Raw genomic sequence first — 60,948 nt, forward strand, 5'->3', positions numbered from 1 at the left:
GGGGAGTCACACGGCACGATCGTCCCTGAAAGCCTCATTCGAGTCAACTCTGGTTGTATAGAAGTCTATGCTTCCTGTCTAAAAGCTGCATTCTCTCTCCTGACCACCAGGGGGAGACTCCTCTGGTTGTATAGAAGTCTTTGCTTCATGTGTTAAAGCTGCATTCTCTCTCCTGACCACCAGGGGGCGACTCCTCTGGCTGTATAGAAGTCTATGCTTCATGTGTTAAAGCTGCATTCTCTCTCCTGACCACCAGGGGGAGACTCCTCTGGTTGTATAGAAGTCTATGCTTCATGTGTTAAAGCTGCATTCTCTCTCCTGACCAGTAGGGTCGACTCTTTTGGTTGTATAGAAGTATATCCTCCATGTGTTGAAGCTGCATTCTCTCTCCTGACCACCAGGGGGCGACTCCTCTGGTTGTATAGAAGTTTATGCTTCATGTGTTGATGCTGCATTCTCTCTCCTGACCACCAGGGGGCGACTCCTCTGGTTGTATAGAAGTCTATGCTTCATGTGTTAAAGGATGGAGGACTGGGGGGTCGGCTCTACTTCTTTTTTGGTCGAGATCCTTGTTTGATCAGCAGCTGCAAACATCCACGAGACGTCAATACCGACGACGACGAGGGGGCGGAGCCTGAGGAAAGGAGGGGGGGGAGTGGGCGGGGCTAACACTTGTCTTTCGTTTTTTTTTAGGTTAAGGAAGGACAGGTCGGATGATGAGAACTTGACATATTTGGATGAGTTCCAACATGACGCGCACACTAAACTGGGACCAAAACAGGGTTTTAACGCCGGCCGCGCTATCCGAAGGTCAGAGAAGGTCAGCGTGGTCGTCATCGTGGTCGTCAGGTGGCGTCCGTCTCGTCTGCTGACCTCTGGACGACCTCATCGAGCGCAGAGAGACGCCGACTGCTGATTCGTCCTTGTCACCGCCGAGCCTCTCGCACCGCCTGCCTCACTCCTCCTCTTCCTCACCCCATTCTCTCTCTCTCTCTCTCTCTCTCTCTCTCTCTCTCTCTCTCTCTCTCTCTCTCTCTCTCTCTCTTCATCGGGCGCCGCATCTGTCTGGCGATTGGGTGTGATTGTGAGCCCGGCTGGTAGCCGTCGGTTGCCGGGGCCTCAAACGACGTGAGGACTGTTGAAGGACAGAGGATGGAAGGAGGAGGAGGAGGAGGAGGAAGAGGAGGAGGAAGAGGAGGAGATCATCGGTGGGGAGTCTTCGGGGGAGATAAGTGTGTGAGGTGAGGGAGAGGGTGAGGACGGTGGGGGGAAGTAGGAGGTGAAGACAGCCAGCTGTGTCCTCGGAGGCGGAGCACAGGTGTGTGTGTGTGTGTGTGTGTGTGTGTGTGTGTGTGTGTGTGTGTGTGTGTGTGTGTGTGTGTGTGTGAAATAAATGAACTAACACACTCCTGCTGATCCTCTTTGTTTTTCTTTTCTATCTATCTATCTATCTATCTATCTATCTATCTATCTATCTATCTATCCCTCCCTCCTTCCCTCCCTCCCTCTCTCTCTCTCTCTCTCTCTCTCTCTCTCTCTCTCACTCTCTCTCACTCTCTCTCTCTCTCCGTCCTTCCCTCCCTCCCTCCCTCTCTCTCTCTCTCTCTCTCTCTCTCTCTCTCTCTCTCTCTCTCTCTCTCTCTCTCTCTCTCTCTCTCTCTCTCTCTCTCTCTCCTCCCTCCATCCATCCATCCATCCATCTATCTATCTATCCATCCATCCATCCATCCTCAGGCCAACAAGACAACCAGGTAACAAATACATAAAATAAAGGTACATTGAGTAAACCTGAGCGTAGACAAAGAGGTGGTATTGTGTAGTATTGTGTAGTATTGTAGTAATAAACAGGAAGTCATGTAATCCTTCAGTCCTCTGACCCTTGAGTCAGAAAGGGAAAATAAAATGTGAGAAAACCAAATTAAAACTCAAATGTCAGTGTTCATGCTCAGGGTACCAAACGTGTTCACGACAGATTTTATGAACAAAAGAAAAGAAAGAAAAAGTGAAACGGCTTCTTAAAAAAACAGACTTTGAAGCGTCAAACTGAGATAAATGTGTCTCGCGCTCTGACAAGCGGCCGTCGATGGAGCGAGGTCTTAATACGGTGGAAAAGAACAAAAAGAGATCTGTCTTTGCCCTCGGAGCCGGCAGCTCGTGGTCAATAACCGGTGTTTCCCGCGGAGACGGCGGTCTTTGAAGGCAGCACGATAATCTCTTCTTTAAGAACTCTCCAACGGGGCTTTGACGCTTGAAGAAGACGTCTTCTGTCAGCGTCAGAGGCCAGGGGGGGGGGGGGAGGGGCTCCTGCTGGGCTCGTGTGTTCGATGCCCGCTGTGTAACCATGGCAACCCCGAGGTCAAATCTGTGTTCGCGGTCGGGCCGCCGCCGCCGAGGCACAGCAGTGCTCCCTGGGAAGTATTTTAGCACGCTGTAGGGCCAGCCTTCGCTGATTAGCATGCTAATGTTAGCTAATTAGCTCATAAGTACAGCTGAGGCTGATGGGAATTAATAATACATTTTGCAGGTATTTGTCATAAAAACTAAATTGTATTCGACAAATACAGAAATTAAACGTTTATTAAATGGAATGTATATATATATATATATATATATATATATATATATATATATATATATATATATATAAAATTGTGTTTGAATTGTGTGTTTGCAGCTAAAATTGTCATCCAGACAATAATTTTGAGGTGAGTAAAGTTTCATTCTATAACAAAACATCCGCGCAGCACAATGTGATTATAGTTCGTCCTTTCTGCATTTGGCAGCTGCGACTGTGTTACTTTCAGCCTGAATTGTGTGTTTAACTTCTTCATTGTTGTCTTAAATTACAGTTCTCTCTGCAGTTCTGCCGAGAGACTCGACAACGTGCTGCAAAGACCCAACGCAGCTTCACGTGAAGGCGCTCATGACCGGGTTGCTTTGTCGTACCGGGCCCTGCTCGCACATGCACATATAAATATATATATAAATATATTCACACACACGCCTACATTTACTAGTCAAACTGAACGCTGTGTTCCCAGTTCGAGTGTAAAAGCTCTCCGCTCGTGTGGGAGTCCATTTGTAAACGTCCATAAAAATAAAAAAAAAAGACCCGCTGAGGTTTTCTGCTCCACTTCCAGTTCGGTGTTCTGGTTCCAACCGGAAAACATTTATAGAAACGTATAAACAATCATCTGGTTTCCTCATTCGGTGTCACAGCTCCCGATGCCGCAGGCGCGCTCGCTTCTTAACATTCACGTGCTTATTTCTTATTTTTACATGTAAAATGTCAATCCAGCGGCGTGTTCGTTAAACCGCACAAAAAAATGATTTAACAGACTTTGATGTTAAAATAAGTGGTTGAATACTACAATGCAAACCAGGAGAAACTCCGTGGGGTTGTGGTGAATTTGCTGTCTCCCGCTTTGGGAATCAAACCGACGTCCTCCTCCACGTCCCAGATTAAACATTCTCAGTGGGAAACAGGAACTCGGCGGCTCGGCTCCTGATTTATTCATCGAGCGTCCGAGGGGTTAAAGCGGCGAAGCCGTGGAGTCCGTCGCGGCTGCGGCCAGCTGTCAGGACTCGGGTGTCCGCTTCCCCCTCCTCGTCTCGTTGGAAGGGCGTGGCACACGTGCGTCGTCACCTTTTGTCTCACCTTTTGTGTTTCTTGTGTGTCTCTTTTATTCTTTGTGGTCCGCGTGGAGGTTTTCCTCGAGACAGAAACCCCCTGGAGGGTGAAGCGTAAACGCTGCGATCCGAGAGCTGGCGATGGCGTGTATTACTTCACTGTATTGTCCGGGAGGATGAGCCGCCTGTAACTCAAACGCCCCGCCGCTTTTTTAAAATAAAGACACAGCTATAATCTCAGTTTCCCAAAGCTATCGGCTTCCTATCTTAAAGGAAGCGGAAGCTCCAAACTCAGGGGACGGACACACAAAACGGTTTTCTTGTCAAAGCCAGGAAGCTAAATTAGCCTTAAAACTACTAGCGCTGCTGTTTGTCTGTGGATAAGTGACATAGAGACGTCTGTCAATCACAGTAAGCCCCGCCCCTAAAGCGTCCGCTCCTTTAGAAGATTTGAAACGAGAGATTGAGACATAAACTCATGTTTACAATATTTATTAAGGGGAATAAATCAAGAGAGAAGTAGAGTCATTTTCTCATAGACTTCAATACAATTGGATATATTTTTGCAACCGTAGGAGTCGCCCCCTGGTGGTCAGTACGGAGAATGCAGGTTTTAAGACACTTTCACAATGTTTACCTTTGAGATGTGGCGGAGTCGAAGTATAAAGTCACAGAAAATACTCCAGTAAAGTATGAGTACCTCGAATAGGTACTTAAAGAAAGCATGTGAGTGTATTTCAACAGGCGGACTTCAGGATTTGTCGGTGAAGTCAAGGACAAACGTCACTTTTATCACGACTGCACTGTGAAACTCATCTGAAAACGTCGGGATGAATCCGCGTTTCCTCAGCAGGCCTGATGTGTTGCGACAGACTGACAGAAGAAGATAAAACAGGGAGTTAAAAGCTCTTTAGTTCTGAAAATTAATCTTCCTCTGAAGTAAAGAGAATAAAAGAGAGCCAAAGGGACACAGCTGGAGCAGCTTTTTATTGACTGGCCTTCTTCTTTATTCATGAAAATCAGTATAAAAAAAAAAAGAAAAGCTGTCACGAACCTTTTCTGCTCCGAGCCCCCAGCGCCTGATTTTTGAGAAAACAATTCTCTCTTTTTTAAAACATAAACTTAATTATCTCCGCTACCACAATGTTTATTAACTTCATTCAAAGTTCTACAATACTGTAGCCCTTGTGAGAATATACACATGGGTACGAAAATAAATAAAGTAACTGTTCAATTTAAGTACTTTAAGTAACTCCGTGAACTTGCTGCAGCGACGTAACGTTTCACTAAACGCGTGATAAGTTTCATTTAACAAAGTCTGAGTTCAATAACAAACACATCCAGGTAACCGTGAGGTTTGTGTGAATCTAACAAAGTAATCTATGTTCTTATAAACTTTATATTTCTACCTGTAAAGTCACAAAAAGGCTTCCCTGAAGGGAAGATGTTTCTGCTTCCGGGTCGTAGAGCACCAGCAGAAGCTCCTGAAGATTTAAAGCCGCAGTACGCAAAAAAATCCAACAATGTTTTCCCATAAAACACGTAACTTTTCAATTTTTGAACCAAACGACACGGTTCTTTTAGTATAACACCTTCCTAATATGTCAAAGCTTTGTTTTGCAGCGCTTTGTGTTGGCCCTCACCTTTCCAAAAAGGTGTGTTAATAGTAAGTGGGATGTTGTTAAGGCTCTAAACCATGGAGTTGAAAAAAACGCTCGAGAACGGATTTTTGGCAAATCTTGCTCATAATCATGCTGGAAGTATTATAATTGTTATTAAAAAAGAATTTAAACATTCAAGAAAAAAATAGATTCGGAAGCACAACATGTGAAAGACGTTTGTCCTTCTGCTTTTTTACAGCGGCAACGCAGACATTTCTCTTTCTATTAATCCTCGCTAACACAGTCTTCCTCCTCTTGCGCAACCCTGAACACACGCGTGTCGGGTGTTTGCACAGCCGAGGAACACGTGTGCGTAATGAATCAGTCGTCGCTGCCGTGAAAACGTACATTGAAGCGTGGGTGGTGTTCTGTGATTTATGAACTCTGCTGTAATCAAGTGATTCACAGTTTATGTGTACGTACATTACTGATCAACTCTCTGCGGCGAGGTATCAAAGACCAACAGACATTTTTCACCGGCGGTAAACAAACGCGACCGCCAACAAGCGATCCCAGATGTCTGCGGGGAGCCGGCCGGCGGCGGCCTGCGTGTCGCCGCTGAGAAGTCACGTCTGCACAGCATCGCATGTCAAATGTGGTATTATTAAACCATCAAGCTGATGGAGAAACAGCCGGCTCTCAACAAGAAAGAAACCGGGAGGCCCATGGGGAAGTCAAATACACTGAAGAATGGTGAGGAAGACAGGAAAGAAACTGAAACTTCATCTTAAATGTTACTTCCTGTCCACATCTGTCGATGTTTTACTGCACAACACGCCGACCTCTCATACTATAGTTAGTTTTTCATGTGGAAACATAAAGAATTTCACTTTAACTTCATCAAACAAGACTGAAAATCTTCTGAAATAAATAATGTGTTGACGCTACGAGCTAGCAAGCTAATAGAGCTAGCTTGCAGCTGTAACTAACCAGACAGACGTTTTAATTAGTTACTTAGTAATGAATTCATGAGAGTTCAATAAATATATAATATACAGTAACTAAACAGTCATTTAAATATATAATAATACTGAAAAATGTTGCAACCGTAGCTCGAACCGGTGACGGTGCGCTCAAAGCGATCGCTACGTCATGTGATCTGTTATCCTTACTTTATCCTTTTTTGTCGTTCTTCCTCTTCCTCCTCCGTCTTCTTCTATTTGATGTTTTAACATCTGCATTATTTTGTGTTTTCCTGCGCTGGATTCGTACGCTGCGTGATGTTCATTTTCCTGGTTTTCACGCATATTTGTGCGCTCATTGTTGAGAACAAAAGGACGCTCGTCTGTTATTGTCGCGCTGACGATGAATAAAGAAGTGACACCTGAAGCCGGGCCGTTCATGTCTGAATGAAACATGTTCCACTGCGACGTGCAGATTCACTGTGGCGTGTGTGTGTGTTTACGTGTGTGTAGTTGTGGGTTTTTAGTGGAGGGGGTGGGGGCATTACCACAATGATGATAAGTGCAGTTCAGACGGCCCTCACGACCTCCAGCGAGCCGCCTGCCAGCGGTCGGTAATGAGCGGGGCGGAGGCGCCGAGTGTTTTGTCTGTTCAGGAAAACAACAACAACAACAACAGAGGAACAACATTTCAGCCCGACTTCACTTACTGGTATTGGAAAATAAAAGCATGCGCAGACTACAAAACACTTGTTTTTACCCAAAGAGGAATGGACTCCCTCCTGCCCCCCAAACCACAGCAGCGTTTGAACTCAGAGCCCTCGGATGATACTTACTGTCGCGTTCTCCTCTGACGGATGGTCTCTGACTTTAACTGATGATTTTTAAATGTTTTATTAATTACAAAAAACAACTTCATTACAAGAACCAACGTAAGAGCTTGTTCCTCTTCAGGGGAGCGCTAAACCGTTTCTTTAAACTGTCTGAATTGACCGTTAAAAACGTAATTTTAGCCGTTAAAACGGCGCACGCCGACGTCCGGTTTAACCATATTTTTGTCCTTCAAAATAAAAGCACCTTGGCAGACGAAAACGTGCAACAAAAAAACAATAGAATTGATTGGCAAACATATTGTGTTACTTACACTTAGTTTTAAATGTCGTTCTCCTATAATGACTACTGTGATGCTAATCGCTATGCTAACGTAGCACCTGTGAATGCTAACGCGGGGTCAAGACTCTTTAAAACACCAGAAATGCAGTTTAAAATGTTCAGCGCTTTTCCTTTTTTCTGCAACTTGTTCATTCACAGTCTTTCTTGTTTATATTTTTTGTTAATTAAAGCAGCTAAAGCGCATTAAAAAAAGAATATAAACGTTTTCATGAGATTTCCTACCAACTGTCTCGTGAGGAAACGTAGCTTGATGATCGTTTATGGAAACGTCTTCTCTGACAAATGGGAAAATAATCTCTGTAAATAAAGCATTAAAGAAAAATGGTAGTTCCTGTCCCTTATAATCCTCTAACTCTCCCACACACACACGCACGCACACACACACACACACACACACAAGCAAAAACCTGTGGATATCCAACAGGTCTTTAGTTACATCCACCTACCAATCGTTCTCTCAGAGCGTCTGTAAACGCTGTTTTCAGACGTCACCTTCCGTGTGTGTGTGTGTGTGTGTGTGTGTGTGTGTGTGTGTGTGTCTTCCTCCCAGCAGACAGCAGCAGCTCCGCTGGGTTTTTCTGCGTCTGGAGGCAGCAGGTGAGGAGATTCTGCTCGGTAACCCGTCGTCATGGAAAAGACACCATCTGCGCCGTGATTGGTGGAGAGCGGCGGCTCGAGGGCCGTCTGGTGTCTTCTGTCAGACGCAGGAACCACAGCGAGGCGTCTCCGGCTCGTTGAAAACAAAGTGGAACTGAACCAACAGAAACAAACGGACGGATTAAAAAACAGAAGCGTCACGAGGTGAACGAGTCGCGGAGAGGCTTCAACGTCGGATATTTACGATATTTCGTCCGATTGCGCGAACAGATTCTGCACAGAAGATGCCGCTTCTTTTTAATTTAGTTGTACACACTTCTGCATGTGTAAGATTCATGTGATTACAAATCACTACAGATTTTTTGTTTATCGACAACAACACTAATCTCTTTTTTTTTATGCTGCCACTAGAGGGCACCAAAGTCAGACATTTTCTAATTACACTAATAGTTACATATATTTCGGTGTCCCTCCGTCAGCTCGTTTTTCTCTCCATCTTCTCTTATCTTCATCTGACAACAAAGAGTGCGATGACATTTGTCGGACGGTGGAACGGCTTTGACTTCGGATACTTCTGAGCGCGGCGATCTGACATTTGCAGCCGCCTCACCGCCGCCATTACCGGTCGGCTTTTTGCAGAAGCGATAATCCACGATCGACGACGCAATGAACGTCTTCCACGAGAAACTGTGTGAAAATGTGCTCAACTGGACTTATTATTCTGGTTTAACTCGCCGTTTTACTCGCTTACTTTACTCTCGTGTGTCTTTTCGCCTCGTTCATGTTGCCGTCCCACCTTCCTCCTCCTCTTCCTCCTCCTCTGCAGTGTCCTCCAGCGATGTCCAGGGGAGCCTTTTACACAATTACTGCCAGAGAGCCATAATTTCATTCTCTCCGTCTCTGTTGGTGGGTAGATGAGAAGGAAAAAAAAAAAAAAAGAGGGCGCTGCACCTGGAGAATACATAATGGATCAGAGAGCGTTGGATAAAAATAGCCGGGCGGAACGAGGGAGGGAGGATACATGACTCGGTCCTCCTCCGGCGCGGAGAGGCCTGTGGTTTACATCTGAACCTCGTGTTGCTCTGGGAGAGGAGCGGATGGTCGTGGTGTATTTTTTTATTTTGTATATGTTTTTTTTCTTCCTCCCCGTTTGGAAGACATCGCTTTGAACCCGGCGCTGCCGGCTGCTTCGATAAGACGCCGCGGCGCTCCGGATTGGAGTCAGATGTGTGGCGCAGTTGGCGGCTCTTCCTCTGTTGTTGAAAGTCAACCCGGATGAATAAGAGGGTTCAGTGTTTTTCATAACGAGCACGAGATGTGGACCGAAGTTTTCTTCGAAAGCTGAGGCCTGAACACTCACACACACACACACTCACACACAGACGTGGACATGTTCCCAAAGGCTTCATTCAGACTGCAAATCTAATTGGTTTCTTAAATCAAATCTTTAAAGACAGGCTGCCCGCACCGTTATTTGCAAGAGATCAGATGACATCTGTGTGTCCAGACAGATGCTGCGGTAACAATGTAGGTAACGATTCAGGGAACAATGTAGGTAACGATTCAGGGAACAATGTAGGGAACGATTCAGGGAACAATGTAGGGAACGATTCAGGGAACAATGTAGGTAACGATTAAGGGAACAATGTAGGTAACGATGGAGGTAATGATTTAGGGAACGATGTAGGTAACAATGTAGGTAACGATTGAGGGAACAATGTAGGTAATGATTCAGGGAACAATGTAGGTAACGATGTGGGTAATGATTTAGGGAACGATGTAGGTAACAATGTAGGTAACGATTGAGGGAACAATGTAGGTAACAATGTAGGTAACGATTCAGGGAACAATGTAGGTAACGATTGAGGGAACAATGTAGGGAACAATGTAGGTAATGATGTGGGTAATGATTGAGGGAACGATGTAGGTAACAATGTAGGTAACGATTGAGGGAACAATGTAGGTAACGATGTAGGTAACGATGTGGGTAATGATTGAGGGAACAATGTAGGGAACAATGTACGTAACGATTGAGGGAACAATGTAGGTAACGATGTAGGTAATGATTTAGGGAACGATGTAGGTAACAATGTAGGTAACGATTGAGGAAACAATGTAGGTAACAATGTAGGTAACGATGTAGGTAATGATTTAGGGAACAATGCAGGTAACGATTCAGGGAACAATATAGTGAACAATGTAGGTAACAATGTAGGTAACGATGTAGGTAATGATTTAGGGAACAATGTAGGTAACGATTCAGGGAACAATGTAGGCAATGATGTAGGGAACAATGTAGGGAACGATGTAGGTAACGATTGAGGGAACAATGTAGGCAACAATTCAGGGAACAATGTAGGCAACAATTCAGGGAACGATTTAGGGAAAAATGTAGGTAATGATGTAGGGAACAATGTAGGAAACAATATCAGTAACGATTTAGGGAACAATGTATGTAAAAATGTAGGGAACTATGTAGTGAAAGATCTAGGTAACAATGTAGGTAACGAAATAGGAAACAATGTAGATAACAATGTAAGTGACAATGTAGGAAACGATATAGAAAACAATGTAGGTAACAATGTTATCTACATCGTTACCTTCATTGTTTCCTTCAATGTAGCTAACAATGACGGAAACAATGTATGTAACCATGTAGATAACAACGTAGCTTTGATTTTTGATTTTCGATTCAGGTCCTGCACACCTGCATATGTCATAACTGTTGTCCACTAGAGGACATAAAATACGTCCATTCACTCTTCCTTTAGCTCTGGTTTGCTGTTTTAAGTACACAGAGAGCTGCTGCTGCATTGTGTCCTATTGTCGCCTTCATCGTACTAAAAAGGCTGATACGTTTCTTTGTTTGGTCAAATCACTCAGCCTTTTAAAAGTGTTCCTGTTGCCCAGGATGTTTTGTCGCCACAAAGGAAACAAAAAACAAGTCGAAATCATCTCCGGACGTCTCTCTAGTTAAGTCTGCTCAGCGGCCAAGCCCGATTGCGCAATATCGTAACGACCAAAGGAAAGCAAACGGCCCGAGAAAACTCCCACACCGGCTACACGGCACAATTAAATACCCCATGTTTCACTTTTACAAGAGAAAAAGGCTCCAAGAAGAACAGCTATTTTCTCTTTGGACTGAAGCCGCATCCCGCTGTGTCGTGTGTGTGTTGTACTCCCACACAGTTCACATGTTTACAACTGATCGCTATGCAAAGATACAGAAGAGTAAAGTCGACCTGGCACGTTTTCTGAGGAGGTGCGTGTTTACTCTTCCACTTTGTCGGGTACTGTTTCATCATATTTATGCACTTGCATTCTTCCAAATGACGTATTATTCGTATTCAAAAGTCTCCAAAGTTTGGTTTTCTCCAGTGAAAGTGAAAGTGGTGTCACTCTGGTCCGAATGAACGCGGTCACCAACCACAGCTCACGCTCCTTCACGCCGTCTCCTGCCACAACGGGACACTTCCTGTCTCTTTTGACTGATGGGTCATTTCACACCTGCATGATTCAACAACCAAAAAAAGAAACCTTCCAAGCGAACGCTGATCTGAAGACTGTAGTCGCGACTAACCTGCAGTCTAACGGATAGTCTGATGTGTTGTTCTCATTAGATGATGGGGGGTTCAGCACACATTCATATTTAGATGAGTTTCAACCGGCACGCCAAAGACCGGAGAGATTGGAGAGCGTCCCGACGATGAAGGCAAAAAAAGAAAACCTCACGTCCCGCCTGCCAGCAACCCAAAACGAACAGCCGACGCAGAAATCAGATTCTTCTTCTTTCCTTTTTTTCTTTAACAAATCTCTGCGGACCAAACAGAGTCCAAGAATTACACTTGGCACATGCGAGACGTGCTGGAAAGGCTTCAGCCGTAAACCGTAAGCTTTCAGTCAATATGACAGACCTCCCAAATCAACCAAATCCCCCCGAATGCCCCCACTAACCCCGCTCTTGAGGAACGTTAACTCCTGGGTTTTTGAGGGTTTTTTTGTGTGTGTGCTGGAAGCTCAAAGCGTTCGTCTTTCTGGCCACGAAGCAAGAAACAGGACGGAGCCGTGTAACCGGAGAGAAGAGAGTTTGCGGTCATTGAAGCTTCTCCGCGAGGCCCCCAAAAAAAAGAGAAACAAATGGTTTGCTTCTCTGTTAGCCATCGCCGCTGGCTCGCGTCCCGGACTCCTCGATCTCTGGAGGCTGGCGTCTGTTCGCTTCAACAACAAGAAAAGAAAACCTGCATCAGCAAGAACAACAGAAAGCACTCGTCGCGTTCACAAGGTATCGCATCACGCGTTGGACCGGCCTCATCGCCTTCAGGTCCTCTCAGGACATTACATTACATTGAGCCGACGCTTTTATCCAAAGCAACTTACAATAAGCGCGTTCAACCGTGAGAACACACTCCGGACAACAAGAAGCAGGAAAGTACAATTTCTTCAATGGGACAAAGTAGAAGGAGTCGTTTTAAAATAGAAACCAGGACGTCTAACTGTCTGTTTTGGACCTTTGGACCAGTTTAAGCATTAAAAAACTGATCGAAAGTATACATCCAAAAACTACGTCTAAACTACGCCTTTAGAGACACTGCTGGCTTTTATTGTGAAAGATGAAAACCACAACGGGATTGGCTAGCGCCTTAAGTCGCGGTTTGAAAGCTCCTATAAATTTACTTTGGTCTGAAAGAAATGTAAACTCATTCGCTGCATTCCTAATGAAAGTATCCTATTCATGACAAAAACAATATTTAAGTATTCTAATGTAAAAATGAGTTGCACAAAAAAAACTTAAGGCCCTTATATGTTAGAGGGGACAAATTCACTTGATCAGACGACCTGCATTCATCTGCTGAATCACACAGACACTTTGATCCGACCTGTTTGCACTGATAAGCAGCTTTCAATGACGTCTCGGCCAATAATGTGCGCTAATAAAAAACAGTTCTTCTCAAGATAAAAGTAACAGCTTTATGGTCTAAATCAATCTATGATGCCACAGAAAATGAGACAAGAGATGACAGTAAAAGAGGAAGGAGAGTCTGCAGCCATGCTGGTGGCTGTGTGAGGCTGCAATGTGAGCTACATGCTAATGTAAACATGCTAACATGCTCATGATGACAATGCTAACATGCTATAATGACTTATGGCTTTATTTATTTGATGCAGACATTAGATGTGGCATTAGAGTGCATAGCATACATCTAAGCACAAAAAAAACAGATGCACTGTGTTAAGTGTGTATATAGCTAACCGCTAATTAGCAGAAAACACTAAATGCAATGATGGCTGACGGGAAAAGTTAGTCAGTTCTGCAGGTATTTGGTGTTTACTGCTGGATGAAAAGTCAGAGCATCACCAATTTCCGACCCGTGAACGATCAAATGAGTACATTTTAATATCAGACGACCAGAAAATACACAGGTTTTTTTGTGCTTAAGGGCCCAAGCGGTCGCCTGCTTCCCTCCCAGAGACGAGAGGCGATCGGGTCCGACAACCAGAGGGCTTATTACGATGTTGGCAAAGCTGGATCTCAAAGGGGTCAGAGGTCAGCGTGCGTGACCGATTACGACATGGACAACAGGTTTTGAGGAACACGCTAAGCTTAACCTTCGTCAAACCTGACGAAATAAGACTTTCGAAATAGGAGGAATGTATTTTTTGAAGGGTAGTTTTTGTTGCAGGAACCCCCAAAACAATAAAAACCTTTGAAAAGCGAGAGGAAGTGCCCTCAGAGTCACGAGGAGACGGCGGTTCGTGCAAGTGTTTCTGCTCTCAGTTTTTTTTTTCCTGGCCTCCTTTTCCTCCGAATGAAGCGCTCCCAACTCCGGCAGATAAGAGACTCGCAGCCGTGCGGCCGCGTTCGTTTCATGTGCTTTTTTTCCTTCTTCTTCTTCTTCTTTCTGGCAGCGACATCACAGCCCGAATGTTCTCATTTCATTGGAAACCGGCGGCGTGGGAGGAGTCCAGGGGTGAGGCGCCTCAGCGAAGGGCCAACGTGGGTTTATCGCTCAGGCGGCGGCAGCGGCGGAGGCGCCACAGGAGTTTCCATCACCCAGGATTACCTGACCTACTTTCGGCGGTGTGTTTTAAGACGCCGGCGGAGGGAGGAGGAGGGAACACAGAGCCTCTGTACTCTCGCTAAGAGCCTCGGCGAACTTTGACCCTTCGAGGACAGGAATCCCTCGACAGCAGGCCGGCAAACAGAGATGTAAAGGTGCTTACGGTCCTCTGGGTTCTATTCATGGCTCTATTATTGGTTCAGTAACTGAGCCGAGCGGCTATACTCACCGACCGACAGTCACTCGGTGTGTTTGCATCCACCTGTTTCTATCAGGAAAACCCACGATTGCGATTTTCTTGACCGTTGCCGATTTCCCGATTTTCTGTTTTAAACGCTCCAAAATGAGTGAGGTTGAGAAACCTTGAGTGGAATAGATTTTACAAATCTACTTTCTCACAGTGCTGAAGTTTGTTTTCACACCTCAAACAAGATAAACAGTAATGTAACCAGTCCAGTTGTTGGTGATGATGGCTTAAAGGTCCGGCGTGTCGGGGGTTCGGAGCATCTATTAGCAGGAATGTTTTCATTGGTGTATTTCTTTGTGTTCGAGGGTTTTGAACCTGCCAACAATTGACAAATAGCAAAAACAACTTGACATATGTGAATTATTGTGAACTATTTCAAGTCAATGGGACCATCTGGGCGAGAGGCGTCGCCGGTTCAACTTCTAGAGGGCGCTGGAGAGCCATTTTTTGGCACTTTTTCCTCTACGCCTCTATCAGATGGCTATTTTCACCAGGCTGTTCCAATTTTGGTGATTTTTGGACTATGGCAAGTCCCCCAAAAAGCAGTCCAATGTATAGAAATAAAGATCAGTTTCAATAGGGTCCCTTGACCACGTCAGTTGCTCGGACCCTAATAAAGGTCCAGCGTGTCGGATTTCAGGGGATCTATTCGCAGAAATTGCATATAATATGCATATATATGTTTTCATTGGTGTATTAATCACATTAAACTAAGAATTGTTGTGTTTTTCGTTAGTTTATAATGAGCTCTTAGCATCTACATAGAGAGCAGAGCCTTTTAACGGATGTTTCTACGGAAGCCCGGAAGGGACAAACCAAAGAGAAAGGCCACCGTAGTTCCCCGACGCACTTGTGAAAACTGCGGTAATGCAATATTGTTGCCCCAAATGTTGGGTTATTATGGTATAGATGGAGGAGATTGAGGAGAAGATCCTGAAGCTCCTGCTTCTTGCCCCCGTAAGAGTTATTTCTGAATGATGGACAACATTCTGAAAATACCATCCAGGCCAGAATGTCCTCTCTAAAGGCAACGACGCGCAACCGCATACCGCATTGTTGCCCTTTGACTGCAGGAAGCCTCACTGTGCTGCGGAGTCTGCTGCTGTCAAGCTGAGCATCGAACACACAGAACATTCTTTCTACTTTCTGACCGCTCGCTGGTTTTGTGACGAGAGGGAGAAGAAAGAAAAAAAAAAAAAGACGCGAATGCGGCTCCTTGGAACTCTTTGAAAATGAAGGAATGTGTCCGAGCCTCCAGAGGACGCCGATGATTATAATGATGATGATGATGATGGTGATGATACTGACTCTGGGGGCTCACAGAGCTGTGGGGTTTGGCCGACGGCCCCGCTGGGAAACATTGCATGCAAGGCGTAGGATTAGCGATGCGCGCTCGCTGCTGTGAACCAATCGGATCAGAGTCCCCCGAGATGTCTGATCCGATTCCCGAAGAGAAGAGGAAGAAGAGACTCACGGAGAGCCCCCCCCCCTGCTCAACCCTTTTTCTAACATCTCTGTGGTTTTACGCTGCTTGTGTGTCTTGAACAGTTCCACTACTAAAATGTTTCCAACACAAACGTTTGCCCTTGAGCAAGGCTCTGCATTCCAGAGCCAATAACAACTGGTTGTACTGGGCCAGCTTCCTGAATCTACCTAAGTTCTGGAAATAGTATTCAAAATAAAGTTTTTCCAGCCGTGTCAGAACAGGACCAGACCTTTTTTTTATTTTATTTTACTCCACATATGGCACGTTGGGTAAAACCACTTGCTATTCACCACAGATCCCAGTTCAGTGAAGCTTTAAGCTTGTTTCACGTCAAAGTGGGAAGCCAGTTAGGGATCATGTGACAGGGGAGGAAAGAAATATGAAAAGAAGCAGATGGTGGCTCAGCAGAGAAACAGCATCTTCAACTATTTATCAAATGTTTAGTCTGGAAAACCTCATAAAATAACGAAATGTTCATCACAATTACCCAGAAGCCCCAGGTCTGACCAACCTCAGTACTGAAAACAGAATAAAAGTGAGTCTTCTTGTTTTTGCTCAAAGCAGAAAAAAAGCAAAACAAACCAAAAACGTGTAATTTGTGTGTGTGTGTGCGTGTGTGTGTGCGTGTGTTTACTGTACAAAGGGGTCATCTGAGTTTGAATACTTCGTAGTGTAAATCCCAAATAATCCTGCGTAATCTTTATAATCTTACTCAGCCTTGATTTAAAGGGTAATTTACTGAAACTGTGTGTGTGTGTGTGTGTGTATGCGTGTGCGTGTGTGTGTGTGCGTGTGTGTGTTTTTCCTACAGAAGCCACAGCAGCCACTTTGAGTGTATTAGCCGTCTGCTGATTGTTTGTTTGGCTTCACTGAGACTGACCAATCAGAGGGCAGCGAGTGTGTAATGCCCAACTTCCTGTTAGCGTCTGTTAGCTCGCTAGCTAGCTTAGTCATCTGTCCTCATTCTGACGTCATTAAGTATCTTTCATAACTTGGGTTATTTTGTTAGCATTAAGTAACTACAGTTCCCATGAGTCTTTGCACCATGAGACCTCATCAGAGTTGTGTTTGGTTAACGCTAAACACACAAGAAGAAATATACACATCCCCAAATACAAAATGTCTGGTTAAAATAAATACTTAGACTCTTGCGTGAGCATTTGAACTACAGGTCAGAAAGTGATAATCACGGTAGCTTGTGCATTCTGTGATCTTCATAATGTTTCAACCAAATCATCTCGTCCTTTGTTTGTTCGCTCACTTTCTACTGACCTGACTTCCCCTCCCCACCCGCAAGAAAGAAACCCAAACAAACAAACACAGATCCAGACCTCGGCGCTCTGCAGGAAGCCCGCGAGCCGCTCTCTGCACGTCCGATCAGACGACGGCGTCTGTTGTGCATTATTGACATGAAACCTCCAGCGGAGAGAGAGACAGAATCCTCTCGCGGTTCATGTGATCTGGCAGCTGAATCCCTCCGCTGGCTGCTCCGGGCAGTGACACAATCTGAGCGTGAGCGGGCGCCGCATGTGTGTGTCCGCACTCGCGTTGTCTTCAGCCCAACGCTTCTGAGGTTTCATTTTGTGTGATTTTTTTTGTAGTTGTGGGGTTTGATGGGGTATATTGCTGTGTTCCTGCTGCTGATGAGATAACTCGACTATGAAAAAAAAAAAGATGAATGATTAAAAATCGTGAAACATCTTTTTTATTGTTAGATCTTTACCACTCAGTGGGAAAAGAAATAGCGCTTGTCCTGTAGGGGGCGCCAGAGAAAATCATAAAGATGTAGGCTGTCTTTAAGAAGTGGGCGTCTCTTGAAGCGGCAGCGACATGTCAATCACAATAAGTCCCGCCCCTAAAGACTTGAAACTAGAGATTGAGACATAAACTCATGTTTACAATGTTTACTGAGGGAATACATCAAGAGAGAAGTAGTCATTTATATAGACTTCTATACAACCAGAGGAGTCGCCCCCTGGTGGTCATTAGAGAGAATGCAGCTTTAACACATGAAGCATAGACTTCTATACAACCAGAGAAGTCGCCCCCTGGTGGTCATTAGAGAGAATGCAGCTTTAACACAAAAAAAGAAGAATGCTCTGTTGAAAAAGTAGCCAAATCCTTAAAAATGTAGCGTTTCCAGCATTAATGTCTGAAGAGAAATGGATACAATGTACATGCTGATGTTTAACATGTAACAATTACCTTTACAGCTAAATTCTGAAGTTTAGTATGCAGTTTAGTATGCAACACTTGCTGTTAACTCCTCGAAAAGGAGCTATAGTGGTTCGGGCATCTGATTAGGATGCTTCCTAGACTCCTTCCCTCGCTGTTAGGAGGCCTCAGGGATTATGATTTATCTCGTCGAGGCCCTCGTGACCCGGCTCCGGATGAGCAAAAGGAAATGGATAGATGAATGGAGTGTCAGACAAGAGGAAAACCTAATTTGTCGGGTAGCGCTATATTAAAAGTTAGAGGATCAAAAGGAAACTTTTAGGATCCTCTGGGGGCCATGAACGTCTGCACACATTTTAACGGCAATCTATCAAATTGATAAATATCTAATAGAACCAACTTTTCCGTCCTCGGAGCCGAGTCTTGTGGCTGTGAAAGATGTTTAAATACTCTCATGAACTTTGCAGTTTTGGGATAGTGTAGTGTTTTTTTTTTCTTTTGCTGCAACTAGGATCCTGTTTTTAGATCGTAAATCCATAAACATACCGCCTCGTCAAATGTTTTCAGGGGCCATCCGTCGACAAATACATCACAACCGAGGATCTGAGAGTTTGATGACACAGGTGAGAGATTATCAGACAGAATAAAAAGTACAAAATACACAAAAGCATCGACTTCCCCCCCAATGCTGTTCCTCCCGATCCTATTTAATCACTGCCATGTGCTGGACGGAGGTCAAAGGTCACAGAGATGTGAGCACGCTATGCGCTTTCAGGTTCTCATTAGCCAGAAAGGTCACCTCAAGCCGTGTGGGAGAGAAGGTCTGTTTTGTTCAGGAGGATTGTGGGTAAAAAAAAAAAAACGAGGAGAAACAAGAGTCCGACAGTGACGATGGGAGAACTGGACAGAATTCAACTGAATCTTTTTTTTCATTTTAAGTTGCAGATAAAAGGTCAACGCTCAATTTGCGGGAGCAACACACACACACACACACACACACACACACGCACACACACACACACACACTAAAATAGGCATGCAGATACTTTCCAACATCATTTTTGGAAAAAACAAATGTTAAACACAATATATTTCTGTCTTTTTTCATCATCCAATTGAAAAATGTGTTAATATTTTTTTTTAATGAAGTCTACCGATCAGAGAGAGGAGCTCGATCGCCTGCAGGGGAACAAATTTGCAGACTTTCTTGATATTTTTCCAAAGAAATTAAAATGGAACTTTATTGATTTTTCTTCTTTTTACATTTAAACATCTTCCTGTGACACAAATGTTCAGAAAATAATCACATCCACTTTTATTTTGAAATTGCGTTTATCTTGGCTACTCGCACTAATATCAATAAATAAATATCAATAAATAAATTGAATGCACTGTGCACTTTGTGTACAGAAGAGACACATACTTTCAATCTTCTTTGTGAATATTTACACAAAGACTTTTTGACTATAGTTGTATTCATGTACCTGCATTTGTTTAACTTACAGTCGCACTTTGGGACACAAACACCGGCCTAGTGTCTGTTTAAAGGGGGAAAAAACAAGTAACTTGTGGATGTGAGTCTTTAAAATCCTCAAACCAGATCCCCTCTTGGCGAAAGTTTAAGGACACTCACTAGACCTGATTTTAACGTGATTTAAAACCGAAGCAGTTAACCTCCAGTACGTCCCCACGATGGCTCACCGGTCCACTAAAGCTGTAACGAGGCTGAGGTCCCCTGTTGGATATGTACACGAGTGCACACACACACACACACACACACACACACACACACACACACACACACACACACACACACACACACACACGCACGCACAAATCCTTTCCTCGGGGTAAATCTGAGTGGGAGGTTATGAGGTCAAACGGCATTGCTCAGCAGAAGAGTGTGGTTTAGACACACACACACACACACACACACACACACACACACACACACACACACACACACCGGGGGCTGGCAGGAATGGTTTGCCGTCACATCTCAGCGCTGGTGATGTGGATGAAGGTTGAACTCCATCATTAGAAACATGAACTCACTAAAAATAGATCAGACGAGACTCTCTGACAGTTTGAAGCGATTCATAATAGTTTCTCATGTTTTTCCACATATGAGTGTGACGTATATATAAGAAAAGGAATACATGTACATTTTTTCTTTATTTATTTACTATTGTGTCTTTTTTTACTATTTTATTAATACCAGACTCATCATGTGTTAATCACACCATTGTTCTTCTGTTTAAAGACGATTCAAGGTCACCCTGAATTGACTGATTAGTGCTTATGACTTTTTATCTCATAATTTCGACTTTACTGTCTCATAAATATGACTTTTTATCTCATAAATATGACTTTTTATCTCATAATTTCGACTTTACTATCTCATAAATATGACTTTTTTCTAATGAATATGACTTTTATCCCATAATTATGACTTTTTATCTCATAATTATGCCTTTTTTCTCATAATTTTGACTTTTTATCTCATAAATATAACTTTTTTATCTCATCATCATGACTTTTTATCTCATAAATATAACTTTTTTATCTCATCATCATGACTTTTCATCTCATAATCATGACTTTTTGTCTCATAATTATGACTTTTTATCTGAAAATGATACTTTATTTATTTACTATTGTGTCTATGTTTTTACTATTTTATTAATACCAGACTCATCATGTGTTAATCAAACTATTGTTCTTCTGTTTAAAGACGATTGAAGGTCACCTTGAATCTACCGTCTGGCGCTCGTGTGAGTGACTTCAGGTCGACCGCGTTCAGAAAGAAGCGCAGCATCTTTTCCCGAGCGAAGCTGCGATCGACTCCCTGAAACAATGCGTGCAGTGATTCAACTCGCTTTCCCCCCGATGGGGAACTTGAGAACGTGAACTTTGCAATCGCCGCATCCGACTCGCAACCGGATCGTGACGGTTCTGCACGAACGCACAAACCGAACGTTGCAGCCGTAATCTTGTTAGTCCAAAAAAAAAAAAAAGGAGATACAAGAAAAAAAACTCATTCAAAACACATTTTCAAGTCCTAAAAAAAAAGCACAAATCCATGAAACATTGCGCGTGATTGGACGTCAGTGAGTCACGGCGATGTCTGAGCCCTTTGAGAGTCGACGGAGAGGGGAGGCGGGAAGGGGGGAGATGGAGGGAGGAAGAAAAGTCCTCATCTGGTTCCTTAACCTGAGCAGAACAACATGAGATAACAGGTTCAGCCTGCAGCTCCACATGCTGCTGTTTACCTCTCACACGGGATCCCACCAACACGCTGGAAGCCAAACAACAGCTTGTTTGGAGGAGCTCCATCACTTCCTGATAGAAAATAAATAAATATTTTTAAAAAAAGCCTCAGACCCCCTGCTCCCTCTCTGCTTCTCACACATACACACACACACACACACACACACACACAACTCCCCTCTCTCCTGGAAACTAAAGCCGAGGAAAATATGTTTGTGTGTGTGTGTGTGTGTGTGTGTGTGTGTGTGGGAAACTCCAGTGAAGCTCAGCCAACCCCTTTGCTAATCCTCCAGAGTCTTCCACAGCTCAGGCGTGTGTGTTTCTGTGCGTGTGTTTCTGTATGTGTGCGTGTGTGCGTGTGTGTGTGTGTGTGTGTGTGTGTGTGTGTGTGTGTGACGGGGTCCCACACTCTCAGCCCACCCATATTTCATGTTTTCTTGTTCTGCCCCTTCCCTCCGAGAAAGGAACTTCCTCCCCTCGCTCCCCCGGACCTCGTCGACCTCGTGACCGAGCGGTCACATGACCCGGGAAGCCTACGTTTCCCACAGTGCAAAGGGGCCGGCAGTTTCAGTTCTTGCTCGGTGCTGACATGAAAACGTGTGTTTTTTTATGTGTTGGAGTCTCAACTTTTGATGTTACGCGTTCGTCTTTGATGTATCTCAGAGGTTGTGTGCCGCTGTAGTTGTTGCGCATAACAATAATAATGAGAACTGAGGCTCTTCCGGTTCGCTCGTCTCGTGTTCACTGGCTTTTAAAAAGGTTTTTTTCGGGATGCCCATTTCCGCACAAAACAAATGTCATAATTATGAGACAGTGAGTGCGCATGTGCTACAGTGACACTGGCTTTCATCCATAATTTCGACTTTGTTATCTCATAATTATGACTTATGTCATAAATATGACTTTTTTATGTAGGAAATATGACTTTTTATCTCATAAATATGACTTTTTATCTCATAATTATAATTTTTTATCTCATAAATATGACTTTTTATCTCATAATTTTGACTTTTTATCTCATATTCATGACTTTTTATCTCAGAATTATGACTTTTTTTATACATTTTTTGGCAAGAACGGGCTTCCATAAATTTGGTTAGTTGCCTGAAATAAGATCTGGGTTTAACACAAGCTTACGAGATTCTTACATTTCTTTGTCTACGCTAAAAAATACATCATATTGAACGAAATCTCTAAAATCACTGGCGATAAACTGGATAACACCTTGAAAAAAAGCCCATTTTATGACCGAAAAGTCTCACCCGTATCACACAATAAACTTTACTTATAGAGCAGATTGTCGAAAATTGCTAACCATGAATGCACATTTCAGTGTGAGGCGGGAGTCTGCGGGCCCGAGGAGCGCGGCGCTTCATACTGGGTTCGCTTACTGGTATTCAGTCTTCCCATTGAGTCGCTCCGTTCTGTGGGATCCTCTTTGTCTCGGCGGCTCCGGCCTCGCTGACGGTCCTCAGTGGAGGCTTCACGCGGAGAGCTGCCATCTGTGGAGAGCAGGGCGCTGCCAAGGCAAACACACACACACACACACACACACACACACACGCGTGGCCACGCATTGTTGCCGCAAGTCATTCTAACAAAACGTAATGTTTCAAATACAAAGACAAAACTCCTCCAATCCTCACGGGACGTTTCTAAAAAAGGTCATTGGTGCATTTATCCCATCTCGTCTAGACTGTTAAACTCTCTCTACATCTGCAACTCTCTCGTCTGCAGCTACGTCAAAATGCTGCACCTGGACTTTTTTTGGACTCGCTAAACGAGGAGAGCACGCTGCCCCCGGTGGTGGCGCGTGATACCAGGAAGAGTCAGAGTTGTGTTTAAGATTTAACTGATTGTTTTGAGAAAAAAAAAATTAAAAAGAGGCCTTTTGCTATATTATGACTCGTTAGCTCTTTATGAGTCAGAGATGAGTCTCCTCCGCCTGATCCACGAGCCCGACTCGAGACTAAAGCTGTTAGAGCGCCTGGGGACATTAGTCTAGCTCAATCAGTTTTATCTTCTGAATCCCTTCTAAAAACACACGGTTCTAAACAGGTTTTATGTGGTTTAGCTTCGTGAAGTTTTGATCTGTTCCTAATTGTATCTCTGCTTGTTGGTGTGTTTAATTGTCTCTTTGTTACCCCTTTTTTTTTACCTTTTATTTCTATTCTTTATTGTTGCTACTTTTGGGGTGTTTATTGTATGTAAAACCCTCTGTAGCCGTTGTTCTTTTAAAAAAGTGTGAAACATATATAAAGGTTATTTATTCTTATTATCATAATTATTTTGTTGGTCAACCCTGTGTTCAAACATGTTGGAAGTGTAACTGTGTTCACGTTTAGGAGACACAGTTTAGAAGGAGTTAAGGTTTAGGAGTCACGTTTAGGATCACGGTTAAGGATTCATGTTTAGAAGACACGGTTTAGGAGTCATGGTTTAGGAGTCAATTTCAGGAGTCACTAAGGAGTCACAGTTTAGGTGTCATGATTTATGAGTCATGTTTTTGAAAATCACATTTAGGAGTAACGCCTTAGGAGTCATGTTTAGGAGTCATGGTTTAAGAGTATTTCACGTTCAGGGTTTATGAGTCACAGTTTAGGAATTATTGTTTAGGAGTCACGGTTTAGGAGTCACGTTTAGGAGTTACGTTTAGGAGTCACGGTTTAGGAGTCACGTTTAGGAGTCACGGTTTAGGGGTCACGTTTAGGAGTCACGGTTTAGGAATCAGGGTTTAGGAGTCACATTTAGGAGTCACGTTTAGGAATCATTGTTTCGGAGTCACGGTTTAGGAGTTACGTTTAGTAGTTACGTTTAGGAGTCACGTTTAGGATTCACAGTTTAGGAATCAGGGTTTAGGAGTCAGGGTTTAGGAGTCACAGTTTAGGAATCAGGGTTTAGGAGTCAGGGTTTAGGAGTCACGTTTAGGAGTTACGTTTGGGAGTCATGTTTAGGAGTCACGTTTGGGAGTCACGGTTTAGGAGGCAGAGTTTAGGAGTCACGCTTTAGGAGTCACAGTTATAGTTAACTGTAAACTCATCTCGAGTCAGCGGTCTTCGTGAATATTTTTTTAAATGTAAAGCCCTTTCATCAGTGAACTAAATGTGACGCGTCTGAAAAGCTCGTTCAGATGAAAAGACAGAATGAATCGTGAGAACAAGTTCAAAGCCCCGCCTACTTTCACACCTGCGAACCAATCGGCATCCAACGTGCACTTCACTTGAAGCACACCGAGGACCTCAAAAACATCAAATGTATCAATGTCAAACACATCTTTCATGTTAGACAGAGGGAGTCACACCAGGCGACCCCGTAGTTACTAATCGTAACCTCTGTTCTTTCTCTGGCAGTGACGTGGAGACACAGTCCTGTTAAACCACATCGCCAGAGGGGTCAGGTGACCGGGGTCGATCTGTTCACACTGACCGTAAACAGCGGCTGGCCCGCTCTCCCATGATGCCGCAGGACAAAACATTCAGACGAGTGTGTGTGTGTGTGTGTGTGTGTGTGTGTGTGTGTGTGTTGCAAACCCACACATTCCCAATTGTGTATTGCTCATTCATGCTGCCATACGAGCTGCTTACTGTCTGTTTAAGTCTTAAACACAATCAGGCCTCTGAATATCAAGATATCCAAGGATGCAGACTGTGTGCACGCACGCACACACACGCACACACACACACACACACACACACACACACACACACACACACACACACACACACACACACACACACACACACACACACGTATACACTCCCCTGGACTGTTGGTGTGTGTTGGACTGTGACAGACTGAGTGTATTCTCAGTGTGTGTGTGTGTGTGTGTGTGTGTGTGTGTGTGTGTGTGTTTTATGGGAGCTGTGGTGGATCAACAGCTACCCCTGCAGACAGACAGGCGTCACTGCTGGTGCGCTGTGCAGCCTGCTTTACCCATAATGCCACAGGGCATGACGTTTCAGTCTGCTTGTGTCTTTGTGACTCAGCGTCGGTCAGACAGCAACATATTTAACACTTTGACTTGAGTGTGTGCCAATCGCTAAAGGGGACTCACACACATTTAAGAAGTACTGACAAAAAAATATGTCAGGATTATACATTTAATTAATTCATCGTATTCATTTCACCCAAATTATAAACATTGTTTTTACTGGCTTGTAGTATAAAAGAACAGTTGTAACATGTAGTGGGATTAATTGGCAGAAATTGAATATAATATTCATAACTATGTTTTAATCAGTGTGTAATCACCTGAAACTGATAAACACAGTCTTTCATTTAGCTTAGAAAAGTATATAAAAGTATATTTTTGTGCTAAAAAGATCTAGATACATTCAATATATGAATAAATTATAATCCTTTCACACCATTTCTTTCTGTTTCAAGTTTTTATTTAAATAACACATTTTATTACATGTACACTCAATATACTTCACATTTAAAACGCTTAAACATGTACAGTAAGAATATAGGGAATGAATACAATAAAATGCTACAACCACATGTAATTTAAAAACCAGTAAACATTGTTAACATGAGTTTAAGGTCTTTTTTTATAGGTAATAATTAAAGTGAGGGTAATTTTCACCAACACATTTGTGCCAGAGGAGTCGCCCTCTGCTGGCCAGCAGAGAGAATGTATTGTTTCCGCCTGTGTGTATCTGATGACCGCCTCAATCTTTGTATGTAACTTCTAATAAACGCCCATGTTTAAAAACATAGCTGGTATAGTTGAATTAAACTCATTTTATTAACTCATTCACAACTCCTTCAACCGAGAACCTTTTTTTATTTTTAATTCTACATTTCCAGTCAGGCATTCTCACAGCCAGCTACAAACGGTCAAACGGAGGGATGGGGTCCTTCCGGGTCCTTCCTGCCCCGAGCCGCTCCGCCAAGCACCCTGACGTAAACCGACCACCGGAGGAAAAAACGGTAAATTAACCCCCGAAATCCTCCTCGAACCGACCGGGTCCCGGGAGTCATGATGGGCGGTAGGACCAGCGCGCTAGCCGCGGGGGTGTGCGGCGCCCTGCTCGTCGGTTACTGCATCTATTTCGACAAGAAGAGGCGGAGTGACCCCAACTTCAAGAACAGGCTGCGAGACCGTGAGTGTTGACCTCTTCTCCTTCTCCACGCTCTTCATCGGGCTCAGGAGCTCGGATCCGGTCCAGTTTGTGTGTTTTTATTCGGTTCGGGTCGGTTAGTGCCTGCAGGTTAAGGCTGGCTGACACCTGGCGGCTTAACAACCAGCACGGGGCTCGTTTTTGAGGAGGAAGCGCCGCGAGCCGAAGCCCGGTTCAGTTATGAGACGTTTAAGTTTCTTCACGTAAACTGAGCAGTTAGCGTACTGTACAGTGCATACTTAAGGCCGCACTTCAAGTCCACAAGGTATTTGGGTTAATTCGGCTTATAGTCGACTACCCAGGCAACACCAGATAAAGGAGAATTACCCGTTTTATAGGCTTACGTATCCCTACGCTCCGGAAGAGAAATGCTCGGCTCCTTCCTGTCCCGAGTCTTTTTGAGCGTTGAATGTGTGGAATGAGTATTTATTCCCTTGTTTACTTTTTTAAAACGTGTATCAGTTCTTGAGTTAAACATGTTTGGTCTGTGCTCGCCAATAATTACTGTTGTTGGGACGGCTCTACTTTTTGTGTCTTCACCCTCAGCCCTCTGAGAGAGAATAAATGCTCACTGAATGAATGGCGTGCTATCTTTTTAAAGGCTCACCTTTTTCTAGCATCCACACACCTGTGTTTGCTGCGGTTGTCCACAGCGAGAGCTTTAAGGAAGAAGTAAAACTGTTAAAGTAGATCCGCTCCTATAAATTGTTAAAGTACCTCATGTCATATTCTCTCTGGTATGCACCACAGGGATAGATTCATGGTCATGTTAAACCAACAAATATTTCAATGGCGTTTGGTGTGACTTTTTACAATCCTGTTGATCCAAGGTGTTTTGATGATGCATAAATATGCCTACGGTTAAACAGTTGCATGCTGTCACAACACTTGGCCTTGCTAAAGAGCTCCTCAGCAAGCTGGCATCACAGACTCATTAATCAAGTCATCTCTCTCCTACGAGTGGAGATTCGGGTGTCACTCAAGGTGACACGTGAGCTGTTTATCTCTCTGGGCGGAGGACCAACAAAGTCCTGAAACACTGAGTATCGTAAAGTCTATGAATTAATTCAGAACCTCCAGTTTCTGACTAGTTATGTCATGAAGTCATTAAAATGTTTCCAGTCAAAGTCTTAAACAAAAAGCTTTTATTGTTATATTTGTAATCAAATAGAACGTCAGTATTTAACCTCTGATCTTGAGTTCAACAACTCAATATCATATTTTTAAATCAAAAATCATATATTTACACATTTCTTGACTAATAAACAGTTGCTGCTGGACACCCTGACAGATAATTCAAGACAGACACACAGCTAACAACCTCACTGTGAGAGTAGTTGATGTGGAGGAGAACTACAGGGAAGGAGACTACATGTGTACGAGTATCAGAGCATCACTACAGTTAGAAGAGAAGATGAAGAGCACATGGGGTTGAGGCTGAGTATGTTCCCGTGAAGGAAATGATTAGTTTACTCTGACAGGAGAGATGATCAGAGGTGCAGAGTTTTTATCACCATAATGAAGACCAGGACAGACAAATGGGAAGAGTTTCTCCTTGAAGGAGCAGCCAGTAAAGGAGTAGATAAGAGCTGCGGCTTCTACGTCATAGAAGGAGACCAGACCCTCCTCATAGTCCACAAACACCCCCACCTTCTGAGGCCCAGACTGCAGGGAGAGATCAACTGGAGGGCCAGTAAGAGCTTTGTACTCATTTCCATTTCTCAACCCTATAGTCCAGTTACCTTTCCGAGGACTCAGTGAGATTGGCCCCTTTCTGATGATCGACTCTCTGGTCACTCCTAAAATCCATTCAGTCTTTCCTTTAACTTGAACCTCAAAGTAAAATCTGCCTGAAGAGAAACTCTGCTTTGCTCAGACACAAGAACAGGTAGAAAATCTCTCTGGGTTGTTTGGGAGATTCTTCCTCACATCACCATCATTCACTTGTTTTCCGTCATCAGACAGGATGAGTTGAGGATTTGCTGTATCAGGATCAAGAGTCACATCCACTGCAAACTTCTGGACCCTCTTCAGCTCATCTTCAACCAGCTTCTTCATCTTTTCTCTGAGCGTCTCCTCCAGCTGAGACACAGCTCTCCTCACAGTCCCCTCATGTGATGCTGGAGGAACACTGACCTTTGTCCAGTCCTTGGTGGGTGGTGGGAGGTGGATCTTTAGGGACTGGAAGCTCTGGAGAAGGTGGAGGTGGTCTTCAGAGAGGGAGAGCTTCTCCACCTCAGTGCTCCTCTTCATCAGCTCAGAGATTTCCTGTTCCAGCTCTTTGATGGAGTCTTCAGCCTGTTTCTTTGTTGTTCTCTGCTTCTCTTCTATCGTGTTGATGAGCTCCTTCAGTTTTCTCTCAACAGACTCCTTCAGATCAGTGAAGACCTGAACACCTTCTGCTTTCTCTCTGTCTGCATCTTCCTCACTGAGCTTCACGATGCGTTTGACCTCCTGAATCTTCAGTCGTTTCTTCTGGATCATCTCCTGGATTTCAGCCTCTGTCTTCTCCAGCTCGACCTTCTTTCCTTCATATTCTTCTTTCAGAGGAACAACATTGTGCATCTTGTGGTCCAACACAGTGCAGAGCATGCAGACACACGTCTGGTCGGTCCTACAGAACAGCTCCAGAGGCTTATCGTGCTTCGTACACATCCTGCCTTCCAGGTTCTCCACAGGGTCCATCAGCTGATGTCTCTTCAGGCCTGACATTGTCAGATGAGGCTCCAGGTGAGTCTCACAGTAGGAGACCAGACACACCAGGCAGGACTTCAGGGCCTTCAGTTTGGTTCCAGTGCAGACGTCACAGGGAACTTCTCCTGGTTTGGACTCTTGTTGCTCTGAGCTGCTGCTGCTGGCTTTCTGTTGAGCCGAGTGTCTGAACTGAGAAACCATCTCAGAGAACAAAGTGTTGACGAGAAGCTCAGGTCTTGAGGTGAAAACCTTTTTACACATTGGACACATGTTCTGGTTGTTGTTGTTCCAGTAATCAGTGATGCAGTTTTTGCAGAAGTTGTGTCCACATGATGTGGTGACTGGATCAGTGAACACATCCAGACAGATGGAGCACAGGAACTGATCTTCAGACAGCAGACAGTTTGCAGCAGCCATATCTACACACATTGAGGAAGAAAACAAAAACATTTCATTTAAGATACAGTTAAATTATTTGTTGAAATAGGAAACGAGTGTGATTTATTTAATATCTTTTAACTTTTACGTAAGCAACCAGGATCAAAGTCGTGCCAACAGACTCAACCTTGCTCCTCTTGCAAAGCAGCACAGAATAATTTGAATGTGAATTAAAGAACAGGACTGACAATAAAACTCTGCTCACATGATGACAAACACATCACATTTCGTCCAGATCCTTCACAATAAAAGTCTCCCGCTGGTTCACCAGTGGGAAACTTTCACTGTGAAACAACCAGAGGAACTAGAGGAAGTGAACAATGAACAGTAACAATAGCAGGAAAGTCGAAGTGAAACTAAACTTAAAACCACAGAGATTCAGTTACAAGTCACTAAAGTTCCTCCAAAGACACTTTAAATCTGTTAAAGTGAGTTTTGTATCGTTGACTTGTGGACAAACGACTATGTTTAAACCAATTGAAGAAGAGAGGAAATTTATTCCCTTATAGAGCTGAAAGTTTAGAGTTAATCCTGGAGATTAAAGGTGTAAACATGATCAGATGTACTCACCAGTGTTTAGAAGAGACTCTGTTGTGTTGTTGAGGAAAACCTGATGAAGTCACTTTGAATTGTCTTCAAGAGAAAAGCAGAGACTCGTCTCCACTGCAGAGCTTCTGCCTCTCTCAGGAACTTAACTGTAGTTTCTGGAGTGTGATGTAGGAGCTCTCCTTTCCAGTGTAGCTCCGCCTCTTACCTGCAGCTCTGTGGGTGAACAATCACATGACCCTCATCTCATTGGTCCCGGTTGTCTCTCGCTCCACCCCAAAGCCAAAGACATGAGTTAGGTACAAGTTGAACAAATGCATGTGACTCAAATGTAGGACGTCTTGCTGGTTTATCTGAACGCATCACAAAGGGAACAATTATCTTATGAAAGACAGTAAAACTGAAGTGAAACAAGTACAACACTGAAGATTTTCATGAAGCCAAAATCATTTTTCATTTTGGTCAACATGAATATTTATTTAATGCATTTAACCTGATTAATTACCTCTCTTCAGTATACAGAGAGACACTAGAGACGTGTCAGCTGTCAGTGATTGAACAACTTAAACCAAAGTTACTTTTAAGGAATAGTTAAAAACATGACAAAAAACTAAATAAAATAAGGGGACTTATGTGCTTCAACTGTCTCTTTGGTTTCTAATGTCGTAAAACGGTGATAGTTTGGACTCTGACTGTATGTGCTGTTTGTTTTTGTGTCGCAGGGCGGAGAAAGCAGAATGCAGTCAAAGAGAAGGCGGGCATGGCAAAGGTGAGCTCCAACCTGTTGGAACACTTCCTGGTACTACTACTTTTTAGGCTTTTATTCTGAACTCAGCACATCTTCACTTCCTGGCAACGGGCATTAAAATGTAGCATGCAAACATAGAAATGAAAGAATACAATGCTGAATCTAGTTAACGAGGACTTCAGAGATCAGCTGGTTGCTTGCATCTGGCTCCTTATTGGACGATGGGGGTTGAAGGAGGGTTGCTCCCAGCATGCAGCTGGACTTCACCCGGCTCACAGATCAGAGCTCCTTACTGTTCACTGGACGACGACCTCCTGTGAGGTCTGACCACAGAGACCCAGAACGAAACGGTGAAACCCCGAGCGCAGAGTTTTACGTCCCGTGGCTGAACCTTTGTTTGTCCTGCAGCTCCCAGACCTGAAGGACGCTGAGGCGGTGCAGAAGTTCTTCCTGGAGGAGATCCAGCTGGGGGAGGAGCTGCTGGCTCAGGGTAACGCCTCATCACACTGACACCTGCTTCACAGCCACAGGCTGATTGTCTTTATTTTGAAAAAAGACCCCGAGGAGTGACTTTCCGCGAGATGTCCTACAAGACGCGCCTGAGTATTTGTATCTTCACGCCGTGTGCGTGTGTTTTGCTCCACAGGAGACTATGAGAAAGGCGTGGACCACCTGACCAACGCCATCGCCGTGTGCGGTCAGCCTCAGCAGCTGCTGCAGGTGCTGCAGCAGACTCTGCCTCCGCCCGTCTTCCAGATGCTGCTCACCAAGCTGCCCAGCATCAGCCAGGTAAGGCAGCGCCAACGCACTCGGATCTCCACGAGTCCGTCCGTTCTGCACACAGGAACATGAGAAAACCGTTTAAAATCATTATCAATGCGACAAGAAAAAGGAAGGAATGAAAACCAGCCGGTTTTGTTTTGTGCTTCCCGTCCTGCAGCGTATTGTGAGCGCACAGAGTCTGAGCGAGGACGATATAGAATGAGACGGCCCCTCACCCTCCTCTTCCTCGTCCTCACGCGGACCTCCCATGACCTCCTCGGCCTCCATCACTCCGGCCGACGTCCATCACTTCCTGAAGTGGAATTAGTTTTTTATTCCAGGTTTATCCATGACAGTAGTTTGTGTTTTTTTTTTTAACTTAAATTACCCGTTTTGGGGTATTAAGAATATCTGGATCCTAATGACCAGAGAAATACAAGAGCCCGTCCCCCAAATCCACCATCATGAGGTCATCGAGTGGACAGCGAACGTCCCGACAGCATCCTGCACCAGGGTTACACCGCCTGGCACGTGTGTGTGTGTGTGTGTGTGTGTGAGTGTGTGAGAGAGTGTGCACCAACCATCTTCATGGTTCCTTTATCAGTTGTGGAAAGTTCCAGAAACGTGAATCTTCTCTCCGCTCGGATGCTCCACAAAGTATTTATTGTTTGTTTTGTTATCAGTCGTCTTTCCGTTCGTTCTCGACTTGCTAACACTTTTTTAAAAAAGTGATATGTTTTGTTTTGTCATTTTTAAAAGAGGACGACGCTCTTTAGGAAAATAAAAAAATGTGAACAAACTATGAAGTCTGTGTTTTTATTCAGTGAATCATTTAAATACAAAAAGGCTGAAAAGGTAGAGATAGAAGTATAATACTTATATATTCCTATCCTAAATTATCAATTAAATCAGATAAATTCAATACATCTTTTAATCCCATTTATCTTTTTGTACAGTAAACAATATTATTTCTGACGAACTTAACTGGTGTGAGGTAGGAGCTCTCCTCAGTGTAGCTCCGCCTCTCACCTGCAGTTCAGGTAAGATCACTGAAGACTTTCATGAAGCCAAACATCCTAGAAACTCGAGTGAAGATCTTCACAGCAGCTAACGACTAAACTTCTTGTCCTGTCGCTTCACTTTCTCTTAGAAACATGCTCAGACAAAATAATGTTAAGTTAAGAATCAAGTAAACATTTTGGCACTTTCAACCCTTCAAGTTTCTGCATCCCCCGGTCTGTCCAGCATTGCCTGGGTACCCACAATGCCTTGCGATGTCCCACAAAAATAAACGGTCAAACTTTGCGCTGCATTCAGTTTGTCTTTGGTGCATTTCTGTCTTATTGATGAAGATTAAATTACTTTTGAGTTCACATCAGTTCGATCACAGACAAAAAAAAGTCTTCCTCACTTTCCAAATCCTCGTACCCCCATTATTCGATACCAAAGCCACTGATGTGAGCAAAAAACTACCTTACAAGGGCATATAAGTCCATTTTACATGCTAATAACACAATCACAAATATTAACAAACCATGAATATGACTCAAAGTAACGTGAGAGAGCTCCCCAAGTTAGGAAAATATACATTTTTATATCCCTAGCTTGAGCCTGATGCTACAAACCACTGCCAGACAAAGTCTTAGTAAGATATAAACCATATTGCATTGTTTCCAGCAAAGAAACTGAAATATAACTTACTTATGGAAGAACGATACGTCTGTTGTGGAACAAGAGGCGTCCAAGGTCCAGGAAGAAAGTTAGCGCATTTTTGCTTCCGGCGGACCTTAACCTCCGGTTCACGGAATCTGCACTAAATTAATTAGTAAAAATATTTAACTTCATCTATTCAAAGTCAAACTTTACAGAGATACTGTGAACACATAGAGCTATTTTATAAGAGGAAAGAAAGTGATGATATGCATAATTAAAAAGTGGAAACATTTTTTTTCTCTTAGCATCAACCAATAAACCAGTAACACCTCTACTGCTATAGGAACCTCTTAACTGGTCTCATAAGTGTTTAATGTATATTTTACCTTTCTGAAATTATTCAAATAGCCCTTGTTGTTGAGGAGATATTCTGTATTTAGTATGGGTATGCAAACCACTCTGAATTTTTGAGAAACATGGCTTTAAAAAGCTGTTAGTGAGTTACTGTAATATATTTCACTTGTACATCACTGATGGTGTTCAATGCATCCAAATCCAGCAGTTTTTGGGCTTTTTAAAGATTCAACAAGACCTATATATTTTAATGTTAAAAAACAAACAAAACACATAAATCAACTGTAAACATTTCCTTCACAATGCAAACTGTAAAAACATCAAACCTATAAACCATTTACCCTATTCTCCATTGTGCCTCAACCGTTTCAAAAATAACTATTTAGACTATTGCCCATTGATTTGCACGCGTCCATCAGGAAGTCACTGCGCATCGTGCCACTGCTGGAAGCAGTTCTTTTTGAAGTTTAAGCAAAGAGGAACTTCACACTTCACACTTTCATAACCGTCTTTACCCTGGGTATTCCAGCGTCGTGGCACCTCCTGCAATACTTCCTGACCTTTGAATGCTCGGTGTCGATATACACGGGTATGCGGGTGGTGGGGCCCGGGTGTCTGCTGAGCTGCCAGCAAACTCCAGCATCTCCTTGGCCAGCTGCTCCCTGAAGACCTTGCCTTCAGGGAGCAGCTGAATTCGGAACTTAAAGCAAAACTTCCTCGTGACGGTTTTATTATTATATATTTTATCATTAGATTATTAACACGTGTATCATGTAAAAGGTTCCTCCTAACATTACCAACGCGGTCAACACGTTACGGTTCCTCCTAACATTACCGACGCGGTCAACACGTTACGGTTCCTCCTAACATCGATGCGGTCAACACGTTACGGTTCCTCCTAACATCACCGATGCGGTTAACAGGTTACCGGTTCCTCCTAACATTACCGACGCGGTCAACACGTTACCGGTTCCTCCTAACATCACCAACGTGGTCAACACGTTACGGTTCCTCCTAACATCACCGACGCGGTCAACACGTTACGGTTCCTCCTAACATTACCGACGCGGTCAACACGTTACCCGCTAACTTTCTCCTGATGGACTGTCGAGACGAAGAATCAAGTTTTTTTTTTTTCCTTTTGTAAAAACTGAATCTTGCTGCTTTAGATCATGTTGAAATCTTTTATTTTCACACAGAACATTCTTCATACATTTTCTTCATACATTTACTCACTTTGTGGTCACTAACTTAAGCTGATAAAGTTCACATGTCTGCTTGTTATCAATTTGTCAAATATTGAATCAACATTTTTTTTTTTTTCCAGTTTTTTAAGATTGGTCCTTTTAGATTTGACAAAACATAATGTATTCATAACATGAAATCACACAACTATATTTACATAAATTCCTGATTTTTGCAGCCAAAATATCAGATTCAATAATTCGAGTCTGGATTTTTTTGCAGTTAAATATTAAACTGTTTATTCAAGCCATGCAAAATTATTTTGCATATGCCTGTCTGCAATATTTACTTGTTTTAATGAATCATTAATTTAATCCGCTTCTTGATCAGCAACATGGAATCAAAGGCACTTGTTAAGGTATTTGAAGATTATCTTTTCTACAAATATTAACATCTAAAGATCAGCAGCATTAGTTGAATCTCTCTGAAGCTCCTTTCACACGGCTGAGTTTATTAATCTTTACATTGAAACGGGGTTTTCTCGCTGCAATCGGTCATACTGGACGTGAGGAGATTCCTCACTAGTGTGCTTTCAAAAGTTAATATGAAGCTTCAAGAGTTCTAAGTTAGATGTCCATTAAGTGCAGTGTTTTACAACGGAGCAATACACTTTATTCTAAAAAGACCAGATTGACTTTTGAAGAGAGTAACTGCTGCTTTTGTCCCCTCATCCCTTCAATTGAAGCCGCATCAGGAAAAGATCTTCTGTGAACGAGAGGAACAATTTCATCAAGAAAACTCTGTTTCAATGTTTCTATGTGCACCCGACTTGAACAATAGTCCTCAAAGTTTATTTAATTTGAAGTGTGCTTCTGATCTGGCACCTGGTTGATGCCCAGAAACATCTCAAAAGGCATCAAAATAAGAAAATGCAGATGGAAGGGGAAAGAAAATCCTCCTCATTCTGCCTTTTTCAAGTATGGTGGCCTGCGAAAACATTTAAAGTGTCCGATACTGTTGTGGTTGTGTCTTTAACGTCTGGATCTTTTGTGTCCGATCGCTGGCGATGTAACTCCTCCCGCCTGAGCCGGACAGAAAACCACGATGGGGCCTGAAAGGTGCTTTTAAAAGAAAAGAAAGATCGCAGTGACGTTGGGGGTTTCCATGCGGCTGCTACGGTCCGGGGTACTCGAACACAGCGGCCGCGCCCATGCCGGTGCCGATGCACATGGAGACAACGCCGTACGCCCTGCAGACGCAGGGGAGCACACAAGAGGAACGCCATGACGACTTGACTTGAATGTGCGGCGATGGTGTGATGGCGTGTGTGTGTGTGTTGAGACGAACCTCTTGCCCCGACGCCTGAGCTCGTTGAGCAGCGTCACCACCTGGCGAGCGCCGGTGCAGCCCAGAGGGTGACCCAGAGCGATGGCGCCCCCGTTGGGGTTCACTTTCTCCAGCGGGATCCCCAGCTTCTCCACGCAGTACACCGCCTGAGCCGCGGCCAAAACACACAGTCACACATCCAGACACTGATTTTAAAGAGATTGTAGGAGCTTTGTTCGTACTCTCTGCGTTTGCGTTATTCCCCCGAAACATCAGAGTGTGAGGGATCTTATAAATATGCTCATGGTGGTAAATATCTTTAATATTATAAGTCCTGTAAAGAAAAACAACTTGAGTATTAAAGCATTATAAAGAAATAAAAGGTTGAACATTTGATTTGGCTGAAAAATATTTACTCAAATTAAGATTTTTTTTAAAGCACTTTTTACTTTTTAAACACTTTTTATAAGCCCCAGAAATATAAACAGTGTATTTTTTATCAATTAATAATATCTTCTTTCCCTCTGAGAGGATATATATATATATATATATATATATATATATATATATATATATATATATATATATATATATATATATATATATATATATATATTCGTGCACGCTGACTTAAAAAAACTATTCATTTTTTCCGGCTTCCCTGCGGCGAGTATAAACTCCATGAAGGATGCGGTACGCTTTGTTTTTGCGTGACCTTTAAAAAACAAGCGCGTCTCATGAGATATTAATTCAATGAAATCTCCTAAAACAAAAAGCCAGCGTCCACACTGAGCTCTGGACTCACCTGACTGGCGAAGGCCTCGTTGATCTCAAACACGTCGATGTCAGCGACAGTTAGTCCTGAGGAGGACATGAGATCATCATTATTATAATCATGATTATTAAATACTAATAACTACATTAACAAAACTTACACTTTGTGATCTTCTAATTTTACACTCCTTTAAATACAACTACAGTGTAGAAATACTACAACAAGTACACGTCAAAGTATTTTCAAAATGTTACTTAAGTAAAAACATAAACACACATACATTATATATATATATATATATATATATATATATATATATATATATATATATATATATATATATATATATATATATATATATATATATATATATATATATATATATACGTACCAAAAGTACATATGGCCCACTTCATAATTTATCATATTTTTGTATTATAATTTCTGGTGTTTGTCACTTTTTGCAGCTAATAAAAAAGGTGAGAACATTTATTTGATAACTTTTTGACAAATTGACAGTAAATACAAAATGTGAATTTATCAATTTTATTATAATTAATATATATATATATATATATATATATATATATATATATATATATATATATATATATATATATATATATATATACATATATACATACATACACACACACACGTCAAAAATCTAGTAATATAAGTTAAATAAAATAAGTGTAGTATAAAAGTACAATATTTCCCTCTGAGATGTATAAGTATGAAGTAGCATGAAAGTACTTCTGTAAACACACACACACACACACACACACACACACACACACACACACACACACACACACACACACACACACACACACACACACACACACACACACACACACGTCTTACCTGCCTGCTCCAGAGCTGCAGGGATGGCGACCGCCGGCCCGATGCCCATCAGGTCTGGGGGGACCCCCACCACCGCGCTGGCCCTCAGGACCCCCAGGACCGGCAGACCCAGAGCCTGGACCGCAGCCCTGCGGCCAATCAGCACGGCCGCTGCCCCGTCGCTCACCTGGCTGGAGTTACCTGAGGCAGAGCAGAGGGGGGAGGGGGGGTGAGTCGCCGGCAGCTTGAAGGGGGGGGGGGGGGGGGGGGGGTCGAACACACTGAGACCTGAAGGCCCACCGACCTGCCGTGGTGGTGCCGTCCGGTTTGAAGGCCGGCCGCAGTTTGCTCAGACCCGCCAGCGTCGTGCCGGCTCGGATCCCGTCGTCCCTGGAGACCGTGACCGCGCGCTCTTTGCCGTCGGCGTCCTCGAGCCGCGTCGCCACGGGAACGATCTCCTGATCGAACGCACCCGAGCTCTGAGCCCGCGCCGCTCTGCAGGCGGGGGGGGCGGGGGGGTCAACCAGCTTTATTAATATCATAAAAATAACAATATCTTCTTTCCCTCTGAAATAAATAAATATATAAATAAATATATATATAAATAAAATTATAGGACCATGGAGGGATTTTTATGGAATGTAGTAAGGAAAAGTACAATATCACTTATTTACAATATATTAAATATATATTTGAAAATATATAAATATAAATATATATATATATATATATATATATATATATATATATATTAGAAGAAAAAAAAAAAATATATATAAATATATAGAAAAAAATTATATAGAGAGAAATAAATGTGTGTGTGTGTATATATATATATATATATATATATATATATATATATATATATATATATATATATATATATATACATACACATACATACATACATACATACATACATACATATATATATACATACATATACATACATACACAAATTATATATAATATATATATATAAAATAAATATGTACATTGTCATACTTTAAGTGTATTTTCCTGATACTCTATTACTTAGAAACAAAAACTTTGAACTTGGCTGACTTCAGCTGAGAGCTGACGGCGAAGGCGTCCTGCTTCTCTCTGGAGACTCCGAATCTCTCTGCCACGTTCTCTGAGGTGATGCTGGACACACAAACACGTGGACCGAACACACAGAAATATAGAAATATGTCGTTGTTTCATCCGGTGAGATGAAGTGGAAACTCCACACAGCCGAGGCCTCGCTCACCCCATGGGGATGATGCAGTCTCTGGCTCTGTCGATGTCCGGCAGCCTGGAGCTCAAATCTCCTGGATCTCCCATCCCACGCAGAGACATGCTCTCCACCCTGAGAGAGAGAGAGAGAGAGAGAGAGAGAGAGAGAGAGAGAGAGAGAGAGAGAGAGAGAGAGAGAGAGAGAGAGAGAGAGAGAGAGAGAGAGAGAGAGATTTATCCTCTGGTGAAGAGAAGGAAAAAACATTTGAGTTTCACCCTCTCGTTTTACACTGGTAGTGATAAATGAAACGTACCCACAGGCGAGGCCCAAGTCAATGGATCCGCTCCTGATGGCTCCTGCACACAAGTTACAGACAGAGGCCACACACTGTGTATTCATATCAATTATATATATATATATATATATATATATATATATATATATATATATATATATATATATATATATATATATGCCTGTACCTGCCACGTTGAACAGCGCCTGCAGTCCGGAGGAGCATTGTCGGTTGACGGTGTAACACGGCACCGTGTCTGGAAACCCGCTGAAAGGAAGACAGAGCCGTGAGACACACTGAGGATGAATGAAGGAGGAAGAGCGCGTGAATCAGTGATGATGATGATGATGGTGAGCTGTCTGACCTGAGGAAGTGAGCCACTCTGGCCATCAGAGCACCGGCGCCGGGCTGCAGCACGTTACCTGCAGGCGGCGACACACAGGTCAACAAAGAGTGCAGTTAAAACTACAATACACCAGAAATAACATGTGAGAGTACACACAAGTATATGTGAGTACACGTGAGTACACACAAGTATATGTGAGTACACGTGAGTACACACAAGTATATGTGTGTGTGTTATTCACAATAATGTTGCGGCTGGTAAAGATGGCTTTAAATACTTTATATGAAGCTGAGGAGTTTCAACGAGAGATCATGAAAGTAACTGAAGTTGTAAAATAAATGTAGTACAGTAAAAAGTACAATATTTATCTCTGGGATATAGTGAAGTAGAAATATAAAGTAGCTTAACATGGAAACACTGAAGTACAAAATTGTACTAAAGAACAGTACTTGAGTAAATGTACTTATTTACTTTCCATTTCACAGTGCAGAGCAGTTTTATTCTACGTTCAGCTCTGCTCAGAGAAATCTGAAGAATTAACATAGTACATCAAATAAGTAACAAGTACTTCAGTTGACGTGCACGACGTCGAGGAAAGAAGTCCCGTCTCACCGACACAGATGTCTCCCAGCTTGTCGGGTGAAAGTCCAACGTCTGCGAGCACAGCGGTCATCACCGCGCTCAGCAGCTCGTCAGGCGTCGTGTCCTGCAGACGAGCAGAATTATACCAGAGAGTACTAGTTAAAGTACAAGAAGTATTACCAGCTTTATGTAGTTTAAAGTATAAGAAAGTATTCCCAGCTTCATATAGTAAAAGTATAAGAAGTATTCTCAGTTGCATGTAGTTAAATTACAAGAAGTATTCCCAGTTTCATGTAGTTAAAGTATAAAAAGTATTCTCAGCTCTCATGTAGTTAAAGTACAAGAAGTATTCTCAGCTTTATGTAATGTACAAGAAGTATTCCAAGTTGTATGTAGTTAAAGTACAAGAAGTATTTCCAGTTTCGTGTAGTTTAAGTGCATGAAGTGTTCTCAGCTCTCATGTAGTTAAAGTACAAGAAGTATTCTCAGTTTATGTAGTTAAAGTATAAGAAGTATTCTCAGCTCTCATGTAGTACAAGGAATATTCTCAGTTGTATGTAGTTCAAGAAGTATTCTCAGCTGTATGTAGTTAAAGTACAAGAAGTATTCTGTTTATGTAGTTAAAGTATAAGAAGTATTCTCAGCTCTCATGTAGTACAAGGAATATTCTCAGATTTATGTAGTTCAAGTACAAGAAGTAGTCTCAACTTCATGCAGTAAAAGTACATGAAGTATTCTGAGCTTCATGTAGTTAAAGTACAAAAAGTACACAAGTTTTCTCATCTCGTTAGTACTCGTGAGTACTCGTCAGTACTCGTCAGTACTCGTGAGTACTCGTCAGTACTCGTGAGTACTGTCCGTCCCAGGTACCTTGAACGCGCCTCTCTTCGCCCTCCCGATGGCCGTCCTCCGCCCGTGAACCAGCACCACGTCCTCCGGGCTGCTGCTGCCCGCTGACCCGCACTGCGTCCTCCGTAAGTCCCGCGTGTGACTCGGGGACCCGGAGGAAGACAAGTGGCCCGAAATGATTTTTAATCGGTGCATGACGACGACAGAACACCAGAGTTTAATCTGCGAGATTACAACATGTAGTTTGTACTCTGCTCTCAGCTGTCAGGACGGAAAGCGCGGAGGGACAAACTACAGCAAATCGAGTCCGAGCGGTGCTCACCTGTGTTGTGTCCGACTGAAACATTTCCTGTTCTGGATTTTATGCCAGAATAAAGGACGTACTTTATTACTTCCCGATATGTATTTGATGCAATATTAGTAATACTACAATAACACACAAGGTAAAAGTGCTCACAGTCCCATTCCAGCATATTAAATTATATCATTGTATAATAATGAATGTGTTCATCATTTTGATATTGCAGTTGGAAAAGTTGGAGCTAATTTTAATCACGTTATATACTGTGTGAGTTACCTTAGTTTTTATTTAGTGGTCAGCCAGGTAACAACATCCTTGTATGTTATTCAAATCATGTCTAAACATGAAGAAGAAGAGAAAAAAAACAGATGACGCTTCAAAAGAGGCGGAGCTACACTGGAGAGGAGAGCTCCTACGTCACACTCCAGAAACGAAAGTTAAATTCCTGAGAGAGGCAGAAGCTCCGCAGTGGAGACGAGTCTCTGCTTTGCTCTTAAAGACGATTCAAAGTGACTTCATCAGGTTTTCCTCCACAACACAACAGAGTCTCTTCTAAACACTGGTGAGTACATCTGATCATGTTTACACCTTTAATCTCCAGAATTAACTCTAAACTTTACCTTTACTCAGGCAGGAAGTTCCTCTCTGATCGCTTCATACCTGATGAATTATTAACATATAACTATGTCTGTCTGTCCAAAGTCCCACTACACAGAAACTCACTTTAACAGCTTTAAAGTGTCTCAGGAGGAACTTTAGTGACTTGTAACTGAATCTCTGTGGTTTTAAGTTTAGTTTCACTTCGACTTTCCTGATATTTTTACTGTTCATGGTTCACTTCCTCTATTTTCTCTGGTTGTTTCACAATAAAAGTTTTCTACCGGTAAACCAGTGGGAGGCTTTTATTGTGAAGCATCTAAATGAAATTATCTACGTTGATCATCACGTCAGCAGAGCAATACAACTTGTTCTACCAGCTGGAGGAAATATGTGTTTGTCATCACGTGAGCAGACCTTTGTTGTCAGTCCTGTTCTTAAAAAAAAAATACTGGTCTACACAACAGGAAGTGGACATATTCTGCGCCATTTTGCCAGAGTAGTGAGCTTCAGCTTGTGAGAAAGTGAAAAACTACTATAAGTACTTTCTCCAATATTATGTTATACTTAAAAGAACAGTAATCACACTTGTTTTAGATAAAAACACATTATCAAAACTATTTTAAATCAAATGTTTTTCTTTTCTTCCTCAGTGTGTAGATATGGCTGCTGTAAACTGTCTGCTGTCTGAAGATCAGTTCCTGTGCTCCATCTGTCTGGATGTGTTCACTGATCCAGTCAGCACACCATGTGGACACAACTTCTGCAAAAACTGCATCACTGAACACTGGAACACCAACAACCAGAACATGTGTCCAATGTGTAAAAAGGTTTTTACCACAAGACCTGAGCTGCACATCAACACTTTCATCACTGAGATGGTTTCTCAGTTCAGACACTCGGCTCAACAGAAAGCCAGCAGCAGCAGCTCAGAGCAACAAGAGTCCAAACCAGGAGAAGTTCCCTGTGACGTCTGCACTGGAACCAAACTGAAGGCCCTGAAGTCCTGCCTGGTGTGTCTGGCCTCCTACTGTGAGACTCACCTGGAGCCTCATCTGACAATGTCAGGCCTGAAGAGACATCAGCTGATGGACCCTGTGGAGAACCTGGAAGGCAGGATGTGTATGAAGCACGATAAACCTCTGGAGCTGTTCTGTAGGACCGACCAGACGTGTGTCTGCATGCTCTGCACTGTGTTAGACCACAAGATGCACAATGTTGTTCCTCTGAAAGAAGAATATGAAGGAAAGAAGGTCGAGCTGGAGAAGACAGAGGCTGAAATCCAGGAGATGATCCAGAAGAGACGACTGAAGATTCAGGAGGTCAAACGCATCGTGAAGCTCAGTGAGGAAGATGCAGACAGAGAGAAAGCAGAAGGTGTTCAGGTCTTCACTGATCTGAAGGAGTCTGTTGAGAGAAAACTGAAGGAGCTCATCAACACGATAGAAGAGAAGCAGAGAACAACAAAGAAACAGGCTGAAGACTCCATCAAAGAGCTGGAACAGGAAATCTCTGAGCTGATGAAGAGGAGCACTGAGGTGGAGAAGCTCTCCCTCTCTGAAGACCACCTCCAGCTTCTCCAGAGCTTCCAGTCCCTAAACATCCACCTCCCACCACCCACCAAGGACTGGACAAAGGTCAGTGTTCCTCCAGCGTCACATGAGGGGACTGTGAGGAGAGCTGTGTCTCAGCTGGAGGAGACTCTCAGTGAAAAGATGAAGAAGCTGGTTGTTGAAGTTCAGATGAAGAGGGTCCAGAAGTTTGCAGTGGATGTGACTCTTGATCCTGATACAGCTCATCCTGAACTCATCCTGTCTGATGATGGGAAACAAGTACATGATGGTGATGTGAAGAAGAATCTACCAGACAACCCAGAGAGATTTTCTCTGAATCCTTGTGTTTTAGGAAAACAGAGTTTCTCTTCAGGCAGATTTTACTTTGAGGTTCAAGTTAAAGGAAAGACTAAATGGGATTTAGGAGTGACCAAAGAGTCCATCACCAGGAAGGAAAACATCACACTGAGACCTCAGGATGGTTACTGGGCTGTGTGGTTGAGAAATGGAAATGAGTACAAAGCTCTTGCTGGTCCTCCAGTTGTTCTCTCCCTGCAGTCTGGGCCTCAGAAGGTGGGGGTGTTTGTGGACTATGAGGAGGGTCTGGTCTCCTTCTATGACGTAGAAGCTGCAGCTCTTATCTACTCCTTTACCGGCTGCTCCTTCAAGGAGAAACTCTTCCCATACTTCTGTCCCTGTAATAATGATGGTGGTAAAAACTCTGCACCTCTGATCATCTCTCCTGTTGGACTAAAGTAATCACTTCTCCCACTTCCTTCAAGGGACCATACTCAGCCGTGTGTGATCTACATCTCATCTTCTACATCTTATCTTCTAACTGTAGGGATGCTCTGATACTCGTACACATGTAGTCTCCTTCCCTGTCGGTCTCCTCCACATCAACTACTCTCACAGTGAGGTCGTCAGCTGTGTGTCTGTCTGGAAGTATCTCTCCAGGTTTCCAGCAGCAACTGAACAGAAATACAACTAAATATATTCATTTGTTTTTCTATCTGATGTGCAGCCGCAGAAAACATATTGCTGATTATTTCATTATGTCATGAAACTTCATTTTAAGAGTATTAATTATTACATGTTTATGGTGTAAATTTGGTTTCATTGTGATACTGGACATAAAGACTGAATCAACAAAGTAGCCAATGACATGTTATACTCTGTTTAAAAAGGGGTTTGATTGATTAATGGTAACTTTGGACATTTTTGTTTTGTTTCGTGAAAACTGGTGAAATGCTTATGAGCCAAATAAATCTGTAAATATATGATTAGACCCTCCTGCTTTTATTAGTCACAACATGCTATGGGGGTCAAGAAGTTCTTAAATTTCTCGTATTGGAAACACTTCAAGGTTTTCTCATCATCAAATGACCGCTGACAAAAAAAGAAAGAAAAGGTGACCAGTCGTGAGTTACAAAAAAACGCATGTTTTCTAATGGAAGACGTTTATTTGCCACGTGACATTTGACGTTTGATTGAAAACCTGAAGTAGTCAGATGTCAGTGGGACCGTCGGGGAAAAGGATGCTCATCCAAACCAACCTGAAGCTAAGACCTCGATTGTTCTTTAATCAGAGGAGCGACAGTAGGAAAGAAGTGAAGTGAAGTACAGGCGATGAAGCCTGTTGTGACCGTTGTGGCCACAGCTGTGAAACCCAGAAGTGACTGTTGAGACGACACTCTTTTTGTACACGACTGTCTTTTTATTGGAGAATATTGATTCTGTCCTTTTTCATTCAAACCTTGAGTTTCAAGAGTTCAGACATGCCTGAAGTTTGACTTTCTGATTCTTAACGGCGACTCATAATGTGCACTTAATAATGTGTGAATATCAAAAAGGTCCTTCAACACGAATACTTTGTGCGACTTGTTCTCGTTTGAGGCTCAAACCATCCGTCGTCCTCTATGATGACGTTTAAATAAGCCTTGGCTTTGTAGAATGTTCTGTGTGTGAAAATAAAACATTTCAACATGATCTGAAGCAGCAGGATTCAGTTTTTATAAAAGAACAAAAAAAGGAGCTTGATTCCTCGTCTCGCTAGTCCATCAGGAGAAACTCAGCGGGTAACGTGTTGACTGTGTCGGTAAAGTTAGGAGGAACCGTAACGCGTTGACTGTGTCGGTAAAGTTAGGAGGAACCGTAACGTGTTGACTGTGACGGTAAAGTTAGGAGGAACCGGTAACGTGTTGACTGTGTCGGTGAAGTTAGGAGGAACCGTAACGCGTTGACTGTGTCGGTGAAGTTAGGAGGAACCGTAACGCGTTGACTGTGTCGGTGAAGTTAGGAGGAACCGTAACGCGTTGACTGTGACGGTGAAGTTAGGAGGAACCGTAACGCGTTGACTGTGTCGGTGAAGTTAGGAGGAACCGTAACGCGTTGACTGTGTCGGTGAAGTTAGGAGGAACCGTAACGCGTTGACTGTGTCGGTGAAGTTAGGAGGAACCGTAATGCGTTGACTGTGTCGGTGAAGTTAGGAGGAACCGTAACGCGTTGACTGTGTCGGTGAAGTTAGGGGGAACCGTAACGCGTTGACTGTGTCGGTGAAGTTAGGGGGAACCGTAACGCGTTGACTGTGTCGGTGAAGTTAGGGGGAACCGTAACGCGTTGACTGTGTCGGTGAAGTTAGGGGGAACCGTAACGCGTTGACTGTGTCGGTGAAGTTAGGGGGAACCGTAACGCGTTGACTGTGTCGGTGAAGTTAGGGGGAACCGTAACGCGTTGACTGTGTCGGTGAAGTTAGGGGGAACCGTAACGCGTTGACTGTGTCGGTGAAGTTAGGAGGAACCGTAACGCGTTGACTGTGTCGGTGAAGTTAGGAGGAACCGTAACGCGTTGACTGTGTCGGTGAAGTTAGGAGGAACCGTAACGCGTTGACTGTGTCGGTAAAGTTAGGAGGAACCGTAACGCGTTGACTGTGTCGGTGAAGTTAGGAGGAACCGTAACGCGTTGACTGTGTCGGTGAAGTTAGGAGGAACCGTAACGCGTTGACTGTGTCGGTGAAGTTAGGGGGAACCGTAACGCGTTGACTGTGTCGGTGAAGTTAGGAGGAACCGTAACGCGTTGACTGTGTCGGTGAAGTTAGGGGGAACCGTAACGCGTTGACTGTGTCGGTGAAGTTAGGAGGAACCGTAACGCGTTGACTACGTCGGTGATGTCAGGAGGAACCGGAGTCTCTCTCTCTTCCACAAACCTACACCAACTTCTGCTTCTTCCGAGTCTGAAACTGCTCCGTTTTGCTTTTGATGGACTTGATGAGCAGAGACAAACTGGGGTCCATCGATTTCTTCGAGGTGCCCTCGTCCGTCGGAGCACTAGAGTCATTTTCGCGTTTCCTCCCGGCCACCTTGCCTTCCTGTTCCTGTTCGCCACCGCCCTCCGTCCGCCGCCGTCGCTCCTCCTCTTCCTCCACCTCCTTCTGCCCTCGCCGCCGCTGCTTCTCCGCCAGGATGCTCTGCGTGGCTTTGGTCTTCTTGTAGTTGGGGTTGGACGGGTCCAGGTTGAACAGGTGGGAGGTGAACATGGCCTGGAAACGCGGGTCTTTAACGTCCACCTGCACACGGACGGACGGGTTCGAGACATTTAAAATCATCGTAACTCCTCTACGTTTTATCCAGTGAACAAGACTCAATAAAGTGTTTCACTGTGTTGGCTTTCATTACATTTTTAAACAGTAGCCGCCACCTATGGGTGCCCACAGGAGGAATTATACTTATAATATCTGCTTAAAGCTAAGGTGGGACCAAAATCTATATTTTTTTACATTTGTAGCTTCTAATGTCTATTTTAAAAATATATATATTTTTGGTTGTATAAATGTATTTTTCGGCGCCATTACTACAGGTGATGACAAAGAAAACAACTTTTTCACCTGCAGTGAAAATATATTTTTTTAAAGGGTAAATGTCAACAAATTCTAAGCAGAATATTTAATTAGATTTTTAAAAAATCCTGGACTCTACATCTACAAATCTACATACCGTAAAAGTCGACTTATAAGCCGCTACTACCTTCGACGGTTGTCTCCGCTAGCTCCCCGTTGTAGCCAGCTAGCGCTACTGCTAGCTCCCTACTAGCTCTCAGCTAGCTCCCCGACGACCCCCGAAGGTAGCGGGACCGACCCCCGCTTTGACGCCCAACTCGGGCAGCGGGGGAGCTAGCTAGCAGCAGCTAGCTGGCTACAAGCGGGTAGCTAGCGGGGACAACCACCGAAGGTAGTAGCAGCTTGTAACTCGACTTTTACGGTACACAAATGGTAAAGAACTACTGATGCGAGTGTGGCCTGATTATCTGGACCTGTGCAGAAATTCCTGCTTCAAACCCGACAAAGAGACAACGTTAATGTTCCCGCAGGAGAACCGGTCCAGGACCCAAAACGCTCATCGTGACACCGACCTGGAAGTCGTCGCCCTCCGGCGGCGCGGCGCCCTTCTTCAGCAGCTTCTTCCTCTTCTGCTTGCTCAGGTTCTGCTGCTCCACGATCTGGTCGTAGTTGAAGTGTTTGTGGTCGGCCTCGTCGCCCTCGTCCTCCATCAGCAGAGCCATCTCGGCCTTTTGTTTCCGCAGCTCCTCTTCCTCCTCGGGCGTCCGCTCCTCTTCCTCGTGCCTCTTCTTCTTCTTCCACTTCTGTTTCTTCTTCGTGTCTGCGAACGGATCAGACGTCAGCATGCAGCGAGACTGAATGCTCTAAACTCAGAAAAGATCCGCTTACTGTGCCAACTTCATCCAGTAATAATCTAAAAAAGATGATGGTTGTTTCCCAAATGTCAAGAGTTTATTTTCATGTTTCATGTTCAGAGATACACATGATGAAACACATTCAACACACATTCTTCTACTGGTCGTCTTATAAAAGGTTTATAATACTTACAATAGTTTAGAATTATTTCAATTTGGACTTTTCAATGTCTTTCATATGGAAGCCCATTTCCGCCACAAAAAAAAAGTTATAATTATGAGATAAGTCGTAATTATGAGATAAAAAGTCAATTATTATGAGATAAAAAGTCAAAATTATGAGATAAAAAGTCAAAATTATGAGATACAAAGTCATTATTATGAGATAAAATGTTGAAATTATGAGATATCTCACAACGACTCATAATTATCTCATAATTGTGACTTCTTTCTTTGTGTGGCGGAATGAGCTTCCATACTTTCTAGATTAGTTTAATTTTATTGACTTATGTTTGTATACAGAATCTGTTTATTGTTGCTTTATTAATCTGCTTTATTAAAACACAGTGTTCACTTGCTTGTATGCACATTATAGTTAAATGTTTATTATTTTTGTGTAATATTTCTATCTTCCTGTCAATAGTTTTTGAAACTGAGAATAATTTTGTTCTCTCCTCCACTTTTACACTGAAAGAGGTGATAAAAAAACAACTGCATTGATCACCTGTAGCGGCGAGCTCCTCGGCGAAGAAGGGGTCGCTGAGATCGACGTCCGGGGGGAGATCTTCGTCGCTGAGCTCCTCCTCATCCTCTCCCTGACACGACAGAGAATAGAGCACAATATTATTCAACGGAGCGAACGAAAGTCACACTTTTCCTGTTTGTAATCTACAACAACAGCAGACGTATAAACGCCGTTTGCGGCCTGAATCCATCGTGAGAGACTCCAGGTGGTTTTGCAAGTGTTCAAAAGCCGCAGGAGCAGTTTCACGCGTCTGCTTTTAACTCCGTAGTGCCGGGAGGACGGACCCAACGCACCTCCTTTCTCTGAGACTTCTTCTGCTTCTTCTTGTCCTTCTTCTTCTGCAGGAACTCCTCCCAGGGCGTCGCCTTGTCCGTCCCCTCCAGCTTCTTCTTCACCAGCTGCTCCGTCGTCTCCTTCAGGCCTGCGGGGCGGAGAAACGCAGCGCGATGGAGAAACTAACCGAGGCGCTCACTGAGGTGCCTGCGAAGTGAAAAAAAAAAAAGGGGCCTCCTCGTACCTGGCACCCAGGTGATCTCCATCTCCATGTCTTTGTCCTCCTGCAGCTTCTTCTCTTTGACCCGGATGCCCTTCAGCAGCTCTCTGTACTTGGAGACCTGCTCCTCGCTTCTCTTCTTCCTCTCCTTCTTGTTCTTCTTCTGCGGTTTCTTCTCCTCCGCGACGGGCTCCTCCGCTACAAATTGAACGAGGAAGACGTCAGCACAAGTCGTCGTCTTTCTCCACAGGAGTGCGTCTCGCGTCGTCGGCCTCACCCTCCGCTGCTGCGTCGTCTTCCTCTTCGTCTTCGCTCTCCTGCTCTCCGAACACAAACGCTCCCCCTCCGCCCGACTCCTCCTCCTCCTCCTCTTCCTCCTCGCTGGAGGAGGCCAGGTAGGCGTTGAAGTCCATGGCCAGCAGCTCGTCCTTGTTGAACTTCCTGCTCAGGGCGCTGACGCGATCGTTGTCCGTCTCGTCCCACGTCAGCTGCACCTGATTGGGTTAAAAACGCAAAGTTTGTCTTCAGAAAAAATGATGAATTAATAAAATGTGGGTATTTTGAGTTGAGCCCAGTTTAGAGACTGTCGGGAATGTTCAAATCAATCAATTTTATTTAAAGAGCAGAACCTCCATGCAGCACACATGCACTTTACAATTAAAAAAAGAGAATAAATAGAACAAAGCACACAGTAAACACAAATAAACAGAGTTAAAAGGATGATGGACGCCACTGAGGTCGAGGGTAGGATGTATTCAAGTGAATTAAGATGTTTTTTTAAGTCTTGAACGAGCTTCTTTAACATGTAAAGGAGGTAAAGGCCGTTCCGGAGTAGGAAAAAGCTTAAAATCAGCCTAAAAATAGAGTTAGTTAATCACTGAGGCATTACTGCGATCATCACCTTAATAATGTTGCAGCTGGTAAAAAGATATTTAAATTTACTTTATACATTGCTGCTATATGGTATGGTTTCGCTGACAACAATATATTGTGTTTTAATTGTTGATTTATTTTAGTTTCATTGATGTGAATCTGCATTTACGGAGTAAAAAAGAAGAATATGTGTCTGTTAAAGTTTGTGGAGTAAAAGTATAAAGTAGCATAAAATGCAAATACTCCGGTAGAAGATCAAAAAGAGCGTCGGACGTTTTCCAGGAAAGCGACTCCTCCTCTTTACCTTGGACGTTGCGTTGGCGGAGGACGTGAACAGTTTGGGCTCGTAGGCCGAGAGGTTCACGTCCGTCGCCACGTCTCTGGGCTCCTCGTCGAACTGGACTTCGTCAGGAATGAACCTGTGAAAAAAAAGAAGGAAGATTGAACGCAAACTGAAATGCTTTCCTCCCCAGATTAGTCTCAGGAAGTCGGACTCGAGCTCGTGCTGCTCACCGCAGGTCCAGCACGGAGCAGCTGCTCTCGTACTCGTAGCCGTCGCACTCCTGGTAGACTCTGGCCGCCGTGTCGGCCGAGTCGCACTCCACCACGGCGTAGAAATACTTCAGCCGCTTGAACTGGTAGTCACGCATCTTCTCCCTGTAACCTCTGAGAGGACACACACACACACACACACACACACACACACTTTGACTTGTAGAAGCAAGGAAAGTCCAGCAACACAAAAGAAAGACTTGTGGCCTTTGTCATAAAACCATAGAAAGAACAATTAAATAACATTTACAAGCTTAAAGGAGAGAACATGTAACGTTTCTGCATTAAAATGTCCAAAAACGACGGTAACTGTTAGATATTTTGTTGAGTTTTGCATCATTTAAAATGTTTCCAACGACTTTCAAACCCAGGTGAATCATTTTAATTGAGGTTTTCTGCCAGAAGCCGTCAGAAATTTACTTTTTATCCTGTTTCAAGCCACATCTTTACCATAAAGCTTTTCAATCAGGGTCATTTTTAAACTACTTATTTTAACCGGATGAAGGAAGAAAGAAGTCATCTCAAATGATCAGAGAAGTAAACTGAGCTTGTGGTGTCTGATGAAAGGTTGAAGCGTTTTAACCTCTGAAAAGCTGTTTTTAAAAATCATTTCTGTGATCTGACCCATAAAGACACATTTTGTTGGTCGAGCTAAAGACCCGCGGTGCGTTACCTCTCCTCCTCGTTGTCGTCCTCCGAGTCGTCGGGCAGAGCCTTCAGCTCCAGCGGTCCCTTCGTCTGCTCCGACTTCAGCCGCTCCTTCCCGAACTCTGACGGGAAGACCTGAGACGATACCCAGAATGCACTGCTGTTGACATCTCTCTTTCGCTGCCCTTTGAGGCAGATTTAGTGACAAAAACCTTTTGCTCTGCGACTCCTCGACCGGCTTTACCTTCACAGACAGCACGGCTCCCTCTTTGGGTACGAAGGAGTTGATCAGAGCCAGCAGGTCTTTGGCTTTGATCCGATCCCAGTCCATGTTGCAGACGGCCAGTCGTGCAGAAACCTGACACACACAGTCAAAGAGCGTTAAACGGGGTTTCTCGGTCGGGTGGGAGGGGCTTGCTCCAGCGCCGGGCGCCGCCTCACCTCGTCGCTCCGCCGCGCGTCTTTGGCCAGCTCTCCCCAGTCGTGCTCGATCTCCGCTTCCTCCTTCCGGAGGATGGCGTCCACGTCGGAGTCTTCGTCGTCTTCATCCGAGCTGGTCTCCACGTTGCCTTTACCTCGGGCCAGATCCGGCTCGCTGTCGCTGTCCGAATCCAGATCGGACTCATCTTCCTCCTCCTCCTCCTCCTCCTCCTCCGAGCCGCTCTCATCTTCTGCATCATCATCTTCATCGTCGTCTTCATCTTCACTGTCGTCTGTGACACTCAGGTCTCCCAGGTCATCATCCTCCTCCTCTCCCGTTAGTTGCCTGTCCTGCCTGTCCTCCTCCTCCTCCTCCTCCTCCTCCTCATTATCTTCTTCTGTGTTGAATAATAAAATGTGTTACAGGCGTCTGCAGTGACATCTGAGGATGAACTGTACAGATACTAAAACATCACTGAATGCTAAAATTAAACATGATTATACAGAAATGAAATACATACGTACGTGTGGAGTTTAGACGTTTGGATTCAGCCACAAGATTCTATTACGTTTTATTCTACGTTACATTTTTTAATCCTCTATTCTAACTTTTGTGCTGCTGCTTTTTAGTCTTAGATGACACACAGTGTGGTAATATTGTGTGTGAGAATTTAAATGCAGACGGCTTCACTGTGAATGTCGTTGACGAATAAAGATGTTTAAAGGAACGTTTTGAACACGAGCGCCAGAAACATCTACTCACTCTCTTCGATCACTCTGACGCCTCGTTCGGGCCGCTGTCCTCCAGCGTCTCCTCTCTTCGCCTCTCCGTCAGCCGTCAGCAGCTTCTCCTTCAGCAGCTTCTCCTTCAGCAGCTTCTCCTTCAGCAGCTTCTCCTTCAGCAGCTTCTCCTTCAGCAGCTTCTCCTTCCCCTTTTTCTTTTTCTTGCCCCTCACGTCCCCGTCGTCGTCCTCCTCGGAGTCGGTGAGCTTGTAGAAGCGCTTCAGGTCCTCTGTGGACGTCTCGTTGATGGGACGGCCTCGCTTGTCCACCGTGTACTTCTCCGTGAAGCGCTTGTCGTGGAACATGGACTGGAAGCGCTTGTCGATCTTGATCTTGTGCTCCCTCTCGGGCATCTCCCAGAACCGGGGATCCTTCTGCACCCGGGCGAAGCGCTCGTCGCCGCCCTGCTGCTGCTGCTGCTGCTGCTTCTTGGACGACATGATGGCAAACTACCGAGTGTCACCTGAGGAATGAAAACAGGAAACGACGTTAGAATACATGGACGACCGGCAGGGAGCCTCTTTCTGTTATCGTGCACATCTTGATAGTCCAAGAAATTTTGTTTGTATTTTGATTTATATGCACAAACTGAAGAAAAACATGTTCATTGTCTTGGTGTTGGTTTTAGTCGGACCTGCACAGATTTAATAGAGTGAGAATTTAGCAGAAAACTGTCATTAAATGTTGTGGACATCAACTGAAAGACCGGACCAGATATCATGAGTATAAGTAACTAGTTCTGACTGAATAATCTACAAGCTGAAAAATCTACTGCTGATTATTTCTGCGATAGTCATTTAATGGTTTAGGTTAGTCACCAAATACAATTCATAAAGATCTGCTGGCTAAAGCTCAAATTAATTAAGCTTTTCTGTTTCCAAGCTTTCTTTTTGAACTATTTATTTTGTGTTTTTAACACATCTGAGTCATCCTTAACAATCCAAATAAAGAAAACACCATAGAACAAATAGCAAATAATCAAAACAGTATCATTAGTTCCAGTTGTCTAAATGAGAGTAAAATATAGTATAAACTGTAACTCTTACATACATGAACATCCACACTAACAATAAAAAAAACAGTTAAAAATATCCACAGCAGTGAAATGCAAAATACACATTGTTACAGCAGTAATATTAATCCAGAAACATCATAAATAATAGTAAACCTGTAAAAAGGGAACATTTTACAGCACAATATTAAGTACATTTAGCTGATAATACTTAAATACATAAATAAAAACAATGACAGGGACACTTTCCTGCACTCACACACACACACAAAGTTAAAGACTTATACTTCTTATTTAACAGCGTAGTAATAATACTTATAGTTACTTAAGTTGTGGCTCTGAATACAGCGTTAGTTAGCTATCCGTGTTTACAACACAGTTTATTTAAACACATTTTAATAACTGTGGTTCAGTTTCAGTAAACAACGAGCGGCCGCTGAAACTAAACTCAATACTAAACACATATCTGCGGAAATTTGATGATAAATGAGCTTAAACTGCGTTTTTCAAACAAAAACTAACGTAAAGATTTACTATTACCTCTCTGGTCTTCGGCTACACGTGTTTTCCCAGCATGCAACGCTTTCGTGACCCCTTGTTTCTTTCTCAGTACGGCAAGCGAAGTGGGACAAACGAGACAAACAAAAAAAGCGAACCGAAGCTTGAATTACTTCTCGAAACACTTCGTACACGGACCTTTAACAAACTACTGTCTACAGTATACACAGTAAAACCACAAGTCTATATTCTAATAAATTCAACCATATTTGTAGGTTGAAGATTATCTAATGATCTACTTTCTAATATTTTATTAATGTCACTAAAACTCTGTTTTTCTGATTCCAGCTTTCCTCTATTTAATTTATTCATAAATTGATTTAATGTAATAAAACTGGCCCCTAAACACAGCCCTACATGTATAAGCACGAGTATTTTGAGTACGTAACTTTATGTTTAATCGCGTCTTCAGTCCGCATCCGGTCTGAGATCCGGCTCCATTGTTTCCAGTGAGCGCAGCGGGATCCAGCTCCAGGTTTTCCGTCCTCCTCCTCCAGGAGGTCAACTCCGTGTGGAGGACAGGAAGAAGTCAACCCAACGCTGCTCGCGATATTTATTTAAAATTCACAACCCATTTGGACCTGAGAGCACCAGCCGATGAGCAGCGGTGTGTGTCGGAGGCTCCTGCGGGCCGCCGGCTCCTCTCCTGCGGCCTCCCCGGCCGGCGGGAGCCGGAGCCGGAGCCGGGTCCCGTCCCCGTCCCTCTGCTGCAGCCTGCGGGCCGGGCGGGGGTTCGAGCCCCGCAGAGGGCTGTCGGCTCCCGGCGGCAGAGGCACCGTGAACGTGTTCAACAGGGAGATGAAGATGAGGCAAAAGAACTGGGCCGCGTCGCTGCAGGACGGACACCAGTACGACTACCTGCGGGACGAGGTGGGAGAACATTTACTTCAACGTGCTTTTGACCTCCAGAGATAAGATCACATGCAGAAAAGTGTATGGATTTGTTAACTTCAAACCCAGATCTAGTGTATTACATTACATCTTTCTAATTAAGTGCAATTGTTCTGCTATAAAATCAATATCTTTTTGCATAAATTGGTCGTTCTCAATGTTTTGAAAAGACTTTTTTTTGGAAATCTTTAGGAACGGATTCTACTTTAACACTTTATCTTTGTTCTGCAGGTTGGCAGTCGAGTGGCAGATCGGGTCTATGACATAGCGAGGTGAGTTCATGACTAGGCATCTGGTTTCTCATTGAACACACACACACACACACCAAGACCATCACACACACGTACACAAACTTTCTTTCCCGTCTCCTCAGGACGTTTCCTCTGGCTCTGGACATCGGCAGTGGAAAAAGTCACATTGCAGAGCATTTAAGCAAGGTACGGTCCTTTAATAACCTCGTTCATTTAGTTTAAACACTTATGCTACGTTCACATCAAAAGCAACGCTTTTTTGCAACGCTTTTTTGCAGAGCCTTTTTCGGGTTCATAAAATTATCCGTAGCCGCACAGAGCTCCAGGAACGCCATCTGAATGACGGCCGCTTCCAGCGCTACTTCAGATAGCGTCACGTTTTTCGCAACGCTTTTGTTATGAACGCAGCATCAAACTATTTTAAACGCTTTGGCACAACTGACTTAGTGTGTTTTCCCTCGCTGGTCGCTGTGCTCAGGACGTCGTGGAGCGTTTGGTCCTGACCGACGTCTCAGAGAAAACTCTGGTGAGACTGAAAGGAAATCATAAAAACTATTATCACTGAAGCCTCGATGTGGAGGACGGTTTGTGTGATAAAAGATGGATGAACCCTTTGGATAACGGTGGATGATGCTGATGTGAGTCTGTTCTTGTCTCCGCTCCGCAGAGGCAAACGAGACGCAGTGAAATCCCGACGTGTCGCGTTCTCGCCGACGAGGAGTTTCTGCCATTTAAGGAAAACACCTTCGACCTGGTGGTGAGCAGCTTGAGGTGAGTCAGACTTTATCACATCGATGGTTCAGGAAAAACAGCTTCCCAAGAGAAGGTGTCAAGACTGTTTTTCACACAATTCTGTCCGATTATATTCTCTGAATATTCTTTTGTCAAAACAAAAGAGGAAAGCGTTACTAATTGTTCGGACCTACCTTGTTTTTTAAATATATATTCAATATATATACATTGAAACAAAAACACCAAATGGCGGTACTTGTAGTAGTAGTACCAGTACTAGTTAGTGTCTGAGGTACTGCAGTCCCTCCACTTTGTTCATAAGTAAGACAACAAGCTTCTTCAGCGTGTTTAATGTCGACGCTGTAAATAAACGTCTGGTCTTCTCTGTTTTCAGTCTGCACTGGATTAACGACCTGCCGGGAGCTCTGAGGCAGGTGAGCGAGGAGCAAACCACCTGAAACAAATTATATTAGTGTCATCGACGTCGTTTATGATTGTGGGCGGCAGATAATGCTTCATCTATTTGTTACTTTTAGTGGATTTAAGAAGAAAAGTACTAAAGTAAACACTGAAATGTTTATTTTGGGTGTTTTCTTTTCACTCGTCTGAAAGAAAACATCACAATCAAAGGATAATTTTGTGGTTAATTCATTTCCTTGTTCCTTTCTCATGGAGATCCAGCGTCTTGTGTGTTTTTTTTAAGAGTCTCCTCCTCCTCGTCCTCCTCTTCTTCTCCTCAGATCCACAATGCGCTGAAGCCTGACGGGGTGTTCATCGGGGCGATGGTGGGCGGGGAGACGCTGTACGAGCTGCGCTGCTCCCTCCAGCTCGCCGAGACGGAGCGTGAGGGAGGCTTCTCCCCCCGCGTCTCCCCCTACACCGCCGTCACCGACCTGGGCAACCTGCTGGGCCGCGCCGGCTTCAGCATGCTCACCGTGGTGAGGAACCAGTTAGCCTCCATAACCAGTTAGCCTCCATAACCAGTTAGCCTCCAATAACCAGTTAGCCTCTATAACCAGTTAGCCTCCATAACCAGTTAGCCTCCAATAACCAGTTAGCCTCCATAACCAGTTAGCCTCCAATAACCAGTTAGCCTCCAATAACCAGTTAGCCTCCATAACCAGTTAGCCTCCAATAACCAGTTAGCCTCCAATAACCAGTTAGCCTCCAATAACCAGTTAGCCTCCATAACAGTTAGCCTCTAATAACCAGTTAGCCTCTAATAACCAGTTAGCCTCTAATAACCAGTTAGCCTCCAATAACCAGTTAGCCTCCAATAACCAGTTAGCCTCCAATAACCAGTTAGCCTCCATAACCAGTTAGCCTCCAATAACCAGTTAGCCTCCAATAACCAGTTAGCCTCCAATAACCAGTTAGCCTCCATAACAGTTAGCCTCTAATAACCAGTTAGCCTCTAATAACCAGTTAGCCTCCAATAACCAGGTAGCCTCCATAACCAGTTAGCCTCCAATAACCAGGTAGCCTCCAATAACCAGTTAGCCTCCAATAACCAGTTAGCCTCAAAAAACAGTTAGCCTCCATAACCAGTTAGCCTTCATAACCAGTTAGCCTCCATAACCAGTTAGCCTCCATAACCAGTTAGGCTTCATAACCAGTTAGCTTCCATAACAAATTAGGCTCTGTAACTGGTCCCAGTTGCTTTGATTAAACGCACTGGGAGCTTCTTTTGGGGGATTTTTTATTTTTACACAGACACATTTATTGATTAGCAGCTAAAAACAAGCTAACAATTAAACAAATAATCAGAAGGAAGATAAACAATCAAGTATTCCCATACTGTATGTGTGTGTGTATGCATATAAATATACATACTTTTGATTTTTTTCAGCAATAATTTAGTACATACATAATGTATTCGCAGCTATTATATATATATATATATATATATATATATATATATATATATATATATATATATATATATATATATATATATATATATATTAGCTGCAAAGATTAATGGTAAATAGTTATTGGTAACTATATAAAGAATTTCATGTACAAATATTTAAAAAAATAAATCAGAAAACATTGATATACAATATTAAAAAACATTCATCTTTAAGAATCTATAATGGAAATAAAATGAGACTGAAATAAAAAATGATTGCTATTAGAACTCGTCCTTTATGATTTTTACATGTTCTGTTTACTTTAATGAAACTCATCCGTTGCTTTTCTCTCTCTCCGTTCCAGGACATCGATGATGTTCAGGTTCACTATCCAGGAATCACTGAAGTCATGACCGACCTCCAAGGTGAGAAACTAAACGGAGTCTTTTCATTGGCTCAGCCCAGAAGTGAGCTCATGTTGACTCCTCCCCCTCTGCAGGGATGGGCGAGAGCAACTGCGCCTGGAACCGCAGGTCGCTGCTGCACAGAGACAGCATCTTAGCGGCGGCGGCCATTTACAAAGGTGAGTGTCGAAAGAAGAGCGGCTGCTACTCAGCCAGTGGAGATGAGATTATATGTTAATTATGGTACATAATGCAGCATGTTTGGGGATTTTTTTTTATAAAACAAGCTGTTTATAGTTTTATATGACAGTCATAGGGGAGGGAAGACTGAGCGATGTGTTTTTAAAAGGTTCAAACTCATCAGCCTGTCGTTCCTCCGTCACCTTGAACACACACACTGTCGTTTATTTTAACTCACACACACACACACACACACACACACACACACACACACGCCGTCCGGCTGCCACAAATAATCACCCGAGCACCAAATGTGGATTCATCCGCCGCTGAAAATAGTCCCCGGCGAATGCGCTGATTCCTCCTGTTTGTTTGATTAAAAACATCAACCAGCTGTTTCAGGACAAATTCAACTTTATATATTTAAGCTTTAAAGGAGTTACGTCTTCATTAGGAGCCAAGGGGCCGTTGGAGCCGAGATCCCATATTTAGATTTGCTGACGACGATAAAAATATACAGAATAAATCCTTCACAGCTGTTTCTTCAGCCTGTGATTCAGATACTTCTGTTTTCTTGGTTCTCATTTATTTTTCCAGCGGTTTCTTTTATTGAAGCAGACCCAGAGTCAGCTGTTCATCCTCGTACACACTGACGCATCGGGTCAGCTTCCTCTTCCTCAGACACGAGACGCTGCCCTTTGTGTTTGGAAGGTTTCTGCACCTCGTTTTCTTTCTTTGCAAACCTGTAAATGTAAATTGGTGACGTTCAACCAGCTGTCAGTTCAATTGATCACATCATTAAGTCACTATCGATTTAGTGATGAAGTTCTGGTTAGCCGCTACAGCGCAACGATTAGCTTAGCACAAAAGACCGCAAGCAGAGGGAAACTACGAGCCTTGAAGGTTAGCGTCCTCATCGTGTGTGTGTGTGTGTGTGTGTGTGTGTGTGTGTGTGTGTGTGTGTGTGTGTGTGTGTGTGTGTGTTTCAGAGATGTACGGTAGTGAGGACGGCTCCGTCCCGGCCACCTTTGAGATCCTCTACATGATCGGCTGGAAGCCTCATGAGTCCCAGGTGAGAAGAGCGTCCTGCAGAAACACACACACACACACACACACACACTGACGTAGTGGTGTTTCTGCACTACAATTCCCAGAGTTCAATTATTTTCTTCTTTTTATTATTAACTCTAAAGCGCTTTAAGCACACAGACACAAAAAAGGTGAAAAATAAAATAACCAGCAAGCACCAGTTGTGGCCTTTTTATACATAAAAAGAAGAAAGAAAGAAATGTATGTATAATTGTTTACATATTTCTCTTGTGTCCCTCAGGCCAAACCAGCAAAGCGAGGCTCGGCCAGCGTGTCCTTTGAGGACTTGTCAAAGATCAGCCAGCCGACCAACACCGACAAGTCGTAGAAGCAACCGAGCCGACGTTCTGCAGATTGTAAATAATATATTTTATTTAAACAACTATGTTTTGTTGCTGAAGTAAACGCCTGTAAGATGTCTGGAATAAAGTGAGCGATGGAAAGAAAGAGAAAAAAACTAACTTCCACAAGAACATCATTATTCCCTTTTCACAGGAAATTCACACACACTGACTCACTCGCCCACACGATGATGATGATGATGAACATCTTTGACGGTTTCATGTTCACGCCTTCGGACTTAAAAATAACCTCAACTGGAAAAGTGCTCATTGACGTCTGCAACGACCACCGTTATCATCAAATAATCCTCTTTATTCAATCGCTCCAAAACAAGAAGGTCAACAACAAAACTCTGCCTGAAAGCCTCTGTATTCTGGTATATTCATCTATATATATATATATATATATATATATATATATATATATATATATATATATATATATATATATATATATATAAAATACAAAACTTGTGTCTTAACACTTTTCTGCAGCTCCAATATGAATAGAAACGTAATGTTCAGTGGTGACATGTCACTCGCATGTACTCGGGTACAAAGTTGAGGTATTTATACTATATTTGAGTATTTTTCATCTTAAAATACATTTAGTTAACCGCATGTAAAGACTCTGTGTTGACGAATAAAACAACCCCAGTCAAGGTTAATACTTTGAGTTGTATGGAAATAAATAAGATTCATTATGTGTACAAACAGTGACAAAATTATAGAAGCCCATTTCCGCACCAAAAAAAAAACATAATTATGAGATAAACATAATTTTTTATCTTAGAATTGTGAGTTTTTATCTCATAATTATGACTTTTTTTATCTCATAGTTATGACTTCTTTTTTTTTTTGTGACGTGAATGAGCTTCCATACAGAATACATTCTCGCCCTCGAGGAGTGATTTCCTTTAACGCCGTTAAATGTTTTGGAAACCTTTTACAAACTGACTTCTATGAAGACTTCTGACTAACAGCCAATCAGAAAGAAGTGTCCAGTCCACCACAACCTCAAAAGTCATGACTTCCTCTT

The 60,948-nt window shown here is 43.3% G+C and overlaps 6 protein-coding genes across 6 annotated transcripts; 3 read left to right on the plus strand and 3 right to left on the minus strand.

Annotated features, from left to right (window-relative positions):
- Positions 1-26,081: 26,081 nt before the first annotated feature.
- tomm20b (translocase of outer mitochondrial membrane 20b) lies at positions 26,082-32,302 on the plus strand. The gene is made up of 5 exons (XM_068595644.1): positions 26,082-26,308; positions 30,727-30,773; positions 31,161-31,242; positions 31,399-31,541; positions 31,693-32,302. Exons 1-5 carry the CDS (start codon positions 26,185-26,187, stop codon positions 31,735-31,737), a joined length of 441 nt encoding a protein of 146 aa, XP_068451745.1. The 5' UTR covers positions 26,082-26,184; the 3' UTR covers positions 31,738-32,302.
- Positions 27,509-30,193, minus strand: LOC137798728 (E3 ubiquitin-protein ligase TRIM47-like). The gene is made up of 2 exons (XM_068595642.1): positions 30,029-30,193; positions 27,509-29,439 (listed from the first exon to the last, which is right to left on the minus strand). The coding sequence occupies exon 2, from the start codon at positions 29,435-29,437 to the stop codon at positions 28,199-28,201; it is 1,239 nt and encodes a 412-aa protein (XP_068451743.1). The 5' UTR covers positions 29,438-29,439; positions 30,029-30,193; the 3' UTR covers positions 27,509-28,198.
- A 2,416-nt stretch (positions 32,303-34,718) lies between the features above and the next one.
- acaa1 (acetyl-CoA acyltransferase 1) lies at positions 34,719-41,207 on the minus strand. Its single transcript, XM_068595664.1, has 12 exons — positions 40,966-41,207; positions 40,126-40,219; positions 39,532-39,589; positions 39,355-39,434; positions 39,186-39,228; positions 38,906-39,004; positions 38,719-38,799; positions 37,958-38,148; positions 37,675-37,854; positions 36,838-36,893; positions 36,054-36,199; positions 34,719-35,955 (listed from the first exon to the last, which is right to left on the minus strand). The coding sequence occupies exons 1-12, from the start codon at positions 41,137-41,139 to the stop codon at positions 35,880-35,882; spliced, it is 1,278 nt and encodes a 425-aa protein (XP_068451765.1). The 5' UTR covers positions 41,140-41,207; the 3' UTR covers positions 34,719-35,879.
- A 342-nt stretch (positions 41,208-41,549) lies between these two features.
- On the plus strand, positions 41,550-45,371 carry LOC137798716 (E3 ubiquitin-protein ligase TRIM21-like). Its single transcript, XM_068595627.1, has 2 exons — positions 41,550-41,807; positions 42,496-45,371. The coding sequence occupies exon 2, from the start codon at positions 42,505-42,507 to the stop codon at positions 44,152-44,154; it is 1,650 nt and encodes a 549-aa protein (XP_068451728.1). The 5' UTR covers positions 41,550-41,807; positions 42,496-42,504; the 3' UTR covers positions 44,155-45,371.
- esf1 (ESF1, nucleolar pre-rRNA processing protein, homolog (S. cerevisiae)) lies at positions 45,092-54,184 on the minus strand. Its single transcript, XM_068595626.1, has 13 exons — positions 54,151-54,184; positions 52,579-53,061; positions 51,837-52,213; positions 51,640-51,753; positions 51,421-51,530; positions 50,709-50,861; positions 50,500-50,614; positions 49,600-49,816; positions 49,347-49,520; positions 49,123-49,250; positions 48,809-48,899; positions 47,803-48,050; positions 45,092-46,960 (listed from the first exon to the last, which is right to left on the minus strand). The coding sequence occupies exons 2-13, from the start codon at positions 53,036-53,038 to the stop codon at positions 46,601-46,603; spliced, it is 2,547 nt and encodes an 848-aa protein (XP_068451727.1). The 5' UTR covers positions 53,039-53,061; positions 54,151-54,184; the 3' UTR covers positions 45,092-46,600.
- A 492-nt stretch (positions 54,185-54,676) lies between these two features.
- Positions 54,677-60,012, plus strand: ndufaf5 (NADH:ubiquinone oxidoreductase complex assembly factor 5). Its single transcript, XM_068595682.1, has 11 exons — positions 54,677-55,038; positions 55,291-55,331; positions 55,433-55,496; positions 55,789-55,836; positions 55,978-56,081; positions 56,437-56,476; positions 56,783-56,980; positions 58,260-58,320; positions 58,395-58,478; positions 59,469-59,551; positions 59,810-60,012. The coding sequence occupies exons 1-11, from the start codon at positions 54,766-54,768 to the stop codon at positions 59,894-59,896; spliced, it is 1,083 nt and encodes a 360-aa protein (XP_068451783.1). The 5' UTR covers positions 54,677-54,765; the 3' UTR covers positions 59,897-60,012.
- Positions 60,013-60,948: the final 936 nt, after the last annotated feature.

Source organism: Clinocottus analis, unplaced genomic scaffold (assembly GCF_023055335.1).
Source record: "Clinocottus analis isolate CAN_PGR_092001 unplaced genomic scaffold, fCliAna1.0.p SCAF_31, whole genome shotgun sequence".
In the NCBI taxonomy this organism is placed as follows: Eukaryota; Metazoa; Chordata; class Actinopteri; order Perciformes; family Cottidae; genus Clinocottus; species Clinocottus analis.

Excerpts from the sequence above, each read along its gene's own strand:
- esf1 (XM_068595626.1), bottom strand. The coding sequence starts at position 53,038 with ATGTCGTCCAAGAAGCAGCAGCAGCAGCAGCAGCAGGGCGGCGACGAG. Across the intron at positions 52,214-52,578 it reads CGTCAGAGTGATCGAAGAGA|AAGAAGATAATGAGGAGGAG; the intron begins GTGAGTAGATGT and ends TATTCAACACAG. Across the intron at positions 46,961-47,802 it reads CGGAGGGCGACGACTTCCAG|GTGGACGTTAAAGACCCGCG; the intron begins GTCGGTGTCACG and ends GTCCGTGTGCAG.
- LOC137798728 (XM_068595642.1), bottom strand. The coding sequence starts at position 29,437 with ATGGCTGCTGCAAACTGTCTGCTGTCTGAAGATCAGTTCCTGTGCTCC.
- tomm20b (XM_068595644.1), top strand. The coding sequence starts at position 26,185 with ATGATGGGCGGTAGGACCAGCGCGCTAGCCGCGGGGGTGTGCGGCGCC. Across the intron at positions 26,309-30,726 it reads CAAGAACAGGCTGCGAGACC|GGCGGAGAAAGCAGAATGCA; the intron begins GTGAGTGTTGAC and ends TTTGTGTCGCAG. Across the intron at positions 30,774-31,160 it reads AGAAGGCGGGCATGGCAAAG|CTCCCAGACCTGAAGGACGC; the intron begins GTGAGCTCCAAC and ends TTTGTCCTGCAG.
- acaa1 (XM_068595664.1), bottom strand. The coding sequence starts at position 41,139 with ATGCACCGATTAAAAATCATTTCGGGCCACTTGTCTTCCTCCGGGTCC. Across the intron at positions 38,149-38,718 it reads GCCGTCAGCTCTCAGCTGAA|AGCGGCGCGGGCTCAGAGCT; the intron begins GTCAGCCAAGTT and ends CCCCGCCTGCAG. Across the intron at positions 37,855-37,957 it reads GGACGGCACCACCACGGCAG|GTAACTCCAGCCAGGTGAGC; the intron begins GTCGGTGGGCCT and ends GCTCTGCCTCAG.
- LOC137798716 (XM_068595627.1), top strand. The coding sequence starts at position 42,505 with ATGGCTGCTGTAAACTGTCTGCTGTCTGAAGATCAGTTCCTGTGCTCC.
- ndufaf5 (XM_068595682.1), top strand. The coding sequence starts at position 54,766 with ATGAGCAGCGGTGTGTGTCGGAGGCTCCTGCGGGCCGCCGGCTCCTCT. Across the intron at positions 56,082-56,436 it reads CTGGTGGTGAGCAGCTTGAG|TCTGCACTGGATTAACGACC; the intron begins GTGAGTCAGACT and ends CTCTGTTTTCAG. Across the intron at positions 56,981-58,259 it reads GCTTCAGCATGCTCACCGTG|GACATCGATGATGTTCAGGT; the intron begins GTGAGGAACCAG and ends TCTCCGTTCCAG.